Source organism: Solanum lycopersicum, chromosome 1 (assembly GCF_036512215.1).
Source record: "Solanum lycopersicum chromosome 1, SLM_r2.1".
Classification (NCBI taxonomy): domain Eukaryota; kingdom Viridiplantae; phylum Streptophyta; class Magnoliopsida; order Solanales; family Solanaceae; genus Solanum; species Solanum lycopersicum.
In genome coordinates, this window is record NC_090800.1 from 70,165,662 (window position 1) to 70,230,669 (window position 65,008).

General features: G+C 32.7%; 1 protein-coding gene and 1 long non-coding RNA gene across 6 annotated transcripts; both read left to right on the top strand.

Moving 5' to 3' along the window:
• The first annotated feature begins 20,113 nt into the window (after window positions 1-20,113).
• Window positions 20,114-22,626, top strand: LOC138348884 (uncharacterized). 2 transcript variants are annotated; one of them, XR_011221455.1, is made up of 2 exons: window positions 20,114-20,724; window positions 20,800-22,626. It is a non-coding gene; the product is annotated as an uncharacterized lncRNA (long non-coding RNA). The 2 variants fall into 2 exon arrangements; XR_011221456.1 differs by having other exon boundaries at window positions 20,114-20,720.
• A 29,200-nt stretch (window positions 22,627-51,826) lies between these two features.
• LOC101261954 (probable acyl-CoA dehydrogenase IBR3) lies at window positions 51,827-60,602 on the top strand. 4 transcript variants are annotated; one of them, XR_741665.4, is made up of 17 exons: window positions 51,827-52,462; window positions 53,099-53,254; window positions 53,337-53,477; window positions 53,605-53,736; window positions 54,072-54,257; window positions 54,392-54,469; window positions 54,653-54,772; window positions 55,135-55,233; window positions 55,344-55,461; window positions 55,910-56,172; window positions 56,265-56,456; window positions 56,773-56,915; window positions 58,722-58,806; window positions 58,889-59,098; window positions 59,543-59,690; window positions 59,813-59,917; window positions 60,000-60,602. XR_741665.4 is itself a non-coding variant. In XM_010323160.4 (17 exons), the coding sequence occupies exons 1-17, from the start codon at window positions 52,328-52,330 to the stop codon at window positions 60,189-60,191; spliced, it is 2,508 nt and encodes an 835-aa protein (XP_010321462.1). In that variant the 5' UTR covers window positions 51,827-52,327; the 3' UTR covers window positions 60,192-60,602. The 4 variants fall into 4 exon arrangements, 2 of the variants coding, with proteins under 2 accessions (XP_010321462.1, XP_004229266.1); XR_011221457.1 differs by having other exon boundaries at window positions 53,099-53,233; XM_010323160.4 differs by having other exon boundaries at window positions 59,538-59,690.
• The last annotated feature ends 4,406 nt before the right edge of the window (window positions 60,603-65,008 follow it).

Genomic DNA, 65,008 nt, shown 5'->3' on the forward strand with positions numbered 1-65,008 from the left:
AAACTCTAACGCACGAAATGAGTATGAATAAAGTGAAGAAATTCCTAAATGTTGCAGACTCCCTCAGTCTGGCTTACTTACTCAGCGAAAGACTTAAAAACACAAAAATATTCTAAATAAAGAACTTGTTATTAAACTAAGAATGTCTTAAAAGAAACATTCAACTAGAAAAAATGGTTACTCAAGTTTGATAGCAAAATATCTCGAATACAAAGCTAAAAGACTCATAACTAACTGTCTGACTATCTTTGAAGCAACGGAGATGAATGTTGGGACAAGCTCCACAACACCCTAATGAACTAATATAATAACTGAAAGAAATAAAAATTAGTCCTCCGAGATGCAAGGAGGATCACCAACAAACTCTGGAGTGCTCTCCAAATCAATTATGTGCTTCTTGGTGATATTAGTTACCTGAATCTGTATCATAAGACGATTCACTCCAACTAGCATCAGTACTTTCAATGTACAAGTATGCAAGTTGGAATGCAAAAACAAGATATAGGCTTGAAAGAATCATGAAGAAACACTTACTCTGGCTCTTATCAACTTCTAAATAGCATAACTCAATACAAAGAAATAAAATGCATACAATATATTTAAAGCTTATAAAACAACTGAAAGACAACTTGGTTTGTTAAAGATAATATAGTAACAAACTCAACTTTACTCATATATGAAAGTAATATAACTTTTGTGGGAGATTTTCTAACCAAAAACCACCACTATGAACCTAAGTATGGTACAACATTTTACCTCATGCTGCCAACGACCGTCCTATACCTTTTCATCAGTATAGAACCTGAACTACTAAGTGGATCCACTAGTCTATGCTAAAAAGCACTAAAGAATCATTTAAAAAGTATGACCTTTTTCATCCCTTGATGGCTACATATTTTATGGGGGCTTGAGTTAATATGAACATGTGTTCCCATATAGGTACTCAATAATACTTCAAATATACTTAGCTCATATGTTTTTAAAGAAACTTATTCTTTGGTTTGAGATAATTACTCAACTTAGCTTAAAAGATCTTTTGGAATCAATGTTCCCTTTCCATGTTCAAAGCTCTTTTGGAAATATTAGTCTCCTCTTATCTTAAATGTGAAAATATTTACTCTTGGAAATACTTAGTCTCCATATATCAATTTGAAGAAAATGAACTTTAGTGTTACTCTTTACTCAACTTCAAAGCTTAAGTCTTAAAACAAAGTTAGAACATTTATTAAAGACTTTTGAAAAACTTTTTTTGAACTTATCTTGACTTAACTATTGAGTGACTCATAATTGATCCTTTAATTGAATTATGGATCAAGGATTGTAATTTTTGTTTGGAACAATCTCATGTTGTTTAGGAATGATTTTAAATAGTTAAACATGAGAAAAGACCAAACTATCAAAAATTAAGGGTGGGTCGGCGACACGAAATGGCATTTAATTTTTGGGTTCGAAAATTTTTTTTGAGGCAGAACACCTTGTGTCAGCTCCGCGAAGTGCATCATAGTTTTTCAAAAACAAGAACTAAGCGTGCGACGTGCAAGAACCCTTAAATTTCGTACAATGGAAATTCTTCTTCGTTTCCATCCCCCAATTCATCCCAAACTCAGTTCTTTTTCTTAAATTACTTTTAGATACAGATACCCAGCAAATGCATCTAATAACGTAACTCGAAATGACTTTGATATACGACGTAACGATCTCATAAGCTTCAAAAACTCCATCAAATTCAAGAACAATATAGGATCAAGAATAGGCATCAAAATCATCAATGTTCAAACTCTTTTAGGATGAATCTATACTGAAATAAATATTTTTGGCACGTGGGAGAACGTTTCCAATGTTATGAAAACCTCACATACTTGGTAGGAAGAAATCATTGGCGAAAATTACAACTTGATTGATCGATCTTGATGAATCTTGCCCTTTCTTCTTGTTTCTCTCCTTTTTCCCTCTCTCCCAGCCCTAGCGTAAATTTCCAATTTTTAAAACTTACTAACTTCTTATTTGACCCATATCCTAAGAATGGATTACAATAATAGGTCAAGGAGAAGACTAAATACCCCTTAGAAATTGGGATTGGACATTTTTTTATTCCAACAGCCCAACTTCAAAAGGGCATATCTCCCTCATCTGAACTTGAAATCGCTCAAACTCAATGGCGTTGGAAAGACCCTTCCAAGATATTTCCAACCATATATGGAAATACACCTAACTCATCCTGAGATAGGATTAATATAAATTTAAACTTGACCAAAAACTCATTTTTTTTCTAACTTAAACAATTTTCCAGATTTGTCATTATTTCTGCAAATGATTATTTCAAGTTCTTAGCTTCTTCCTAGTAATTTCAAACTGCGAGATGTTACCACCATATAGTACTCAATATTATTCCCAAAGTATAACTTAGCTCATTATGTTATAAAGTAAACATTTTCTCTTCCTCTAATTTTATATTATTACTCAAATGGTTTCTCTAAAAAGAGATAATACTGAAAATTATCAAGAACTCTTTGGAAATCGGTGTTTCTACTTTTCTTAAATGTAAAAACATTTATGTTGGGAATACTTAGTTCTTATATATAATTTTAAATAAAAATGAACTCAGTTCTTACTCTTCCTCAGCTCAATTATCAAGTCTTAAAATAAGTTTAAAAACAATTTGTAAAAAGACTTCTTAAAGTGACTCGAAGAACTCTCAAGATTTGACTCTTAGCTCTACCTTGAATTTGAATTATGAATTCAAGGTTATGACTCATGTTGTGAATGATTTCTAGATGTATAGAATTAGTTTAGAGTAGTTAGAAAGTAAAGGTATATTTTAAAAGAACTTAGACGGGTGAAACGATGGAAAAAGGATGGGGGCAGGAGACTCTGGCGCTCTGCTAGCGCGGTGCGCTAGACCCTAATTTTCAGAGATTTGCAAATGGCTCACTGTTGGCGAACCACGCGAAACCTATTGGCGCATCTGGGGCGCTCTGTGTCACCCCTTCGCCAAACTCATTCTAACGAATTGTTTTTCTCATTTTCTGATCCTAATTCGCCTAGAATCGATTTTTTTTTCTAAGTTTCGCCTTAGATTCAGTTATCCAATACAAGTACACGATAATATACTCAAAATAGTTCTTGAACTTGATGTGATTCTCAAGAACTCATCAAACTCATCCTAATTCAAGAAAGAAAGCAAACAGTGCATATATTCACACAGTCAAGTGACAAGTTTATGACATGTAATTTCTCATACTTAATAGTTTCCTTAGATTTGATTGATGTCTCCTTACCCACATATATGCATGCATGCAATTAAGTAATTAACAAGCATATAGAACGCAATAAGAAATCAAACCATCACTTACCTTAAAACCAAGCGTGAGTACTGCTAAGACACTTGAGCCTTCCCCTTCTGAAGTCTTTCAACCTGTTTTTTGTCTAAAACAAGTAACTAATGCAAGGATGTATAAACAAGGCCTAATTTTACCCGAATTATATCAACATATCGACCCAAGACCAAACCCATGATCTTAATTTTCAACTAGGGATTTTCCCATCATTAACTTTATGCCAAAACCATTCCCCAACAATAATTTATAAGGATTCTAAGTTCTAATAATCGAAATATGGATTAGGGATATAATTAGTGTACCTTTAGGCATGAGAATTCGTGTGAATCTAATAAGAAATTGCCCTTGGTCGTCCCTTAGATCTTAAGAACAAAATTTTGTAGAAAATAATGATTGGGGGTTTCTTTCCGATTTAAGTCGTGAATGGCCTACAAAGGTGTGCCCCATCCTGCCCTGGAGGGGTTTATTCTGCTCCAACAGCTTAAACGGAGACATATACTCGAATTTGAGTTCCAAGATCCCATTTCACAACACACTTTCAAACTTGGACGTACTAAAACTACCCTTTCAAGCCAAGATAAGTTTTGGGAGTTCTACTCTCCCAATTCCGTAAAGCTGTACAGGCTTCTTAATGTCTTGGTTATACACTCATGTGTTTAAAATCGTAATTAAATTCCCCATCTATCACCATACTGCCCTAGATCTCACCTGTCTTATATTTCGTCCAAATCTAGCCTAGGTTAGAAATTTTCAAGTTATTACTTCGAAGTTTTTTGGCCCAAATTTGTTCCCCATTGGCTTTTCCATAGCAGTAGGAACAAAATGTTACAGTTAGTCTTCAAGTTCTCAAGTGAATAACACTCTCTACGTACACCTACTATATCATCACTCCCCACCTCCATAATATTGCCACATCGAACCGTTGGTTCTTAAATTTGTTTGTTGGCTATATAGAATATTAGCTTATACTGTTTAAATATGTCATACTATTTATTTTAAATAGAGTATGAATTAGAACTTTTTAGTAACTATATTATGCTCGTATTGTGTAAAGCCAGTACAATTTAGTTTAGATAGAGTCAAGCAACCTGATCTTCTCGGTCTTCTAGTATTGGAATCGATAATAGGGGAAGTTAGTGTGTGGTTCCCACCGTACAACAGGCTCTCATCCAATGAAACTTCTTTTTGTGTTTGTTCTCATCCTATAATATTTATATTCTCCTTTATCACAAATAACATTTTGTGACATAATTATCTTACAAAAATAAAAAGTCTCGCTCAATGAAATATTGCTCAAGAATAGCTGAAGAACCTGACAGAATTATCGTTGTTCTTAGTTGTTTCTACGGTTTATATTTTCAGTAATAAATCTTGTAAGATCTATTCCTAAACTATAAACAATGCTGATCAGTTTTCATATTAGAACACACAAAATATTAGCTAGAGTTAGCCATGTTGGATTCTTGAACTCTACATCAACTAGAGTATCTAGAGTTAATTGGTTCAGTGGGAAATAGAGTTATTGCTTAGTAGTTATTGGTAGTACAAGTTGTTACATTAAGGGAGAAGTGATTAAGGAGTTCTAATTTTAAGGTTACAAGAGCTTGTCATTTGAACCATAGCTCCTTTATAGTTAAATGCAGTCAATTAAAATCATGTAAGTACATCTTGTGGTTTTTTTTCTTTCCTTCAGTAAGAAGGTTTACACGTAAAACTGTTGTTTTCGTTTTACCTTTTTACTTTTTGCATGTATATTCTATCAAGAGCTAGTTCGTTGATTGTTCATGGACACATACATTATATCAACTGTCTATCTCAATTTATATGACTTACTTTCCTTTTTAGTAAGTCCCAAAAAGAATGACACATATCTAATTGTGTAACAATTTAACTTTAAAATGTTCATTTTACGCTTAATGAAATGATTTATTGTCACACAAATTTCTATCATTCATTTTAATCACAAGTTTTAAAAGTTTTCCTTTCTTTCTAAGTTTCGTGCCGAGTAAAATTAACTCACATAAAATGGAACTGAGGGAGTACATGTTTTATTTATTGGGTGTAAGACATTACAGAGCAACGACGCAGCGGAAATATAGTGTGATCGACATAACTTTATCCATTATTAGCGATATAGTCGGAGTCTACAATTCTTTTTTTCTTAAAAGATTTTCTAAGCACTCAAAACCTCACTCTTACATGGTATGGAGTTTTTAGAAGTAATGTGCTTAGGGACCTTTGAACCAAATGACATATTCATAATCGTTCTTCCATCAAGAACGGTTAAGAGATTATGGCATGTTACCAACCACTAGAGTAGTAGGATCGTGGATCCATGTAGTGGGATAATGAGTATTTAACAATTATTCCATTGGTGGGATAATGGGTAACTAACCACTTTTCCATTAGTGGAATAAAAGATAGTTAACTACTTTCTCATTAATGGGATAATGTGTAGTTAACTACCATCCCATTAGTGAGATAATGGGTCCATGAAGTGGGATAATGGACCCATGTAATACAGACCATATTAGCATTAACAAAAATGTTAACGTTCTCTAACTTGGTCCATATATTCTAATCCCATTAATGAAATATAATACACGAATCATGGCGATAGTTTCTCTTGCGATGAGTAGTATCTTCCATGTATCACAATGCACTATATATTTAAACTCTAGCCCATATAATTAATTAATAAACTCAATATTTATTCAAGGTCCATACTTTAGCGACATTTCTGAAAATAAAACTGAATGTGCACACTGTTAGCGAGAAATATCATATAAACTAGAGTTTTGTAAACATTCATTGTTATAACGAAATTTTACATAGTGGGACTACTTCCCATTGTGACTACATGATCCTTAAATTTTGGTGGTGGCATGCCTTTAGTTAAAGGATCAGCTAACATTACTTCAGTGCTAACGTGTTCAATGACCACTTTTTTGTCTTTAGCACGTTCTCTTATGGCTAGATATTTGAAGTCGATATGCTTGCTTCAACTACCACTTTTTTTTATTCTTAGCCATAAAAACAATAGCTGAATTGTCACAATATAACCTTAATGGCTTTGATATAGAGTCGACAATGCTAAGTTCAGAAATAAAACTCTTTAACCATACACCATGTGAGGTAGCCTCGAAACAAGAAACGAACTCAACCTCCGTACTGAAAGTAGTGACTAGAGTCTATTTGGCACTTCTCCAAGATACAGCTCCACCGGCTAACATAAATATGTATCCTGAAGTTGATTTTTGTGAATTAACACAGCCAGCAAAGTGTGAATCAGAGTAGCCAATGACTTCCAAGACATCTGATCGTTTGTACATAAGCATGTAGTCTTTTGTTCCTTGAAGATATCATAAGACTTTCTTTGCAGCTTTCCAGTGGTCAAGACTTGGATTACTATCATATCTATTCTAACAACAAATGATATGTCAGGTCTTATACAAACATGAGCATACATCAAGCTTCTGACAGCAGAAGTGTAAGGAATGTCTTTCATTTGTTCCCTCTCAAGGTCGTTCTTCGGGTACTGATTCAAATTGAACTTGTCACCCTTCACGATAGGAGCTACACTTGGTGAACAATATTTCATTCAGAAACTTTGTAAAATTTTTATTGATATAGGATTCGTGAGATAAACCTAAGTTACCTTGATGTTTATCTCGATGAATCTTAATGCCAATAAAATAAGATGCATCACTCATGTCTTTCATATCAAAACTTTTAGAGAGAAATTTTTTTACCTCATATATCATTTGATGCAAGTAAGATATCATCTACATATAGAACTAAGAAACATATTTTACTCCCACTAATCTTATGGTATATACATTGATCCATAATGTTCTCAACAAAGTCGAATGAAGAGATAACAATATGAAATTTCAAATACCATTGACGGGAAGCATGCTTTAGTCCATATATGGATTTCTATAACTTTCATACCAAGTGCTCATCATGGTATATATATTGATCCATAATGTTCTCAATAAAGTTGAATGAAGAGATAACAATAGGAAATTTCAAATACCATTGACGGGAAGCTTGTTTAGTCCATATATGGATTTCTATAACTTGCATACCAAGTGCTCATCATAACTAGAGGAGAATCCTTCAGGTTGTTTCATATAAACCTCTTTCTCTAGATCACCATTGAGAAATGGAGTTTTCACATCCATTTGTTGTAACTCTAAGTCAAAGTGTGCAACTAATGTCAATATTATGCGCAAGGAATCCTTTTTAGACACGGGAGAAAATGTCTTTATGTAATCAATTCCTTCCTTTTGAGTGAATCCTTTAGCAATGAGTCTAGATTTATATCTTTCTGTGTTGCCTGATGAGTCCTTTTTAGTCTTGAAAACTCATTTACATCCAATAGTTTTAACACCACTAGGCAAATAGAAAAGATCCCAGACCTCGTTACTTTTCATGGAATTCATCTCTTTTTTCATGGCATTGTACCACAATTCAGACTCTTTAGAATTCATGGCTTGTGAAAAAGACTCGGGATCATTTTCAACTTCAATATCATATCCTTGCAAATATACAACAAAGTCACTAGGAATAGCTGATTTTCTTTCTCTAGTAGATCTTCTCAATATTGCACCAACATTTTACTGTGGATTATGTAGTTCAGCTGGTTGTTAAATAATTTCAAGAATTACTTGAAAAAATTGATCTATATGTATGTTTTCAGCAGCTTGTTGAATCTCATTGATTGGTTGCTCAATACCCAATCAAACTTAACGGGTATTATGTACAACAATCAATTTTTGACTTGAAGTGGCAGGTTGATCTCTTAAAGAAATTGTATTATGAAATTAATCACTCCTACTAATTAAGTCATTTTCAAGAAATTTTGCATTTCTTGATTCCACAATCCTAGTACTGTTAGATGGACAGTAGAATCTATATCCTTCAAACCTTTTGGCATATCCAATGACATATCCACTAATGGTCCTAAGATCCAGCTTCTTTTCTTGTGGATTGTAAATTCTAATTTTAGACGGGCATCCCCATTCACATATATGTGTCAAACTAGGTTTCCAACCTTTGAATAACTCAAAAGGAATGTTTGTAACAACCTTGGTTGGAACTCAGTTTATTATATACTTTGTTGTCTTACGTTGTTGTCTTAGGAGATTCAATCCGCAAGGACTTAGGTAGCTTAGATCTACTTAACATACTACGCACCATGTCCAATAATGTTCGGTTTCTTCTTTCTTGTACACCATTCTGATTCAGAGAACCATGCATAATATATTGGACAACAATCCCATTTTGTTGAAGAAACTTCACAAACGGACTTTGTGCTTGTGCATATTCTGTATATCTACCATAATACTCCACCTTTATCAGTTCTCACAATCTTAATTTTTTTTTGCATTATTTGTCTACTTCATCCTTGAAAACTTTTAAGGCTTTTAAAGCTTCGCTCTTATTATGAAGTATGTAGTGATACATATATCGTGAGTAATTATCTGTAAAGGTGATAAAGTATTTCTAACCATATGTGTCCATGTCTAGACAACATATATCCGAGTGTATGATTTCTAATACGGTTGAACTCCTCTTGGCACCTTTCTTTAACTTGTTGGTCTATTTTCCTTTAATGCAGTCACAAATATCAAAATCAGCTAAATTTAAAGTACTTAGTACTCCATCATATACTAATCTCTTAATTCTATTGATGGAGATATGTCCTCATCTCCGATGTCATAAGATAGAGGAATCTTTATTTATAACACATCTTTTAGTGACAGTCTGTACATGCATAACAGTATGAGTGGAATCATTTTGTAAATTAAGAGATAAAAAATCATCAGACAATGTGCCATATCCAATAAGTTTAGATTTATAAAATAGTTTGGAATATCCTTCTAGAAAGAAGGAACATCTCAAAGGTACAAGTCTTGATACTGAAATTACATTCCTAGAAAAATTAGGAACATAAAAAGTTTTTTCCAATTTCAAAATAAAACCACTACCAAGAACTAAATTGCATGTCTCAATAGCTTCCACATGTGACTGCATCTTTTTTGCAAAATAGGTGATTTGCTCAACTCCCACTGGCTTCCTCAGGTTTCTTAAATCCAGTAAGGAATTCGTACTATGGATTGTAGAAGCAGAATCAATCCACCATGTGCTATGATTAACATCAATCATATTAGCTTCATAACAAACAAGAGAGATAGAAGTACCTTTTTTAAAAAGTCATTGTTAAAACTTGAAGCAATCTTACCTTATGTTCCCCTTCTTTCTACAGAAGCGACACTTGGGTTCCTTTTTTATGTCAGTTTTAAGTGGTGTCTTTTCTTTAGAGATATTGTTGGCTTGATTGGTCTTCTTTCCTTAAGTAGTCCCTTCTGTTTCCATCAGTGGTCGACCTTCCTCTTGAACACACATGGCCATGAGTTCATTAATAGACCATTTATCTTTATGTGTGTTATAAGAGATCTGAAAGGGACCATACTGTGCAGGTAGAATATTCAGGATATAGTGCACAATAAAAGTTTCAGACATTTCGACTTCAGGAATCTTTACTTGAGCCGCTAAGTCTCGCATTTTCATAATGTGCTCACGCACATTTCTCACACTAGTAAGCCTCATTGATGAGAAATTTCATAATTAAGGTGCTAGCAAGTGCGTTATATGAAGTCTCAAATTGTTCATCAATAGCCTTCAGTAATGTCTTGACATTGTTATGTTGTTTGACAAAACTACGAATACCAGCAGAGATTTTGGTCTTAACGAACATAACACTCAAACGGCTAGAGTCTTCCCATTGTTCATGAAGAAAAATCTCATTTTGATTGTTGACTTCATTAATAGGTGGCTCGTCTTTCTTGATAGCATATAATCAATATGAATACACCCTAAGTGAAGGAGAATTTTCTCCTTCCAAATCTTATAGTTCTCAACATTCAGTTCGGAAATATCATAAATATCAAAGAAATTTGCACGTTGCACAAAAAATACACATACATAATTAACATAAATTTAAGGCAAGTAATATAAAGTTGAATCTATTGACATAAGAATTGCCTATCGGCTAAATTTTTAATTCAATTACATTCATATTTATGGTAAAATTATCAATTTAATAGCAAGATATTCTATCTTTATGACAAAACAATTAAATTCTCATTCATAATTCCTGTGGGTAATTATAAATAGTATCTAATATTTCATCTTAATAAATTATGCAACCTAATAATAAAGAAATTAATTTATCATATCATGCATAGTTAATTACAATTCTAATGTCTAAAAATTTCTTTATGTGATCCTTAACTTTAAAATTTTATTCAATTAAAAATGTTGTGGCTAAACTTTAATCAAATAAATTCTAGATCACTTAGACATTTATTTTTTTAAGTGATCCAAAATATAATATATAATATCATTTCATCAAGATTGTTGTGGCTAAATCTCAATCAAATAAAATTATATGAATCACTAAATATTAATTTAAAATCGTATACAAGATTTATTGTTGAACATTATGCAACAAAACAACAATCTCTTTGCTTTTTATTATTATAAAACTTTTTTAAAATTTCAAAACAAGATCTGAATTTTTAAGAACCATTCTGAGTGATTTTAGAGAATTTCGACAATTATCAAAGTAAAGAAAATTCAACGACTCTGATACCAAATGTAAAACATTACAGAGCAATGACGCAGCGAAAATATAGTGTGATTGACATACCTCCAGCCATTGTTAGTGATATAGCCGGAGTGCTTAAAGAACTTTGAACCAAATGACATTTATAATTGTTCTTCCATCAAGAACGGTTAAGAGGTTATGGAAAATTACCAACCACTAGAGTAGTAGGATTATGGATCCATGTAGTGGCATAATGGATAGTTAATTATTATCCAATTGGTGTGATAACGGGTATTAACGACTTCCCCATTAGTGAGATAATGGATAGCTACCTTCTCATTAATGGGATGATGAGTAGTTAACTATCTTTTCATTAGTGGGATAATGGGTCCATGAAGTGGAATAATGGACTCATGTAATATAGACCATATCAGCATTAACAAAAATGCTAACATTGGGTCGATAATATTAGTTCTTTCAAAGAATAACAACAATCCCAATAACATATATACCAAGAAAGTAGAAAGAATAAGAGAAAATGAAAGGGGAAATTAGAAAATTACTTTCATAACTAAATCCCACGGAGAGGATGGCATATAGCATAGCAGTTTTGTTGCTATAAATGAAGGTGATATAAACATCTTCACTTAAATACTCATCTCCTATCATTTGGGAGGATATACAGTAGACTTACAACATCACTTAGTGCATATATTGTACAATTACACATGCTAATTATGTTCACTAGTTAACTACAAGCTAGATAAAAAGCAAGCAAGCAAGCTATCTAGTGGATAATTAAAAAGCCACAGCAGCAGTTGATGATTTTCTCTTAGATGAGAAATATTCAACACCTTGATACATCTGGACAGCTTCATAACTGTTAATATTATAAACTTTTGCTTCACTTGGATGCAACTTAACAACATGAGATTGTTGGGGATAGTATTTATAAGGAGCTGAATTATTTGGCCTTTGTGGAGGTGAAGGTCTTTCCTTTCTTTTGCCCCAAAATTCATCAATAAGATCAAACCCTTCTTGCCCTATCTTGGCTAGCAACTGTTCTTTCCTATGTGCCATTTCTTTGGTGTGTATAAGTGGAGAAAGTTGGTGGTAATATTTAGGATAGTAGAGAGAAAGAGAAGTAGGTTGTGTTTGTTTTGATAATTACAAGGCTAGAGAACCTTATATAGGCACAAGGTCCACAATCATGATAAGGTAGAATTGGTATATTGTATCTAAGGGTGTCTTTGGTATTCCAAATTCTTCTGTATGATTGAGTAAAATATTTTGGAGAATATTTTCTTTTCTATAAAAATAAGCTATTTAAAAATTAAAATAATTTAGCTTTATTTGATGAAAAATGAGAAAATAAGGATAATTCATAATAATTCTCTTTTCCACTCTAATACTACCTCAACCCCTACACTTTACCACTCCAATTTTAATTTTATAATATTCGCTAGAATTATATGTAAGTATCTTTGAAATAATTATGTATTTGTATGTTTGTATTAGAATAGCACGTGTGCATTATATTTTTAATATATTTGAATTCTGATAATACTAAATATTTCGTATCGAAAGTACCTATAGAATTCAAAAAAATAAGTTAAAAAATATATTATAGTATTTACTTTTTGGGAAAAAAAATGTTTACTATTAAAAAAAACCTTTTCATATCATATGTGCCATAAATTGATTGGCTTTCTTTCCCCCAAGTTGTAGTGATTCCTTTACGATATGCATTGTGGAAGTTCATTTTATGTCGGTTTTTAAGAATAAAATTAAAAGGAAAAAATGCAATGGACAGGTGGCTGATTCTTGTACGTGGTGGTAGTTAAGTAAATACATTTGGAAACGTATAAAGTGGTCATTAGATTTATATTCTTTTGGTATATATGACTCTTCACATTTAAGCAAAAGCTCCCAAATGGACTCTTGACTATTTATTCTTATCTTGCATTGTGAATTTCGGTTGTGAATTTTAAAGTGAATTACATTGTTTTAATATATCTAACCACACAATTTGCCTTAGGAATGTGAAATAAGCATATAGCCTAGATTGTCAATATAGGTTAGCTCATTCTATCCGGATTAATCTATACAGATTTTGATATTTAACGGGTTATTTCATATTTTGTATGGGTCAAAAAATGGTCGGCCCAACCCACAAGTACGTGAGCTATAGACTTGCCTGGCCAGCCTATATTTTAAAATTTTTTATTTTTTTATAATTATTAAATTAAATTATAAATTATGATTTAAAAATATTATTATAAGTATCAATAAAACAATATTATATTATGTTAAGCCTTATTTGTTTGCACTTAATGGGGTTTGAATCTTAATTATTCTGATTTGCCTCATTAAGTGTGTTTGTTTTTAAGAACTAAATTTTAATTATTCAGATTCATTTCATTAAGTTCATTTGTTTTATTTTCTTATAAGCCTCTTAATGGATCTGAATATATCTGAAAGAATCAAATATGTAATACACCCTTAGTCATACTACAAAAATAAGACTCCTATCTTAATTCAACTAAATCACAACAACTCATAAAAGTTATTTTCTTATTTAATTAATATTTAATTACATGCTTGCCATAATAATTTCCTTTATTCATATTAACTTAATTTACGTTTTTTACTTTCAAAAATTAATCAATATATTTTAATTGATAAGCACTCCCATGATATAATATTTAGCACGGCTTCAAAAAATAAAAAAGTATTAGTTAACAATAATTAATTTCTAAAATAAAATAAAATAAAATATTTTCCTAAACTATATATTTACTACTCGATATAAACTATTTTAAATTGCATTATATTAGATTCTCAAAGTATTTGAGTGCAAAAAATAATCACATTAATGATGTAACTTGATGTTGAGTTCTTCAAAGATAAATCATATTACCTTGTTACAGTAAAAAAAAAGTTCAAAATATTATTTTACATGGAAAAAAACTATTTTACTAAAAAGGTTTTGATAATATTTTATTGATATAACGTTTAATTTCATAGGTGTATTCATATATTGAAAACAAACTGTCCTAAATAATTTAGTGTTGAGATTCAGAGACAATATTTTAATATTCAGATGTTTATTCAGATTTATACATCTAGATCTTAGTGCACATTTTAATATTTAAATGTGTATTCAAATTCAAATTCAGACGTCTTAGTCTTAATAGAAACAAATGAGATCTTAATATCACTACTTGTTAATCAAATTCACAAATAAAATTATATTTATAATATTTAGGAAAAATGCACAAGTAACCCCTAGACTATGACCGATATCCCAAAGACACACCTTACTAAGGTCGTATTACCCCTCCCCCCCCCCCCATAAACTAATTTTTTTTGTAATTTTGTGTACCTCTTTGGCTTACGTAGCATCCAAATATCTCCGACGCGCCTCAATTGTGTGGAGTCTCATAGAGTGTCACATAAGACAAAAAGTGTATAAAATTACAAAAAAAAAAGTTTAGGGGGTAATAGGACCTTGGTTTAGTTAAGGTGTGTCTCTAGGATTTTGGTCATAGTTTAGGGGATACTTGTGAATTTTCCTTAATATTTATTAATTTTTTTCAACTAAAAGTATAAATGTCTAAATGAAATATTAACCTAATTGTTTTGATTTTGGACTCTCTTTATTTTTAAATTTTAATTATATTTTTTAATTAATTTTTATTGGCCCACGGGCGGGCCCTACCGATATTTCTCAAGCCCCTCAAATCAGCAGGCTTATTCAGGCAGGGCTAAAAAGTCATTTTCTTAAGTGGGCTCTAAAAATCTTAGCCTGCCCCTATTAAATCCCGGGTTAGGCCAGGCCGTCCTAACGGGCCTAGCCCATATTGACGGCTCTAATACAGCCAAACAATCATTGAAATGTGAGATATATTACGTAAAAAAATTAAAATTAATTTTTTGAAGGTATAAAAATATTTTAAATATTTATTAGAATATTTTAGAATTTGTAGAGTAAATATTTTTTATATTTATATTTAAGAAAAATCTAAATGTTCTAGATAACTAGATACTTATGGTGAAGTATAGAAATATCTAAATTTTTGTTACACAGTTAGTAGATAAAGATATCTCAATTTTCTTGTACATGTATCTAGAATAATTTCTAGAAGTATCCCTATACAAGTATAAATAGGATTGACATTAGGCATTTGTAATGAATCCAAAACAATCGATGAACAACTCAAATCAAATAATCTTCTTTTATACCAAAGTTCTCTTAACATTAATTCTCCTTTCTAGCTTCCTCTTCTTTAGTTGAATATCTCGATCTTAGTTGATGATTTTGAGCGAGCAGAAGATTTTTTGATTATATTTTTCTTCTACTATTCTCTACATGGTATCAGATTCATAGTCACACATTGGTTTTTGGATTTATTTCAAGATCAGGTTGGTGGTAGATTCAACTAATTTGTGTAGATGGATTTTAGCGGTCATGTTAAAAGACTGGGGATTAAGTTATTGAATCAGTCCAATTACAAGGTATGAAGGACATTAATGGAATCATATCTTGTGGGAGAGAATTTGTGAAATGTTGTTGATGGGAGTAGCACAAGACCACCTGCTGACCAACCGAAAGAAACACTGCGCACAAGAAGTGAAAGTAGATTAATGCGTAGGTGAAGTTCATTTTAAAGAGGACAATCCGCTACGGTTAATTCAATCATATTATAAACTGTAAATTTATTCATGAAATATAAAGAACTCTCGATCGTTTATTCAACCAGAAGAATGAAGCTCGATTACAGAATATTGGAGAATGAATTGGTTACACAACTCAAGGTTCCCCGAATATTTTTTAAAGATTAAGAACTTATGTTTTGATATATGATTGAATCAGGAAGAGGTTATATCTGAAGTACGAATGACAAGAATTATGATTCGTGATTTGAAAACTGAATATTTTTCATTTGTGACGTCAATTCAAGGACGGATTCAACTATTATTCTCATAGGAATTTGAGAATCGTCACAGGAGCTACTAGCTAAACAGTTAGTTGGTGCATTTATCAAAGAAGGGAAAGAAAATGTTGTTGTAGCCGACAAAAGGAACTTTAAAGGAAAAACAAGATATATATGAAATATCGATCCTTTGATGATTCAAGATTTCCAGGAAATGGTGAGAGACTATTAATAATTATAAGACTTTGAAATGTTATCGTTGTGATCAAGTAGGACATGTGAAAAGATATTACTGAGTGAAGGAGAGTAATATTACAAAAAAAATTGTTGAAGAAGAAGAGTGAGAAAAGTGTTTAGTAGTTGAGGCTCGAGCTAGATGAAATAGTTTCCATCAACCTTGAAGGAGATTGGATTGAGGTTTCAAAATATAATGCAGTAAATCACGTGAAAAAACAAGACATTGATATCATAATATGAATCAAGAGACTTTTGAAGATGTTCACACTAGTAATATTACAACTACTTTTGAAGAAATCAAGAAAATCAAGAAGTCTCTAATCAATCATCAGTCATGACGAGATTACTCGTTGGCCTAGATCAAACATTGGAAACAAATAGAGAAAAAATTGATCAAATAGACAGGAATGTTGGCCTTGAAAGCCAATTTTTTTGGCGGAGCAATAGAAGATATAACCTTTGAAAGCTCTAAAGAAGAGTTAGAAAGAAAATCTGGTTATGGATCATATTATGGTGTTGATGCTTTAAAGGAAATTGACCGTAAAATCGTCAAATAAGGAGACTTATATGGATGAAAGCTCCTTTTATTGTAAAGTTGCATGTTCCACAATCTTGAACCTTGGAGCTCCAAACTTGTCTATTACAAATATTTATCAAGATGGTAAAATTGTCGAGGAGTTAAGAGAATAGGCGAGTTTGAGAACTCAACAAGGAAATAATCTACATGGATGAATTGACAATGAAGAACCTTTGTCATTTGAAGAAGTAATAGGAGTTCAGAAGAAACTGTCGCGATTTTCACCAAGATATGATTCAAAGCTGTGTTTGAGCTCCTTCACGATACGTGTTAGATAGTTTTCAAAAAAATCACTTTAAGGGAAAAGTGTGAAAAATTAAGTTTTTTGAAAGTATAAAATATTCTTAAATAGTTAGTAGAACTTTCTAGAATTTTGTAGAGTATATATCTTTGATATTTATACTTCAGAAAAATCTAGATATTCAAGATAATTAAATATTAATAGTAAAGTAAAAATAAAGTATAGAAATATCTAGATTCTTGGTACATAGTTAGAAGATAAGGATATTTAATTATTTCTTGTACATGTATTTTAATTTCTAGAAGCATTCCTATACAAGTATAAGTAGAGGCGATATTGGGCATTTTAATGAACCCAAAACAACCTACGAACAACTCAAATGAAATAGTATAGCTTTCTCTTCTTTAATTAAATCTTTCAATCTTAATTAATAATTTTAGATTAATAAAAAATTTCTCAATTATACGTTTCTTCTGCTATTTTCTACCATTGCACTTTACATTATTGGCTTATTGCAAAACGTAAAAGTAGAGAACAAACATAAAAGTACTTATAAATTTTTCTTCTAAAATCATATGAAAATTAAAATACATGTTAGCTAGGCCATATATATGTTAATTAAGTAATAAAAGTTTATGATGGTAAAATGACACATGCCATGCATTTTCGTGTTGTTACTTTTTTGTATATAAATGAGAATTAGTAGGTAAGTGGTTCCTATTAAATGTAATGCATTTTCGTGTTGTTACTTTTTTGTATATAAATGAGAATTAGTAGGTAAGTGGTTCCTATTAAATGTACTTAAATTTTTTATCTTAGAGGTGGGAATTTCTTCTTTTTAATTTCATCTCCTCTTCTTTTTCACTTTTTTATCTAAGATGAGCACAGTATATATTATACCTATAGATATATCCTTGTACTAATTATTTACTTACTAGTACAATTTAAAAATACCAAAAGCTGTTATATATAAAATGCTAGATGTTCACTAGCCATTATATAAAATGCTAGATATTCACCAGCCAAATCTTGGTAAGGGTCCTACCTATACCATAGACTTGTGATTTTAGCAACTATATATGTTATTTTTCTTATCCATTTAACTTAGACGAAACAAGAAAATAGAAGACAAAACGGAATATGTATCTTTTCATAACTATATTTGATCCACATGAATTCGATTATTGTTTTCTCTATTGATTGGGTGGTTACGGTGGTAATGGTAATATTCTTACATTATCAATTATCAATTATTATATAAGATAGAAAAGATAAAGGTTTCCACTTTCCACTGCCTTGGTACATCAAAAAAGGTTTATGCATATACCATCTCTACACTTTTTATCCACAATAAATAATTGAGATTCGAAAGAACAAAACTTTTGTACATTTTAAGTAGAACATAAAAAAAAAAATTTGGTTCTACTTTTGAGGAGGCTGAGATTCCATTAATGTAAAAAGAAGTTGAAACGGAACGACCATATATAAGGGAAAAACAATTCCTTAATAGGGATTAATTTTGAGATAATTTCAAGACTTCTTTTAAGATTTTCTTCTATAACAGTTACCTTCTATATGGTTTACAATATTACACATATTTTTCTTATTTTAACTTTTTTGTCATCGTCTTTTAAAGGGAAAATTTTATATATGGCAAACTTAATTGATTAAATAACATTATATAGTTTACCTAATTACATTTTATGGATATATTTTAGTTATTTAGGTATCTTTAATTTTGTATATAATGTTTCTTTTATTTTTTATTTATACAATTTTATTTTAGAAAAAGTGGTTTGTAATTGAAGTGTTAAATATGCTAACAATAAAGTTAGATAATGTCATAATTTAAGGTAAACGTTCACATTCAATTTTTTTTCAAAAAAAATATGTCCTTCTATCTGTTCATTATTCCGTACCTTATTTTCTCCTTCAATCACTCAAAACAAATTGATTTCAAAATTTAGAATTTTTATCCATTCTTTTTCAAGTCGTACTACGAGATTTCTAGGGTTACGATTATGCAATTTTACTTTCTTCCTGCCTTTTTATAAATAATTTGTATATTATAGTTTGTATGAACTTTTAAAGTTTGATATATACAAAAAATCATTTGTTTTAGTAAATTTTATATTCACGTAATTATATACAAAAAATTATTTGTTTAAGTAAATTTTATATTCACGTAATTATATATTGCATGTTTAGTACACACATGTTTTAGTTATTTATATATATCTTCCAATATTTATTTGTATATTCCTTTAGTTATTGTATGTGTATGTAGATTTGATTAGTTTATACATACTTTATGTTATGAAGATGATTCATTCCTTCTGATTTTGAAGAATTTGTGATCTAATAAGACAATCGATTATTTCACCAAAAAAAATATGAAAAACATAAGAACACAATACATAAACAATTGTTGAATAAGGAAAAAAATGAAAAATGACTAAATTTTAGGAGTACCTGCAAAAGTTGAATTCAATTTCGAGAGGGAGTATTTGAATTTTTGCCAATTTGAAATTTAAAATCGAATAGAAGTATTGATTATAGGAGAAAAAGGTGGAATATGAAAAGGAGAAATAATATTGATTTGTATAAAATTATATACAAAATTTTAAAAAAATGTTTTTATACTATTGGTTTAGGAATAGGTGGTGGACCCCATTAATTATAGCAAAAAAATAAACTATAATTATAGAAAGTAAATAAATTAAATTATACCCTTATTATATAATTACTTACGGATGTTTGTCATTCCATGTAATTTTTCCTTTTTTAATTTGTTTAAAGTAAATACAAATCAATTATAATTTAACAAATTTACACTTCCTTATATTAATTTTTTCATATTACTGCGTATTATTAAAAAAAACATGACTTATTTAATAAATATAGTTATGAAATGATATATACATGTGTTCTTTTTTACCAAACAAAGATATAAATTTTTTTCATATTGATTCGTTATAAAATTATTTATTAAATAAACTCTTATATGTGTCCGCGTTGCACAAATAAATAAAATATAACAATTTTATAACTAAAAACAATTAATAAAATATTATTCTTTTCACTTTAGTAAATATAGTTGTTTTCACTTTTGATAAATATCGTTCTTCTTCTTGAACTTTCACTTTTTTATTTGCACTCCAAAAAATGATTACAAGAAAAATGAAATGTCACTAATATTTTTTTAGCTTCTTCATCGCATAAATACGTGTATTGTACTTGAATTTCATTAGCGTAATTTTTTTTCTTTTTTGGACATGTGTTTATCCCTTTTTTATTTTCGTTTTCAACTCTAATTTCTCCTCTCGCTTGCATCTTTTTCTTCTCCGTTATTAATCCTCCATGCAAACATGAAGCTATTTTTTTGTGACAATTGACTGGATCTTTTTCAATGTTGCTTTATTTTTATCGATGATAATTTGATATATTTTATAGTTGTTACTTTAAAATATAATTTTTTGCTAAGATTTCAAGAACATGCTGGTAATTTTACCTAACTTACACATGCATTGAGATTTACAAATGGATTGTGCATCAACGGTGTTTGATTTTATGTCCAAGCCATTTTCTGTGGAGTACTTGATTTTTCTGTGGAGTACTTGATTATTTTTTTGCTGCAGCAGGGAAAAATCTAAAGAGACCAACTCTTCTTGAGTTTGGTGTCATGTCTTTCACATGCTAGAGATGTTGCCGAGTACTATCAACAAGCTTTTGTTCTTACTCGCAAGCCTCAAGCTGCTATTGTGTTCAAGCTGTAGGTATATTCTTCCCGTACTTCTAAATTACAAAATTTAATGGCATTATTGGGTGAAATCTTTGAGTATCATTGACAGGTGATAGCGCAAACTACAAATAACAAACAATGGTAGTATTTAGGTACTTTAATTTATTGAATTTCTTTTTTTTTTTATGAGTAGTTTATTCGAATTAACTTTGTAGTTCTATACATCACCTTTTTATTTTCTTTCATTGTTCCTTTAATTTGAATGTATATAATTGTTCTTTGTGTTGCGGAATTGTAATTTTTTAATAATGATTTACAAATGCTATGTCATCAAAATAAATGTTGTGCAATAACATTTTAAATTACCTTTTCAAATTAGCAAGTTATTTTCAAAAATCAAAATTAGAATATGGCATACTTGAATAGTCAGGTAAATATACGGTGTGATTTGCGTTATGTTCGAAAATTGATGTCCATGTTAATAGAGAGAATGACTTGGCATATTTAATCTATTGATGAAAGGAAATTCCAAACAAAGAATAACTTTGCATTTTATTTTCGGGCTATCATTTTCCAGTAGTTATGTCAAAATGGTAGGATGATGATGCTTACATCTAAACTACTACTACTGGAATTCATGATCTGCTACTTTGAATTCTTTCAGAAGAATTTTTACTGTAAAATTTATGTGAAGTGTGTGACGTAATAGAAACAGATCTCCTTAATTTTGAAGGACTAAATTTTCATGTGTATTTGATATACCCTCGTGAAAGATATTTTTTTAATGTATTCTCAAGGAAGAGGAATATCATTTGGGTCATATCTTGTTTTATTTGTCATATGAATTTAAGCAATGTGTGTTGGGTTTTATTTGCCCTGATTTCTTACCATAAATAGGTTTTCCTTTTAGAAAAAGATTTGAATTGATTAATTCTTTTTTTGGTAGGAAAAGGTTTATGACTCTATAAATAGAAGCATGTTCCTTCTAACTTAATTAGCATTCACAATGTAGTCTTAAGAGCTTTGAGAGTTTTGGTTAAAGGGAGAATTTGTGAGTCACAAGCTTGATACGTTATCACTTGTGTGAACCTCCCATGTATTCCGAGTGAATTGGTTGAGGTTGTTTCCCTCTGTATTTTGTACTCTCATGTTTATAGTGGATTGCTCATCTCCTTTGTGGACGTAGGTCGATTGACCGAACCACGTTAAATCTTTGTGTCTTTTGGTATATTTCTCGTTGTCTTCTTACTCGTGGTCTTTCAAGGTTTGCTTTGCTAGCTTCCGCATTTACACCTGCTTATTTTTTGTCCTAACAAGTGGTATCAGAGCCAGATTCAATGATGGAATCAGGTTTAGTGGTTCGATAATCGATGATTGAACCAGGTTAGAAAGAGATGTTCATCTTGACGGGTGTAGCTGCAGTCACAACCTCTTTTATAGTAATGAAGATTTTGTTGGAGAAATTGTTTCAGAGAGGTTTTCTGTGTTGAGACATAAATTTTGCAAAGGAGATTATGTAGAAGAGAAGCAAGTTGTTGAAGATTAAGTGAAGAAGGTGGACAAATTTATTTTGTCAGAAATTCAGGCCAAGGGAGAGATTTGTTGGGTTTTATTTGCCCTGATTTCTTACCATAAATAGGTTTTCCTTTTAGGAAAAGGTTTTGAATTGACTAATCATTTTTTTGGTAGGAAAAGGTTTAGGACTCTATAAATAGAGGCATGTTCCTTCTAACTTAATTAGCATTCACAATGTAGTCTTAAGGGCTTTGAGAGTTTTGGTTAAAGGGAGAATTTGTGAGTCACAAGCTTGATACGTTATCACTTGTGTGAACCTCCCATGTATTCCGAGTGAATTGGTTGAGGTTATTTCCCTCTGTATTTTGTACTCTCATGTTTATAGTGGATTGCTCATCTCCTTTGTGGACATAGGTCAATTGACTGAACCATGTTAAATCTCTATGTCTTTTGGTATATTTCTCGTTGTCTTCTTACTCGTGATTTTTCGAGGTTTGCTTTGCTAGCTTCCGCATTTACACCTGCTTATTTTCGATCCTAACAATGTGAGGGTTCAACCTTTTGACACCGATATTGGGAGTTTGTAGGAAGTGTTAGCCCTTCTTAAGTAATGTTACTAGCATAATATTTCTGTCAGTTTCTAATTTCCTATTAAATCAGAACAAAAATAAGTTGGTCAGTGATTTCCTAATTTCCTATTAAATCAGGAAAAAAATAAGTTGTTCAGTGATTTTCGCATTCAACATAATGTTCATTGTCGCACCAGATACTTAAAATTTTGAGTTAGTGTATTACAAGTCTGAGAAAGCTAGACTTGAGTTCGTGTATTACAAGTTTGAATAGCAACACCATGATAGTAAATTGCCAATGAAATATTATTGTAGAGAACCGCATTGTTTGTAGCTAAATATTGAATGAGTTCTGAAAGTGTTGAGATGAAAATCTAGAAAATTAATTTGATACTTTGTTATTTTAGCATCACAACATCACAAATGTAGAAGGACTAATGCATAATGGGGGCATTCATAATTAGATTCTCTCGGACAAGATTTTCCTGAACTTTACTTCTGCCCCCAATTTAAGAGATTTTTTTACCTTGTGTACTAAATGTATAATGCCTTGAGATGAACACTTTCAAGTAAACAAGTGGTGCTTGAAGTTAATTTCTTATAAAAAATGTTTTGAAAAAATAAATTTATTTATAAGTCTTCAATTTCTTCAAATGCTTACAGCAAGTGATTACCAAACTTGGTTGCGCAACTGAATTATTTTACTCATATGTTCATAATCAGATTAGTTAATATTTATTTTGCTCCTTATGATTTGTTTGATCAGTGATGATAATTTCCCAACAAGTTAAAGTATAGATCATAATTGAAAACACTTTCTTCTACTGTATACCTATGATAATTGATGATATGCTCATTCTTTTTTATTTTTCTGCGAGAAATGAGCCAAATGTATGGACAATGTAAATTGAGCTTTCAACCCAAGAAGAGAATACTAAAAAAAAAGTCCAGTGAACTCTGAGGGACACAACATATGCAGGAAGAAGATAAAGGTTGAATTATTACTAATAACAACGTTAAAGCAATTAACCACGTTCAAGAAAGGGTATAGGAATTAAATATTCATTCCCTAATTTCATACAACAACATACAACAACAAAAGAGGAAAAACTTAAAGAACTAGAATCTGAACGACACATAAAAGCAGAATGTTTTCAACAACATTCATTCTCTTTTTCATTTTTTTGGAGTTGTGTCAACATTTAATATCTTCTACTTTATAGATGATTTGTTATTTTGTACAACTAATACATTCAATGAACATACTTTGTTCCTTCCTTATTAGATTATCACTTTTACTATTACACACGTAATTTAAATAAATTGTTTCCTTATAATTTGTGGTAAATATATTTTTCAGCAATAAAATGCTCTAAAATTCATCATCAACGGTGAGCAGATTTATAATGTTTGGACCGTGTTCAGCACGGGCTGTCCCCATCTAGTAGAAAATAAACACCACTTTCAAGTATACATTTTCATGTTGTGAGGATCACATCAACTCAAATCTGCAAGATATAAAATAATATCAGCATGTTTAACATTATATAATATTTATTACAATATAAATAATCAATGAATACCCATACTTCGTTAAACAACAATTTTTCCTTTAAACTATATTTTTATTAGAAGAAGAACAATAGATTGTAAAGAAGTAAATCAATTTTTGGCATGTAATTTAAATAATTTTTGGATAGTTTCCTATCTGATTTTAAATTAATGCATATGATAATTCGCTAGTTGAAGAAATTTTGGTTGTCCAAAAAATGTATTTTTTGTGTTTAGAAAATGTGGGAAGATATTGATATAACACCACTTTTAACTTTACATTTTCATGTCGCGGGGATCACATTAACTAAAATTTGCAATATATGAAATAATATTAGTGCATGTTTAATAATAAAGTATATTTGTTATAATATAAATAATCAACGACTACTCCTTTAAATAACAATATTTCCTTCAAATTATATTTTTATTAGAAGAAGAATAATAGACGGCAAATAAGCAAATCAACTTGTGCTATGTAATTTAGATAATTTTTGGATATTTTTAATACCTGGTTTTAAATTAATGCATATGATAATTTATTGGTCGAAGTAATACATCTGTACACTGAAGATGAATTTCTCACTCGAAAAATGATTGTTCTAATGGTTGATACTAACAAAATGAATACAATTTTTCTGAAAAAGAAGACATATATAGTAGGGCTGTGCAAATAACGGGTAAAACCACTAATCCGAACCGATTTTCAGTTTATTGGGTTAACGGGTCGAGCTATTGGGTAATTGGGTCAGGGACTGGTTCACTAATTTTTTTAATTGGATTAACGGTTCGAGTGACGGGTTTGGGAAGGAAATATCCCGGGTCATCCGATTACCCGACTATTTCCCCCTAAATTTTCTAATTTTCTAATTCACAATTAGGTTACAAAGTAGAAAGTCTAGAAACCTTCGTCCTTCTGCTTCTTCTCAATTTTTTGCCGCTCTCTCCAGTCTCCAGTCTCCAATTTCCAAACTGCGGTGAGGCGAGGACGGAACTCGACTAACCAACGATTTACTCAGGCGTCCGGTGAGGCGACAACTAGGGGTGCATATCGGTCTCACAAGGTAACGACTAACAATGACATCTTAGTCCTCAAGAGTCAAGCTTTAATTTTTGTATTTGTTGATTTCGTTCCATTTATCATCATTTCATGACCTTCTTCTGACTTCTCAGTTTCCGCCGCTCTCTCCAGTCTCCAAAGTTTCTCCAATTCAAACTCCGGTGAGGCGAGTCGGCGACGACTAACCAACGAGTAACTCAGGCATCCGGTGAGGCGACAACTACTCTCTAGTCACTTAGGCGAGGATGGAACTCACGTCTCACAAGGTAACGACTAACAATGACTTGTTTTGGGTGCTACGAGTTGTCTGAGTACCCTACTATTAATTTGCTGTAATGTCGACATAAATCCTTTATCTGCTCCTCTTCAATTTTCAAATAATTTTGCTGGTATTTGGTGTAAGTTTTCTCTGGAATCTGGATTATAAATTAGCCATTGTATAGTGGGAAACTGGGAATGCTTACACTGTTACACAGTTTATTTCACTATAAAAAGTGAAAACTTATCAGTTAGCACTTAGCATTGGGCAAAAAATGTACCTCTTCTCCCATTAATTCTGGGATTTAGGGGTGCATCACTCAAAATTCCATGCATAATTTCACCAGTATTCAGTTCTGTGTCAAAAAATCCTATGTCCTGTCGCAAAACAACTCTAATTAGCCAACTGATTGTACTTGGTATTTTTTGCTTGAATAAAGCTGCTTACTCTTTTTTTAGTTCCTTCAAGGCTTCAATAATTCATTGCTTCATCTAGATCTTATAAAAAATAGTTCAATAAACGATTATGGCATATCTTTTTGCAGTTTTTGGTGAAAGTATCATGACTGAAAATGTCATAAATGATAAGGTTGTTGGTGAAAGTGGAGCTTCTAATTCAAATGCAATAGATCAAAGCCAAATTGTTGAGTCTCAAGTAAAGAAAGGGAGGAAAAAAAGATCTCGTGCGTGGGATCATTTTTCTCGTAAAACTGATTCTGCTGGAAATGAAAAGGGTGTTTGCAACTACTGTAAGAAAGAGTATTTTGCTGATACAAAAGAACATGGTACGACGTCAATGTTTACTCATATATCCAAATGCCCTAAGATGCCTTATAACATTGATATTAGACAATCAAGATTAGCATTTCAACCAATGATAGGTGGTAACAAGGGTGATGTAGTTGTTGTTCCATGGAAATTTGATCAGGAAGAGTGTAGAAAGGTCTTGAATCGTATGGTAATTAGTGATGAACTTCCTTTTAGATTTGTTGAAAAAGAAGGTTTTAAACAATTTATGAAAGTAGCACAACCTTGTTTCCACATTCCTTCTCGTACCACTGTGACTCGTGATTGTTTTAATCTTTTTGATGAAGAAAAACATAAGTTGATGGCTGTCTTTAAGGGAACAAAACAAAGGGTGTCTTTAACCACTGATACTTGGACTTCCATCCAAAGAATTAATTATATGGTCATTATTGCTCGTTGGGTTGATAAAAATTGGACTTTGCATAAAAGAATTATCAATTTTTGTCCAATCACTAGTCATAGAGGTGAAGATCTTGGAAAGTCTATTAGTAAGTGCTTACATGAGTGGGGATTGTATCACATTTTCACTGTTACAGTTGATAATGCTGGTTCAAATAGTGTGGCAATAACTGAGTTTTCTAAGCAATTAACTAAATAGGGGACCAACCTAATGGGTGGTAGTCACCTTCATATAAGGTGTATGGCTCATATTGTAAATCTTATTGTTCAAGACGGTACAAAAGAAGCAAATGTATCTATTGAACGAGTTAGGCGAGTAGTGAGATACATCAGACAATCTCCTGCTAGGTGGAAAAAGTTTCAAGAAAGTTGTGAAGATGAAAATCTTGCTAAAAAGTCTTTATGCTTGGATGTTCCTACAAGGTGGAATTCAACCTACATGATGTTGAAGCGGGTAATTGAATTTGAATGTGCAATTGTAGAGTATGTCGATCGTGATATTGGCTTGACACTACATCTTAAGTTTGTTGATATGGTGGATAAAAATTCTATAGGTACACTTTTGAGTAGTGATTGGGAGGGCGTAAAGCGAATCACAAAATTTCTTGAAATGTTTTTTAATCTTACTTTGAGGATATCTGGATCACGATATGTTACATCAAATCTTCATTTTCTTGAAATTTGTCAAGTTGGTGTTTACTTGAATCAAATGATATCAAATGAAGATCATGTTTTAGCTAAAATGACGGAAAATATGAAGGAGAAATTTGATAAATATCGGGGTGATACTGAAAAATGAATAAATTGGTTTTTATACCATGTGATTTGGATCCTCGTCACAAATTTATCACTCTTGGCTTTGCACTTAGGAAGATGTTTGGAGAAAAAGGGGCTGCTTTAGAAATCGGTGTGCGAACATACATGGAATCTTTGTTTAATGAGTATACAAAGCCTGTTGATTCTGATAAAAATGGCCAATTTTCTTCAACTGAGGTGGATACTTCTGATTCAAGGTCTGTTGATTCAAGGTCTGGAGGAGAATTTGGAAATTTTTTTGAGGAATTACAAAAACATACATCTGAAAAAGGAGGAGCAAGTTCAAAGTCAGAATTAGTTAAGTATCTTGATGAAGAAATTGAAGTTGGAAAATCAGATTTTGATGTATTGCTTTGGTGGAAAGTTAACTCCCCTAGATTTCCAATTCTTTCTGAGATGGCTCGAGATGTGTTGTCTATTCCCGTTTCAAGTGTGGCGTCTGAATGTGCTTTTAATACTGGAAGACGCATACTTGATTCGTTTAGGAGTTCATTAACTCCTAAATTGGTACAAGCTCTAGTGTGCCTTCAAGATTGGCTTCGAAGTGAGCCACAACCCATAAGTATTGAGGAAGATTTAGATTTTCTTGAGCAACTTGAAGAAGGTAAAAAAAGAACCTCATTGATGTAAAACTGCGAATAGTTTATTCTATATTTTTATTTTTTAAGTCTTGAGCCTTGACTTGTTATATTTGTCTTTAGATTTGGCAAAACTTGAAAACGAACTTTGCATTGATGACATGTAAAATTGGAGGTTTCCTTCACTAATTCTACTAAAGGAAAAGGAAGGTAGATGTCTTACTATTGAGGTGGTCTCTTATATTACATCATACATGTGTTATTTATTATCTTGTCTTTATGCATGATTTATGATTGACTTCTCTTTTCTGATGACTAATGAGTAATGAGTATGTTATATTATGGTTGATACAAATATTTGTGCAAAGCTCCCAGTAGAATTTGGTGTTCTGTATCAGTTTATCACTTTATCTTGACTAATCTTTCATTTTAATCATTAAAATATCTAATGCTTTCTCTGTTTCTTTGTTCATCAGATTTCATCATGCCTCAACTTCATGGTTCTAATGCTCGATCACCTATTTGGAATCACTATGAAAAACTTGAAGAAAAAGAAGATGGATCGTGGACAGTGAAATGTATTCATTGTGATCGTGTTGCTTATTACCATTCGCACTATAATGGAACTGCCTCCTTAATAAATCATGTTAAACGTTTTTGGAAACAAGAAACCAGAATCGTTAACTCGCAAGAATTGATTACTAGCTATTATTTTGTTTACTTGAATGTGAAATATTAGTACTATGTTTGGACTAAATTTTCAGTTTGTGTGACTGCTATTTTGAATTTTTGAAATTTTGATTGCGCCTGTGTGAGCTGTTGGGGATTTGTTGACTGTTATGGCTATTGTGTCGAGTGTTTTCTAGTAGAAAATGTTGTGTTGTGCTGACTGCTGAGAGTTGAGTGAGCATTGAGCATAAATGCATATTGAATTACTGATACTGATATCCTTACTGTGAAGTGTGAACTCATTTTATGATCTTTCAGTTTCAAGGTTGTGATGAAGATAAAATATATATGAGCATAATAATGTGTATACTTGAAATCTCTTGATGTTTTGTTTGAAATTTTGATTATGTTCTTCAATAGTTTTATTGTAATAGTGTGTTTTGGCACAAATAAATGGGATTCTCGTGATTTGTGCACGAGTAAGTACAAACAATATGTTCTGAACACAGATTAAAGATTGATTAAAGAAATCATGGAAGTAGCAAATCATGAACATATAAAGTCTGTTTTATTTGTGTTTTAGTGTGTGACTTTGTGCTTTAGCAAGTAAAAGAAAGGCATTGTAAGTGTTTGCTAGTATTCTGTCACTTTTTAGTATGCTTTAGTAATTAGTATGCTGTCACTTTAGTTGCACCGTTGCACGACTTTTTGTCTGTTCTTTATGTGATTTTTATTTTTAAAAAATGTGTGATATGTTAACGGTTAATCCGATATCCGAACTGATAAGGGTCGATAACCGATTAATCGATAACTTAATGGTTCTTTAACGATTTAGCTAGTCTACAAACCGATAACCGATAAGCAAAACCAATAATGTTCAAAACCGAACCGAACCAATCGATATGCACCATTATATATATAGAATGAATGAACCAAATAGATAAATGAATAGATGGTTGCCTTTATTATAGGAATTCAAAAACAAAAAAATGGTTACATACTTGAAATTAATGGTACTTTCACATATATTTTTTAGATTTAAAATAAACCGTACTTAATAATCATTTTGAGTAAATTTTTAGATTTAAATGAGAAGTTAGATTTTATCTTTTTCTTTTTTACTTTTTTACTTTTCCTATTATATATAATACAAGATTTAGTTAATTTAATTCTTTAAAATTTTATGAAAGATGTTATTAATTATTGCAATATTATTTTATTTCTCATATTTTTTTTATTTAAAATCAAAAGAATAAAAAATACTATGAAAAACAGTAAATAGTTAACGTTACTTAAAATTTTTGAATTTTTTAAAGAGCTGTAAAAATTGTTTGTTGAATTTTTAGTAATTTTTGAACCGTTTGCAATTTTTCTTTTTTCTTTTTTATTTTAATTTAATTTAATGATTCTTAAATTCTCTTCTTCTTTTTTTATGCTGACACATGTGTTTTTTCTTCTTATTTTATATATAGATAACTTATTTTTTAATAATATGGACTAATGAAGAATTTAATATAAAGAGCGATAATTTTGTTAAATTATAATTAATTTATATTTATGCTAAATAGACGTAGAGAAATGTTTTTAAAAATTAAAATAAGAAATGTAGACCCAATATCATGAATCACAGAAAAATGAGTGTTATAAAATAGAGCAACTTTCACATATAGCAAATACAAAAATTATATTTGTATATTATAATTATAATTTACTCATGGCAAACTTTGTTATGCTATTTCATTATACATATATACAAAAGGTTATGGCCATTTCGTTATATATATATATATATATATATATATATATATATATAAAAGAATCAATTGTATAATCTGTATTTGTATAAAGAGAGAAAGACAAAAAAACTGCACAGGAGAAGATCGTATTTGTATAATTATAAATGTATATGACGAAAAATATATACATTTGTATTTGTATATATAATTTGCTCTCGCTTTATAAAAGCACAAACGCAGTGTGTGCATGTGTGTGTGTGCGCATGTGAGTATACGCGTGTGTGCATGTGTGTGTACGTGCGTGTGCGTGCGGGGGTGGGGGGTGGGAGGGGGGCGGCGGATGCGCGTGCGTGTGTGAGTGTGTGGGAGTGTGGCGAGTATGTAGGGTTGCCCCACACCCAACCGTAACGTACCTACCCAAAACTTTATTTAATTTTTTTTTTAAATTTTTCCTCAAAGCTTCTAAACAGAAAAAAGTTACATGATTTTATTCTGATAAATATAACCATAAAGGTCTAGTCCTAGTCTAAATCTTAATGAATCTGATTCTTAACTAACAGAATTCTAGGACGAAATAAAAAGAAACAAAAACATTTTTTGGGAATACACTTCCTTATTCTTTTATTCTTATTCTTTTCCTTTGTTCACATTCTCTTTTTTGGTCTTCCTAATCAATTCCACAAATTCCTGACTTCCTCATTAATATTAGAAGAAAATCAAGAATATAGCTATAGCCTGTACATGTTTACTTCTAAGTTCATCACTGAAACAATTCAGTTTATTTAGTTAAATGGTTCAAGTACACACGAACCTAGGAGGGTGTCAGGGGGTTTATCTGAATCCCTTGATAAAAAGTTACATTGCATATATAAGGTAGATTTTTTTTGGAAACTTTCACAATTAGTCAATATAATACATTTAATTATGTTTCATACTTATAGTTTGCATATTTTAGGTTGTAACTACAATTTAAGTTGTCTTGTTTGTACAATTTGCGAGTATGTTTGTATAATTCAATTATTTTTTTATACTCGAAATAACGAATTTATACAAATACAAACTTCAGAAATATAATGGTTATACAAATTATTATATACTAATTTTGAATTATAAAAAAGTTATATAAATTATATCATATAAATTTCGAATCATAACGCGAACTATACAAAACTAAAAATTTGAACCGCATAATTATAGGTAAAAGTAGGTCGAAAATTGTGAGTAAAGTAAAGTATTACTATGTTAACTAATTAACTAGTATATATTTGTTATACATGTAGTTTTCTCTTCTTCTTTTTTAGGATTAATTACGAAAATCACACCTTTTACTTTACTTATTACCATTATCACCTATAAGTTTTACAAAATTCCAAAATCCATCATTTTTCGTACATCACATTAATGTATCTCGCGCATCAAATTAATGTATCTCGCGCATCACATTAGTGTATTCGCCTATCAAATTAGTGTATCACGTATAAAACGTACATCAGATTAATGTATCATGTATAAAATGTAATGTATCTTGCTTAACGATTAATGTATCTCGCGCATTATATTAATGTATCAACGGTTATATTATTATATCCATTTTGAGGAATTTTATTTTTAAGAAATAATTGTAATTTTACCTTAAAGTATATATATATATATATATATATATATATATACACACACACACACACGTACGTACAATGTAGTTGAGAATATATGACCTTTGAACCTCCTTAAACAGAAACAATACTGGGCCTCGCAAAAGGGCCTTGTGATCTAGGGTCGATTCTGGCTGCGCGTATGCTACAACTAGGGGTATATAAAATTGAACCCGAAATCGAATCAAACTGCACATCGAATCAAATTGAAAAAAATCGACTAGTAGTTGGTTTGACTTGATTTGGTATTAGAAAACAAAATTCGACTATATTTGGGTTTGTTTGGTTTTAATTAAAAAAAATTAACTTGAGATCAAATCAACCCGACATTATATATATAATTTTAAAATTTTATTTTATACATAAAAATATTTATTTTGATATAATTTTTAAATATTTTCTTGTACTTTTTCATAGTTTTTATCTTTTAATATATTACTTCAATTTTGAAACTTAGAATTTTGAATGGTTCCATAAAGATTATAGTCATTACTAGATAATTGAAGGCCCATTCAAAGGCCCAATATAATTAATTACTTTTTTCAATAATAAGTTAAAAAAATTATCCAAATTATTATCTAATTTTATTATAATTTCTAAAGTGTTCTACTATTTAAAAAAATTATAAAATCTCCTCTAAGATACATTCCTATCCTCGATCAGACACATCAGTATCTCCTCTCGTATACATTCCTATTCTCTCTTGAATACATTTTTATCTCATTTTCAATACATCCCTATCCTCTCTTCAATACATCTCTCCCCTCTCGGATTGTTACGACCCAAAACGGGTCGTGAATGGCACCCACATTTACCTCCCTAGGTGGGCGAACCAACACGTCTAAACCCAACATATACCAACAGTTCAACTATAAATAATATAAATAATGCGGAAGCTCCAAAACTCATTAACGAAACCAATTAAATCAACTTCTAAAGTTAAATACTTATTATTCCCAAAATCTGGAAGTCATCACACCAAGAAAATCTATCCTCGAATTTTTAAATCTAAGAGTATTTAAGAAGCTAAAAATAGTAAAAAGATGGTCCATGTCCGAACTTCAAGACATCACGACGTGAAGGAGAGAATCCAGCACGAGCTAGGAATAATAGCTCACCTTGAAATCTGATGTGCTGAAGACTGGCTAGAGTTGAGGACGAGTCAAAGTCGATGGCACATTTGTTGCACTCCACAAATAACAAAGAAGAAAATTACAAGTAGGGGTCAGTACAAGGAACACATACTGAGTAAGTATCATCGGCCAACTCAAAATAGAAAATAATATATACTGAATAATAATATAAAATCAACCATAATACTTAACAGGTGACAACCAACAAGTATAAGAACCATTGACAACAACACCACGCACACCTATGAGGACTCAAGCCCCACACCATACTCATTTGGGAAATAGGTTCTTTGAATTTGAGTATATCAACATAATTCAAGATTTGTTCTCTTTATCATTATTGTGTCGGAACGTGACACCCGATCCCCTAATACTACCGTGTCGGAACGTGACACTCCGATCCCCTAATGCTACCGTGTCGGAACGTGACACTCCGATCCCCTAATACTACCGTGTCGGAACGTGACACTTCGATCCCCTAATGCTACCGTGTCGGAACGTGACACTCCGATCCCCTAATACTACTGTGTCGAAACGTGACACTCCGATCCCCTAATACTACCGTGTCGGAACGTGACACTCCGATCCATTTATGTCATTATTTTAGTTCATCAAGCCTTCTTTATGTCAAGGCGTCATCTTAATAGAGAGGATTTAAGATTTGAAGATTCAACAGTCTCATCATTCTGACCAACACAATTACACCATCACACCATACAAACACACAATCAAGCATATAGAAGACTTTACAATACCACCCAATACATATCGATCGCTATTTAGAGTTTATCTATCACATAGAAATAAACCATAACCTACCTCCACCGAAAAATCGTGATCAAGCAAGCTACCTTCCCAATGCCTTTGCTTTCCTCTTCGTTCTCTCTTTCTCGCTCGTTCTCCCTCTCTGTTCTTTTTATTTTTCTTCTCCAGATTCTTTTTCTTTTACCCTAATCATCATATAATCAGTTATAAAAGATGATAAAAGTAACCCACTATTTATTCCCTTATTAACTTCTTTAACCCCCAAGTAAATAAATTATTAAACTTACCCCACTAATTCTATAATTATAATAATGAATAGTCCAAAACACCCCTTTAAAACTTTTAGCAGAAATCCTACCTAGTCGGGGTTACGCAGCTTGTGACGGTCCGTCATGTCTACGACGATCTGTGCTGCAGTTCCGTCGCGGAGTTCAGAGAGTCGCTCCAGTATCCAAATTTTCAGAGATGAAGTGTTTTGAACGGAGACGCTCGGCGGACCATCGTGCCTGTAACGGTTCATCCTACCTGCCGTCGAGGGTAACGAGGAGAGCAACAGAATAAATTACACAAGTATGGGACGACGGAGTCCATCACGGTCCGTCGTGACCATGACGGTCCGTCGCGTGATCCGTCGACCCAGTCAGTTTTTATCAAAAATAGTTCTACTGCTCGAACCGTTTAAACAGGTCGTTACAATAGATACCAATTTACCCATCGTTCGTCCCCGAACGATCACAAGAAGAAAAGCAAGGGCGAGAAAGAGTACCTGAATCTGTAAAAAGATGTGGATATCTTTCTTGCATATCAGCCTCATTCTCCCAAGTGGACTCTTCAATTGGCCGATTCTTCCGCCGAACCTTGATAGATGGAATCTCTTTTGATCTCAACTTGCGGACCTCTCTACCTAAAATAGCAACAGGCTCCTCCTCATAAGACAAATTCTTATCAAGGAGAACTGAATCTCAACGAATAATGTAGTTTTCATCCCCATAGTATTTTTTTCAGCATAGACACATGAAATACCGGGTGCACTCCTGAGAGTCCTGGAGGCAATGCCAATTCATAAGCCACCTCCCCCATGCGCTTCAGAACTTCAAATGGACCAATATACCTCGGACGAAGCTTACCTCGCTTCCCAAACCGCATCACCCCTTTCATGGGTGAAACCTTCAGCAAGACTTGTTCACCCTCCATAAAATCCAAGTCTCTAACCTTTCGATCTGCATATTCTTTCTGCCTGTTCTGAGCTGCTAGAAGCTTCTCTTGAATGAATTTTACTTTATCTAACGATTCCCTCAAGAGATCGGTACCCTATGTTCTCACCTCAAATGCATCAAACCAACCAATGGGAGACCTACATCTCCTCCCATACAGTGCCTCAAATGGGGCCATATCAATACTTGAGTGATAGCTATTATTGTATGAAAACTCTGCTAAGGGTAAGAAGTTATCCCAATGACCACCAAATTCTACCACACATGCACGAAGCTTATCCTCCAACACCTGAATCGTTCGCTCAGACTGACCATTAGTCTGAGGGTGAAATGCAGTACTAAGATCCAACCTAGTACCTAATTCAGCATGCAATGTTCTCCAAAACTTAGAAGTAAATTGCGTACTTCTATCTGATATGATGGAAAGTGGAACTCCATGCAATGGAACAATTTCTGAGATATAGAGTTTGGCTAACTTCTCTGCATTGTAAGTCACCTTGACCGGAATGAAGTGAGCGGACTTAGTTAATCTGTCAACAATTACCCAAATAGAATCGAACTTACCAATGTCTTGGGAAGACCAACCACAAAATCCATTGCAATTCTTTCCCATTTCCATCCAGGAATGGGCATTTTCTGAAGTGTTCCTCCGGGCCTGTGGTGTTCATACTTTACCTGCTGACAATTCGGGCATTGGGCAACAAAATCAACAATGTCACGCTTCATTCTACTCCACCAGAAATGTTGCTTTAGGTCACGATACATCTTGGTTGCACCAGGATGTATAGAATACCTTGAACTATGAGCCTCTGTAAGAGTAGTGTGAATCAAATTATCAACACAGGGCACACATACCCTTCCCTTAATTCTCAAAACACCTTCCTCATCATTTGTATGGTCGGACGAATGTGAAGAAAGCTTCCAGAGCCTCAAGACCTTGTTGACTACTGCGCCAATTCTTACCTTGCCAGAGGAAGGTAAGAATTTCATTGTTTACTATGATGCATCTTATTCTGGCTTGAGTGCGGTGCACTTGGTCTAATAAATCCTTTACCTAACAACTCCTGAAGTTGGGCCTTTAACTCCCTTAACTCTGCTGGGGCCATTCTATAAGGGGGTATGAAAATGGGGCGTGTACCCGGCTCCAGATCAATACAAAAATCAATATCCCTATCTTGTGGCATACCGGGAAGGTCTGCAGGAAACACATCCAGAAACTCACGGACCATCAAAACAGACTCAATCGAAGGTACTTTAGAAGTATCATCCCTGAGATGGGCCACGAAAGCTAAACAACCCTTACTAACCATCCTCTTAGCAAGAAGAAAAGAGATAATACGAATTGGGGTGGAAATATAGTCACCCTTCCACACTAGCGGATCTTTCCCAGGCTTGTCCAATGTCACAGTTTTAGCATTACAATCTAAGATTGCAAATTTGGAGAAAGCCAAGTCATACCCAGAATTACATCGAAATCAACCATCTCTAAAATAATCAAATCTACATGAGTATTGCTCCCCACAAAAGCCACAAGACAAGACCTATACACCTTATCAACTATCACAAACTCACCCACAGGAGTAGAGACACGAATAGGCATGTCAAGCAAATCACAATGTAAATCAAGACCAGTAGCAAATGAGGAAGATACATATGAAAATATGGATCCAGGATCAAATAATACAGAAGCCATGCAATCACAAACCAAAAGATTACCTGTGATAACATCATCAGATGTCTCTGCTTCAGACCTCCCAGGGAAAGCATAACAATGGGCCCTATCACCTGTCTGCCCGTTGCCCCTACCATGTTGTGCTGCAGTAGTTCCAACTTGCCCGCCACCCCGGCTGATTTGGTGACCACCATTACCTTGGTCACCACGTCCTCCAGAATGGCGGCCTCTCCCATGACCACCTCTACCTCTAATTATTGGGGGTCTGTAACTATGTTTTTGACAATTCCTCCTAATATGTCCAGTCTCTCCACATCCATCACAATCTCTGGAGTCTAGCATAGGTCTCTGTGAGAATGACGAAGTCTGGTGATAACCTCCAAACTCAGAGAAATGTTGACTGGTCTGCGATGGACCCCCACCTACAGCCTATAGTGAAGACTGAATAGGTCGGGCTGGGTAACCTCCTGAACTCTGCCCTCTGGAGTAAGAACCACTAAAATCACCTCTCTTTCAGAACTTCTTAGATGTCGACGCCATAGGGAGGTCGTCTGGCTTCACCCCCTCCACCTCTATCACAAAATCAACCACTTCCTGAAAGGATTTTGCTGCAGCAGCTACCTGTAAGGCTGGGATCTGCAAATCTGACCTCAATCCTTTCACAAAGCGGCGAATCCACTCTTGTGGACTGAAGCAAAGCTGAGTGGCATACCTGGATAGCGCACGAAATTTGGCCTCATAAATAGCAACAACATCCTTCCTTGCTCTAGGCTCAGGAACTCATCTCTCCTCCTATCCCTCAAAGTCCGGGGTATATACTTCTCCATAAATAAGCTAGAGAATGATGCTCAAGTCATAGGTGGTGCCTGTGCTGGTTGACACTCAACATACGACCGCCACCACATTTTGGCATTCCCCTGAAACTGATGGGTCACAAACTCAACACCGAATCGTTCTACTATGTCCATCTTATGTAGCAACTCATGACAATCAACCAGAAAATCATAGGCATCCTCAGATTTAGCACCCTTGAATACTGGAGGTTTCAACTTCAAGAATTTAGTGAAAAGTTCATACTGATCACTCGTCATTATAGACCCTGTAGTCAATCGAGGAAACGTGCCTACTTCCAATGAGGCATCCATGCAGGGAGCCACAGCAGCTGCATGTTGTACTCCCGAAACCTGAGGTGTTGGTACGGGAAACAGTGGAGGTGTCTGGCCCTAATCAGATAACCCGCTAAGATAAGTAAGAACCTGATTGATCATCTCTGGGGTAGGTTGGGGTGGTAATTCCTCATCTTGCACCTGCTCATTTTCCCCTTCCTCACCCTCTCTTACTACCTCATCAGTCGGTGGAGGAGCTACCGCCCTATTATTAGCTGGACCAGGTGTTTGTCCTCTACCTCTAGAGGACGTCCTCCTGCGACCTCTACCACGGCCTCTTGCCACTGCTCCTCCTCGAGCTACAGCTCCAATGTTTGGCTCAGACGCACCCTGCCTTGCCGGTGTTGGTGTTGGCACAGTTGTTGCTCTAGTTCTAACCATCTGCGAAATAGAGTGAGGATGTCAGATACCAATTTGTATCACCTAGATACCAATTGGATCCAAGTAATAGCACGAAAGAAGGAAAGAATAGAATTTTCCTAAAGTCCTATAGCCTGTCGAAGAAAAGTAAAGGCATCCCCCTACCGTTCCTCAAGACTCTACTAGACTCGTTCTTGTGTGATGAGACCAACGAACCTAACAAACTGATACCAAGTTTGTCACGACCCAAAACGGATCGTGAATGGCACCCACATTTACCTCCCTAGGTGGGCGAACCAACACATTTAAACCCAACATATACCAATAGTTCAACTATAAATAATATAAATAATGCGGAAGCTCCAAAACTCATTAACGAAACCAATTAAATCAACTTCTAAAGTTAAATACTTATTATTCCCAAAATCTTGAAGTCATCACACCAAGAACATCTATCCTCGAATTTATAAATCTAAGAGTATTTAAGAAGCTAAAAATAGTAAAAAGATGGTCCATGTCTGAACTTCAAGACAACACGACGTGAAGGAGAGAATCCAGCACGAGATAGGAATAATAGCTCACCCTGAAATCTGATGTGCTGAAGACTGGCTAGAGTTGAGGATGAGTCGAAGTCGATGGCACGCTTGCTGCACTCCACAAATAACAAAGAAGAAAATTACAAGTAGGGGTCAGTACAAGGAATACGTACTTAGTAGGTATCATCGGCCAACTCAAAATAGAAAACAATATATACTGAATAATAATATAAAATCAACCATAATACTTAACAGGTGACAACCAACAAGTATAAGAACCATTGACAACAACACCAAGCACACCTATGAGGACTCAAGCCTCCACACCATACTCATTTGGGAAATAGGTTCTTTGAATTTGAGTATATCAACATAATTCAAGATTTGTTCTCTTTATCATTATTGTGTCGGAACGTGACACCCGATCCCCTAATACTATCGTGTCGGAACGTGACACTCCGATCCCCTAATGCTACCGTGTCGGAACGTGACACTCCGATCCCCTAATACTACCGTGTCGGAACGTGACACTCCGATCCCCTAATGCTACCGTATCGGAACGTGACACTCCGATCCCCTAATACTACCGTGTCGGAACGTGGCACTTTGATCCCCTAATACTACCGTGTCAAAACGTAACACTCCGATCCATTTATCTCATTATTTTAGTTCATCAAGCCTTCTTTATGTCAAGGCGCCATCTTAATGGAGAGGATTTAAGATTTGAAGATTCAATAGTCTCATCATTCCGACCACCACAATTACACAATCACAACATACAAACACACAATCAAGCATATAGAAGACTTTACAATACCACCCAATACATATCGATCGCTATTTAGAGTTTATCTATCACATAAAAATAAATCATAACCTACCTCCACCGAAGAATCGAGATCAAGCAAGCTACCTTCCCAATGTCTTTGCTTTCCTCTTCGTTCTCTCTTTCTCGCTCGTTCTCCCTCTCTGTTCTTTTTATTTTTCTTCTCCAGATTCTTTTTCTTTTACCCTAATCATCATATAATCAGTTATAAAAGATGATAAAAGTAACCCACTATTTATTCCCTTATTAACTTCTTTAACACCCAAGTAAATAAATTATTAAACTTACCCCACTAATTCCATAATTATAATCATGAATAGTCCAAAATACCCCTTTAAAACTTTTAGCAGAAATCCTACCTAGTCGGGGTTACGCAGCTTGTGGCGGTCCGTCGTGTCTACGACGGTCCGTGCTGCAGTTCCATCGTGGAGTTCAGATAGTCGCTCCCAGTATCCTGCTTCAGAGTTGAAGTGTTTTGGAACGGAGACGCTCGACGGACCGTCGTGCCTGTGAAGGTTCATCCTACCCGCCGTCGAGGATAACGAGGAGAGCAACAAAAGAAATTACACAAGTATGGTACGACGGAGTTCATCACGGTTCGTCTTGACCATGACGGTCCATCGCGTGATCCGTCGATCCAGTCAGTTTTTATCAAAAATAGTTCTACTGCTCGAACCGACTAAACAGGTCGTTACACGGATACTTCCATATTCTCTCTCGAATACACCCCTTCTCTCTCAAATTCACCCGTGAGCTATGTGTCTGCAAGTTTCCTCAATAGCAATGTATCACGATTGATGTATCCACATGTATGCTGATTTATCTGAAGTTATTTAATTCTAAGAAATTTTTGTAATTTGAAAAAAGTAGGGATATAATGTAATTAACTCTTTACACTATGAAAATTTATGAAAAGTTCACTTTATAATAATTTATGTGACATACTTTTTTTTGTAGTCAATTTTAAAAGAATGATGTATCATATATTTAAATAACATTTTGACTTTAATATATTCATTTTATTCTTAGTAAGATGATTTATAGTCTATGAACATCTATGGTTTGTTTTAGACCACGAATTTTAAAAGTGTTTTTTTCTTTTAAAAAAATATTCATGTAAGTTAAATTAAAATTACATAAATTGAAGGGGAGTGGGTACAAACTTCAGATCAATTTTATATTTATAAATTTAAGTTTTTGTAACTATTTTTCCTTTTAACAAAATTTAAAATAAAAATAATTCACAATTATTTTTATAGTATTTTTTTTATCTCTATTCTATAGATAATAATCAAAAATTTTAATTTATATAAAGTAATAAAGTATTTTAATTTTGAAATTCAAGTATTGATATCAATTGAGAAAACATTTATTTTTAAGTTGTAACGCATTCATAATCTAATATTTAATATGCTCCTTACTCTTGGCGAATGTAATTAATTTATAACAATTCAAGGTTGCAAGAAGTAGAAATCAAGACTAAAAAGTGTGACTCACTATTATATGAAGGTCAGTATGTAATTTGTCTATTTTGAAAGTTTCATATGTATATGATATATAGTTCGATGTCAAATTATTTTTTGTTTTTATATATTTATACAATTTCAAAATTTATCCCATTAATTAGTTATGTGTTTTATTAAACTACAACTATGCACTCATTATTTTGTCATTTTTTTATTCTTACATTATCAGATTTTTTATCTCTTTAAAATTGTGATATTTTTGTTTTCTTATTTAAGTCACAATTTTTTAAGATAAAACAAAATATATTTTGGAGATTAAATAAATATTGTTTTGGAGATAAAATAAGAATTTTTTTTACTAACCTACAACCACGAAGATCCACTTTGAAACCCAGCGACGAAGAAAATTTTGAAACTCTTAGCTGCGAAATGAGGGAGAAGGAGTAAAATCATTTCTAGAAAATAATGAAATAAGGGGAAAAAGAGTGATAAAGATTTAAGGATTTAGTCTATGTGGCAGTGAAACCTTATTGACGTACAATGTGGAATTCAAATGGCATTTAACAACTCCTGTTTATAAGAAGGACACTTTTGACCCAATAGTTTGACGAAAAGGGTAGTTTTGAGCCGAAATATAGTTTAGGGTAAATATGAGCTATTTCAGATATTTTAAGAATTGGACTTTTGACCCAATTGTTTGATGGGAACGAGATTTTTGAGCCGAAATACAATTTAAGGATAAATATGAACTATTTCGGATAGTTTAAAGATATTTTTTACTCTTTTGTGTGAAAACTGTATGAATACTTATGTTTAAAAACATTGTATATAATTTAATAGGAAATTATATCATGATAGATAGTAGATTATACTAAATATGTTGTAGTAGCAATAAACATATATGAACTATTTAAATTGTATAAATATTTTTTACATTATTTTAATCAAACAACTACAAATTAATTTTTAAAAATAAAATAAAACGATTATGTGGGGCGACACATGAAATAAAACTTTTTGTGACTCTTGACAAAAATTGTTGGATTCTTCTAGAAAATTATTTTGACCACTAATTATGCAATTATAAAGTTATAACTTTGCCCATATATAATGTTTAAAATTATAATATTGCCATTGATCGTCCTAATCATGGCTCTTCTATATAATAGAAATATGTTGGTAATTATAATTAAAATTAAATCAAAATAAAATTAATAACTAATGCAAAAAGAAAAACACTTTAAAACTAAGAATGACAATAATATTGAATATTAGTTATTTGATTTTACATTTATTTTAGACAATTAAACTACATGATCTAATTTTAATTTTCTTTAATATTTAATCATGTAACTAATACTTATCAAACTTATTTTAGCATGATTTAATACTTTTATTATGATCCTTTTCTTATGACATGTTAATTTATAATATTTTTAAAGCAATTTCATTATTATTATTGGATATTTTAGTGTCATTAATCATATCATATTTTGTGTTATTTCTTAGAAGCACCTCAAATAGTTGTAATTTGGTAGACTGAAGAAATATTTGAAAAATACTTTATCAGAAAAACCCGAAAAAAATAAAAATCGAAAACCCCAAAAGAATCCGATAAACCCGAGTTTATTGGTTTGGTTTGCTTTATAGATTTAAAAATCCGACACAAACGATTTGGTTTGATATTTGAATAAACCGAACCAAAAACACCCCTAGCTACAACGTCTGCAAAAACATTGAAATTCATTTTTTTTTAAATTTCATAAATTGAACGATAAATTAGCTAAGTAGTCAAATTTTTTTATAATTATTAAAAAATAGTCACATTCTAAAATAATTATTAAAAAAGTCAAAATGTCAGTATTTTAGCAAATAAAGTGTATGTTAATATAATTAATGTACCTTCTTTTTATTTCTCAAATTGGACCCACTTTTTACTCCATTGTCCGCTTCTCTCTTTCTATTTTTTTTTAATCCAAATTTCATCATTTCTTTTTCTCTCACACAATTTCTTCCATTATTTCATATCATCAAGTAACTTAAAACTTTACCCTTTTTGAATTAAATTTCCTATATTTTCCTAAGAATTCTTATAAATCATTCAAACGAACTCAACCTCTGTGGAAATATTGCCATACAAAAGTATTTGAGCAACTATTTCATCATTTCTTTTTCTCTCTCACAATTTCTTCCATCATTTCATATCATCAAGTAACTTAAACTTTACCCTTTTTGAATTAAATTTCTGATATTTTCCTAAGAATTCTTATAAATCATTCAAACGAACTCAACCTCTATGGAAATATTGCCATACAAAAGTATTTGAACAACTTTCACATATAGCAAACACAAAAATCATATTTGTATGTTATAGTCATAGTTTACATAATTGTGTTCCATAACAAACATAAATATGTATATTTCGTTATACATATACAAAAAAAAAGTAATTGTATAATTTCGCTATACATATACAAAAGAAAACAGTTGTATAATCTGCTTTGGTATACATATACAAAAGAGCAATTTTATAATTTATGTTTATATAAGCCGAGAAAGAGAAAAAGACAAAAGAAATTGCCCAGGGGAAGATCGTATATGTATAATCATAAGTGTATAGGATGAAAGATATATAATTTTCTCTCGCTTTACACCAACACAAACACAATGTGTGCATTTGTAATTGTATAAAGTGAGAGAGGTGAGTTAGTCAGCGAGATATGCGAGAGTTGCGACCGAGATTGAGAGATGAGAACTAAAATATATGTATTTATACAATTTTCTCTTGATTTATACAAACACAAACATATTTTATACATTTTATTTTTGTATAAAGCGAGAGAGGCGAGTGAGTGAGCGAGATCTGGGAAAGCGGAGAGAGGGAAACGAAAATATATGTATATATACAATTTTTCTTGCTTTATACAAGTACAAAAACATTTTATACATTTGCGTTTTTGTATAAAGTGAAGAGGCGAGTGAATGAACGAGACATGGGAGAGTGACTATCGAGATCTAGGAGAGAGGAGAGAGGGGAATGAAAATATATGTATATAATACAATTTTTTTTCTTGCTTTATACAAACACATTTTATACATTGATGTTTGTATAAAAAGCGAGAGAGGCGAAGGAGAGAACGAGAGTGGCGAGCGAAATACATCAGGAGAGAGGCAAAATAGAAATATTTTGCTATGGGGTACAATTAAATCAAACTATATTTATAGCATTCAATTTGAATTAATAGTTTGTTATTGTATACAATTTTCCCAAAAGTATTTTGTATGTTTTGTATGTTGATCTGGATCCGGAAGAAGTGCGCGGCGAAGAATATTTTCGAAATCCATTATTTGAATAAATCATTCAAAAGTACTGAATTGTTTTGATTTTTTTATATTTGGATGTTTGGAATACAAAATAATTTAAAATCTTATTTATTAGATTTTTATAAATTAGACATTGAATATAATATATTTTTGGAATACATAATACTTAAGAAATATATTTTTGTCACGGTATACAATTTTTTTGAAATACAAATTTTAATTGTTACTATGATTGTGAATTTCTATCTTTTGATGACCGAAATACAAGTTTAGTTGATTTTTTTAGAAAAAAAGCACTTTTTAAAAAATATATAAATCCATGGTGTATCGTTTGTAAATGAATACTAGTCTACATAAGTATATGAACATAAATATGCTTCTTAATAACTATGAATTCATTATGTATACCTACTGAAATGAATACAAACTAATAAAGAAATATAAATGACATTACACAAACTCAAACATGAATACCATTTTAACACCTTAAAATTACTCAAATCCTTCTTCATTGTGAATAGAATTTTTTCGAGTAATTTTAAATATTCTTAGGTGTTAAAGTCACTAGATGTAACACGTCTAGTTCAAAATAATAAATAAAAATTAACAAGACGTTCTTTCAAGTCACCCGTCATTTTCTTAAGTTTTGAGTTGATTTTTTTTAGAAAAAAAAGCACTTTTTAAAAAATATATAAACCCATGGTGTATCGTTTGTAAATGAATACTAGTCTACATAAGTATATGAACATAAATATGCTTCTTAATAACTATAAATCCATTATGTATACCTACTGAAATGAATACAAACTAATAAAGAAATATAAATGACATTACACAAACCCAAACATGAATACCATTTTAACACCTTAAAATTACTCAAATCCTTCTTCATTGTGAATAGAATTTTTTCGAGTAATTTTAAATATTCTTAGGTGTTAAAGTCACTAGATGTAACACGTCTAGTTCAAAATAATAAATAAAAATTAACAAGACGTTCTTTCAAGTCACCCGTCATTTTCTTAAGTTTTGAGTCATCTATAAACAGTCATAACTTTTAACATATAAAGCGTTAGGTGATCCATGACATATCAATTTAAAGGTCTTTGAGTCCTCTTTTCAACACCACAAATTTTGCTAAAATCAAAGCTCTGAGTAAGAAATTATGATTGATTAACTAACGATGCTCAAACCTAGCAACATCTACTCGATGGTTTCACGTTACGGAGCCAATATTGACTTCACTGCACCTGAAAAATTATTTCGACTTTAAGATCTTTTTATTTATTTCTTCAAGGGTATTTTAGTCCTAAAAAATCTTAGGAGGTCATCTAAATTACCCTAAACTTGTAGAAAAATCATTTTTTTCATGAATCAAACTCTTTTTCACTCCTAAAATTCTACGCTCAAGAAAATCAATGAAACACTAAGGCTAGGGTTCATCTTCCAAGATTTTCCTTCAAGTTTCTTCAAGAAAATTGTTTTTTTCAGGTATGTAAGCTTTCACCGTGTTGGGCTTGTTTGCCTTTACGCCAATCATGTAAAATTTCATCTATTAATTTGTTTTAAAGTTGATTGATTGACATTCTTGATGAATTTTTGAGGTTTAGTGAAGTTGATTGATTGAGATTCTGGATGAATTATTGAGGTTTAGTTTGAATCTTTATTAATGGTGTCTTGTTGATTTTTTGAGATGAGAATTTTGCGAATGAGTGTTCTTCTTAAAGAATTTTATGTGAATTTCATTGAAAACGTTCTGGGTTTATAATAATTCATGAATTGGGACCATAGAATTGCATATGATATGAATTGCATCGAGTTGGGAGAGGAAGAAAAGATCGGGAAAATATTTGTTCCTAGGTCTACATCACGGAGACACTTAAGATTTTCAGTCTTCAGATAGTCACCCCTCTTCGCGTCCCGGAGATAGAGGATACATAGTCCTCCGCCTCAAAAATTATTTCGCGACCAAAAATATAATTCATCATCCGCGTCGCGCTAGTGACCTCCAGTTTGTGTCTTGGCTCGTTTCTTATTGTCAATTATCTAAAATTCATTTGATCATTGAGATATCCTAAATTCTAATCATAATCCTTCAATTCATACTTCAAATTCGAGGTAGAGTGAAGAGTAAAATTAGAAAAAGTCCTTTTGAGTCTTCTTCAAGGAGTTTTCTACAATTACTTATAATTTATTTCAATACTCAAGTAAGTGAGCATGAGAATGAGAAGAGTGTAACATGAACTTGACAAAATCAATATTTTATTCCCAAATTATTGACTGTCTTAAAAATGTTCCTCCGCTTGACTAACTAAACTCAAATTTACCCCTATCTACTATATGACTCTTATAGTGGTATCAAACTCTTGTAGGAGCATGAAACTCTTAAGAAAAAAGTAAAAAATACTTCTAAACTTGAGAATTTAGGTTACTCATGTTGAAAGATCCGAGGTTCATTTAAGTTCAGTTAGTCAAACATAAGGATATATAGTCAATAATCCAAAGACAAAACTAATAATGCACACCAAATTTAAGAGTATTTTGTTTGTAAAATATTATAGTGTGAATGTTCACTACACCGAAAATTATACCCGTTATCTCCATTACTTTCTTAGATTATGAAGATAATCATAAGCTCCAACTTTACAATCATTATTATTGTAACCTTTCGCATTCGTAACCTCCTCCGTTATATTCATGTTAATGTCATGTTTATGACTAATCTTTTGTATGCCTATATGTTACACTATAAATAGTGGCATAAGGGTTCATATTGTATACAGTTGAAAACTTGAAATAATAAGAAAAACTTTCATCTCTTGTCTCCCTATTTCTATTGCTTTCATTTTCTATATATTTTGTATTATTTTGCTTTAGTATTACAACACGTTATCAACACGAGTTTTTTATTCTCCGTCAAAAATCAATGATAGGTATTTCTTGATTTTTATGAATTATCCTAGTAATTCTTCGGCCATAAGGTATACTTCATATCCTATATATTATTAGTACTAACAAAGTTTGTTTTTTTTGTTATTTAAAATGGTTAGTAAATTATGATAATCTTCATAACAACATTGTGAGGTATAATATTTAATTTATTTTACTTGGAATTTTTTTATGGTTGCAACATGTTATTCTAATTAATTATTTTGTTCATTTTTATTTAATTTTAAGTCAAATTTTGATTATATTTATGGTATTTAATATTTATTTTTGGCAATATATTTGATTTATTAAGACATTGGTTGAGGATAAAACGGTGAATTCATGTTCCACCGCATCAAATTGGTAAGCCATCAAGTTAAAGTCTCGGTGCACCATGATAATAAGAAGTTGGGTTCAAGTCTCATTGATTTATGACAAAGACGTCTTTATATGGGTAAGATATTGAGTTTAAGTCCTAATGCACCATAGTGATGATATGATATAACTAACATAAAGTTATATACTTTGACTGAAAGTTATGAAATTTGTCCAATTAATTTGCTTCATTCTTTAATGTGAATATGATAGCAGTGCATAATATGTCTGAAAATGACAAGTGGTTGAATTTATAAATATGAGTGTGGTAAAATATTAATGATCATCATTATGACAATGAAAAGGAAACATTATGGGTTCTTAAGATGGTCCTTCAAGTGTGAATATAATTTTTATCCATCAAAGTGGTATGAGAAGTTATTGGGTACATTTTTGTTGATGCAACCCAAATTTGAAAAGTTTTGTGAATCCTCCATCAAATAATAGAATACAAACTGATAATACATTTGGTACATTTCTTCTCTTAAAGTGATGTTGATTGAGTTACATGAATTTGATAAGTGTGAAAGTATGACAATGAGTTTCTAATAAAGACTAATAAAGCATGTTCAAATGGTTATGGTTCATTTCTTACAAAAAATGTGATTTGTGTTCACATCTCACCTCTACGGGGGGTTTGAGATATTGAAAAGAAATATTTTGACATAAATTGTCATTTAGTCATATACTTTAAGTACTAGACAAATATTATGGTATGTTAAATTATGAATTACTACAGGAAAAAAGAAAAAAATAGTTCTTTCCTATAAAGGTTGTGGCTATGACCAAACAAATTTGTCATTGATTTTCAAAAAATAAGTCTTGCATGTGATAATTTTAACCATGACAAAAATAATAATTTTATCCTTGAAAGAGATGGTCATCGTTAGAATGACGTTGTGAAATTTGTTGTAGTACACCAAATTAGTTGAGAGTTTCGAAAGTGCTAATTTGCTACTATTCAGAGAAATGAAATTGTTCATAATATTGGGGATGTAGTGAGTCTCAAAAGAAACTTTTTTAATTTCGAAAGAATTTGAAAAGAAAAATATTATATTGAGACTATAAATTACGGGAAGATTTAATATCTTCAAATTACTACAAAAATGTGGATTATAAGTATTTATGTATACGATAAACCTTTTTTCTCCCTCTTATTTGTTGTACACAAATATGGACATACTGATGGAATCACATGCAAAAGTAACTAGAAGTTTACTAGAATTAATATCCGTTGGCCATTCTGATTCAAATTTGATACAAAAGTAATTGAGAATTCACGTGGCTATATGTTGAAGAAATAAAAGATTCTTCAAGAATTTTCTTTTGTAGCTTGTTCTCTTGATAAAATGATAATTGTACCTGCTAAGGTTGGGATTGTATCCCCTGAAATTATTTGGAACATATTAAAAGGTGAATATGGGCCCATTCACCTGCCATATGAACCATTTACTATTATGATTTAATAGATACATATGGTCATATGTGCATTTGTATCAACTTACAAATGAGTTTTTGTAAGGTTGTTTGCTCGAATTATTAAATTAAGTGCACAATTGCAAACTATAAAATCATGTTGATAATGCTGGTTGGTTTAGCAGAAATTGTATGCCTCCAATTATATCTAGACCATTGATTATGAGAACAGATCTCTCAAATAAAATTTGGTATGAGATGAGTTTATTTAACATGTATGTAACAAGCCAACAAGGTTATCCCAACACAATTGTTTCAGGGTCAGGAACCAAATAATTTCCATCTAAAAATTTGATGTGTGCACATATGATGTTATTGTTCCACCACGCATAAAGATGGATCCCGAAATGTGGTTGAGAGTGAATGTTAAATTTCCTATCATTAGGGGGAGATATGTTTAGCATCTGAAGATTATGTGTAAGGTGAATTATGTAGATCCTCATTAAAAGAATAATGTGAGATTAAAATTCAAGAGATAATTCATTTTCAAAATATTGCAAATGTATTTGCTGATCAATATTTTAATTGAGCTGCAAATGATCTAATAAATAGCCCTTGAAGGGCAGAGTCTATACTACGTCAGAAGCGTGACAGACCAATCGATTTCAAAAGTAAAACTCCTTGAGGAAGGAGAGGAGCAAATTTTGGTCATGATAATGAGGTAAGTTCTTTGAAAGAGCACTACGACATAACACTTCATAAAACCTTGACAAGTGATGTCGTATTGGAATCGAGTCAAATGACCGTCAACTATATCTTTGATATGAAGTATCACTCAATGCTTTAAGTGGTTACGAGGATCTTAAATTTGAATCTGTCATATAATGTGGACAGATAAATGATTGGCCAATAAAATGCACTATTCAAGTATATTTTGTTTTACTTAAAAAGTGAGTTTGAACTTATAATTCATATATCAAAATATTGTGAGTGAAGTACAAATGAATCATTGTGCGAAAGTATAATCATAAGATATAAAGTACGATTTGTGTGTCGCGGCATAAAAATTTTCCGCAGAAGTCTTGACATTATTAAATGGAGATATGTTCTCAAGTGGTGGATGCAATGAAATTAATTCCAGTTTGGTAATAGATGAAATACTTGAATATGTATAATGACTGATTATCATGTCTAACTAAACAATGAAGGTTATATGAAACTTCTTGAAGGATTTAAAAGATCTTAAAGTAATTCCATTGAGTACCCAATGATTTTTAGAATGCTTAATGCATAAAAAGAATCTTTTATTATCTCACGAAAATAATTTAAAATGTCAAGTATTAGTGCAATTGGTGCACTTACAGATTGCTGGTTATTCAAATGCTAGAAGATTATTTGATATACATAACGAAAGTTTTATGTCATTCATTCAAATTATGACAAGAAACTAACAAAGCAAGTGACTCAACACATAGGAGATGTGTGATTTTTTTTCAGAAAGAAAAAACAAGCTTCAATAAAATTGAGATGATCAATCCCCGAGTTAGAAATTATTTGATTATGTAAATGCAAAATATTTATTTGATCTACATAAAGTTTGATCACAAATGGACTATTTATTTGCATATGGAGACACAACAATATCTTGGAAATTCAAAGAATCACATTAGTAACCACTTCGCCAAATCATGCATAAATAATATTGTTCTATGAATTAAGTCGGGAGTGTGTTTGGTTGGAATCATGATCTATCATATTCAGAAAATATGTGATTTTTAAAAAAAGGATATTTCAGCCACCATATACGAAAATGATATAATGCTCAATTGAAGGGAGAATACAATCAAAGGAGATCAACAAAATAAATTTCACTAAAAGCTTTTTTTCACACATGATCTTCAACAAAATGGTGAGATAGACGTTCAAAGACCCATTCAAGTGATACTCTTGTAAACTTATTCACTAAGGATTATCAAGATCAATATTTGAGAAGTTGTGATATAAGATTGAAATGCATCGTCTCCGAGATATCAAGTAAAATTTTTATCAGGAAGAGAAAATTAGGTGTTGTACTCTTTTCCTTAATCATTGTTTTGTCCCAATTGGATTTTTCTGGTAATGTTTTTAACGAGGCAACATTCAAAGCGTATTAAAAGATTTGTGCACTCTTTTCCTTCACTATGATTTTTTTCCACAGATTTTTTTTTCCTAGTAAGATTTTAACGAAACACATTATCTATGGACATCCAAGGGGGAGTTAAAAGAATAGTATAATGTCAATATTCACCACATCAAGAAGTTACTCACCCATTATCTCCATTATTTTCTTCCATTGTGAAGATAACCATAACCTCCATAACCTCAAACTTTATAACCATTATTCTCATAACCTCCCACTTTCTTAACCCCCATTATATTCATGCTAATATCATGTATATAACTTATGCCTCTATGTTACGCTATAAATAGACACATAAAAATTCATATTGTATGCACTTGAAAACTTGAAATAATAAGAAAAATTCTCATCTTTTGTCTCCCTATTTCTATTGATTTGGTCTTCTATATTTCTTGTCCTGTTTTGCAATATATTTTAATGTTATTTCTCATTTTCCCAACAATTATCAGGATAGATAATTTTGGGGGCAAATATGAGCCTGATTGGGATTAAATTATGCAAAAAAGAGTAAAATATAGGGAAGAGAGCGTGAATTTCAAGAGAAAACGTTGAGCATGATATGGATAGTTCCCAAGGACAAAACTTTGATCTTTTATCCAATTCCTTTTGTATCTGTTTTGTGGTTTTCAAGTCAACTTTCAGCCCAGTGTTTACTTTTGGGTGATCCGATATGGGGAGTAGAACTTGCGATCTTGTTGGCCAAGTCAACCCAGCTCAGAGTTTCGATACACAAGCTCTGCTTCGCTATGCCTCTGCTAATGTTATTGGCTTCCCTGCAAATCCTTCTCTATTTACTATATCTCAGGTCTTGTATTCTTTGCTTCCCTTAAATTTATATATTCGAATTCATGTAGCGAGTTTTATTCCTTACAGCAAAGAACTGTAACCTAGGCAATCCAATTTGTTTGTCTCGTTAGAAAGAAAGGAACATATGATAGGAAGGTCAGAACTAATCAAATAAAGTGATGAAAAAGGAATTCAGTAAGATTTCACTATCAATCCATTTGTTTTAAAGAAAGGGAAACTTGTTAGAATGATAAACAAATGTTTTATACAACTTCAGGTTTAGGGATGTGCTTGTTTCTAAAAGAGCATCATCTAAATGTAATGTCACAATTTTCTTGAACAAAATTTAAAAGTAACTGAAAAGAAAAAGGAGAAGACTAGAAGAGCATTCCCTAGATTAGTAATACAAGTTTTAGTTCCTTTCTAACAAGGAGAATAAAATCAAAGTTGCTAAAAGAATTCTTGCAAATATTTGAAATTATGAGCTCCACATCAGACCTGCTGCTAATTAATGATGTCGTCTTGTATCAATTGAACTTACAAATTTCTTTAGTTCTGTGTGGCTTTCATCTGTACACTCAGCAGAGGCGAGTTTTTTGTTGCAAAGTTATCACTTCTCATTTGTTTCTAAAATGCCTTCCTCACTGTGTATCAGTTTGGGCATGGCCAGTCAAATCCCACTTTCCTCATTGAGGTTGGCTCAGGAACCTTGCCAAAAAAATATGTGTTGAGAAAGAAACCCTGTGGAAATTTACTGACATCTGCTCATGCTGTTGAGAGAGAGTATGAGGTCCTGCATTCTCAATTTCTCGTATGATGTATATAAATAGTCATATGTCGTGTTTGTGCATTTTGGCTGTGTTGAACTTGATATTTTGATCTTGACACGGCAGGTTCTACATGCATTAAGTACTCACTCGGTGGTCCCGGTCCCAAAGGTTTTTTCTTTGTGTACAGATTCAAGTGTGATTGGAACTCCATTTTACATTATGGAGTATCTGGAAGGACGTATCTTCGTAGACCCGACGCTACCTGTGCGGATTCTGTTTTCAAATTTTTATCTTCCTAGATTTTTTAGATTGTGAATAATATTAGTGTGGTTGGTAAGGCTAATTCTTTTCATTGATTTAAAAGACAATGTAACTTTTTTTGCCTCTTTAGGATGTACTCCCTGAAAGAAGAAGGGTCATATTTCGTGCTGTTGCTCAAGCTTTGGCCGGTCTTCACTCTGCTGATGTTGATTTAGTTGGTCTTGGTAACTATGGGAAACGGATGAACTATTGTAAACGGCAGGTGCAGAAAATTTCATTTGTGGAAAGCTTAAATAAACTTCAATACGAAATAGTTTGGTTCAATAACATGAACCCTTACATATTTCTCTCTATTCAAGCTCATTTTCAGTCTCTACATTTCTGGGGAAATTAAGTAGTGCCTGATTGTTTTTTTTGTTAGTCTACATTTCTTGACCCTTGAGATTTATTATGTTACTGAAAATACGTGTGCTTTTGGGTTTTTACCCTAACATGGTTAGTTACTTTGTTCATGCAATGCACCTTTTAGGGGTGATTTTCGGTGTTTAATTTTTGAATATTCTTATAAAGTTTGATAGTTTATGTAACCTAGTTCAGGTGGAAAGGTGGGCCAAACAATATCTTTTATCTACTGGTGAGGGTAAGTCCCGGAGAAACCCAAAAATGTTAGAGCTGGCTGATTGGTTACGGCAACATATTCCCCTTGAAGATTCCTCTGGAGCAACAGCAGGTCTAGTCCATGGTGACTTTCGGATTGATAATGTTGTGTTTCATCCTATTGAGGTGCAGTCCTTGAAAGCATCTGATAACTTCCTTTTGTTCCTTGTAACTTTATGCTATTAGAGTCCTTTCAAATACATGTTACATTTTCCTCTCTCCCCGCTCCTTTTAGCTGATTCTGTTAGTTGATGTTGCAGGATAGAGTGATAGGTATTCTTGATTGGGAGCTTTCCACTTTGGGTAATCAAATGTGTGATGTTGCCTACAGTTGCTTGGTACTGCCTCTCTTTTGATACTTCTACTTAATTTCCCGAAATCATTTGACCAATGACACGCACCATCCTCATAGTCACATTTCTGTAATTAATATCCCTTGCAAGCATTTTAAGTTCCACATGACTGATATATGGACCCAAATAAGAAATTTTAAAGTTGCTAACATCTTTCTTTCTTATCAGGGATTTATTGTGAATATTGCATCAGAAAGTATAGAAGAAAATAATGGTTTTGAACTCACCAGCTTCCCTGATGGAGTGCCTTCTCTTTCCAATTATCTCGCAGATTACTGCTCAGCGGCTGTAAGACCCAATTTTCTCTGTCTTTGTTAGATAGTCATTCTTTTGCAGGGATATCTGTTACTTAACTTTGTTATACTAATACAGAACAATAGTTATAAAAAATACATGTCCCACATTAGTTCCTTTGTGATGCAAGGAAAATAAACTGACTGGAGTATAGGAATTGTGACATCTATTGAGAATCGCTGCGCTATACTATCATCTCAAATCCAATTTTTTTGAATATTTGTATGCATGGTTTATCATCTTCAATTTTATCTGGTAAATATCAAGAGAAAATCAGCAAACCTTTTACTCTTTATGCACCCTAATATTGCAACTACTTGTTTCTGATTCCTTTGGGCTTTGGATTTTGCATTCAGGGAAGACCTTGGCCTATCGAACAATGGAAGTTCTACGTAGCCTTTTCCTTATTTCGTGGGGCTTCAATATATGCTGGAGTACATTGCAGATGGATCATGGTAATCAGATTTCAAATAAATTTTATGGGTGACATAACATGTTTTGACCAACAATTTATTATGTATGATTTATTTTCTAATATTATAAATCTCTAATAATAACTTTGCAGGGTAATGCTTCAGGAGGTGACCGTGCACGATGCGCTGGGGAAAAGGCTGATGCCTTCGTTAGAACTGCATGGTCGTTTATCCAAAGAAAATCTGTTCTCCCTCAGCACCCTCCAACTGGTAAATCCTATGCTTTAACAACTTCAATACTGTTACTAATTTTGTTAAATTCTCCGATATTGGATGGTAATTCCAGTCTTTTTAATTCTTCAAGAAATCATACACTCTACATTTGGAACTCTTTTGTAACATTAAAATATTGAACCAAAAATTTGCTCTATTCAAACTCAATTTTCCAGTGAAATTGCAAATATCCTAGTCATTAACCAACACTAACATGACTCTGCAATGAAAAGAACAAGTTTGCACTTAGAAGATCACAACCTTTTATCTTTACATTCATTTTCATCAGCATTAAATGTCCACGAGAACTGTTACTATGTGAAATTGGTGCACAATAATATGACAGGCTACTATGACTTTGTTGATCACGTCACTTGAGATATCGAAACCAAGTTATAATACCTGTTTCCTTAGTTAGATTGTTCTGTTGTGCTCAACTATGCAGAGACAAGCTTAGAGGATCATGTCAGGCAACTTGGACATGATAGCTCAAATCAAGGATTACCTATGGGAGGGAAATTTGTGCCCAGTGAGAAGGTTCAAAAGTTGAGGAACAGACTGACAAAATTTATGGAGGATCATATATATCCAACAGAAAATGAGTTTTACAAGCTTGCGGAATCTTCCATGCGTTGGACAGCTCACCCAAATGAAGAGAAATTAAAGGAGCTGGCCAAAAAAGAAGGATTGTGGAACTTATTCATACCAGTGAGTTTGTAAAGCTCATTTTGTCGTAATGAAGTGAAAGATATTTGTTTTCTGAGAATGTACCTGATGTTTTATCTTCTACTAATATGTAGTTTGATAGTGCTACGCGGGCTAGAGAACTTATTTTTGGCAGCCGAAATGGTCTACTGAACAATGATTTTGGTAGCTTATTGGGTGCTGGTCTTTCCAACCTGGAGTATGGATATCTGTGCGAGATTATGGGTCGTTCTGTCTGGGCGCCACAAATTTTCAACTGTGGTGCTCCTGATACAGGAAATATGGAGGTAACATAAGTATTGCTTAATATTTTGTAAAGTGATAGTTTGCAAGTAGCTACTACAATAATCTTCTTTTAACTTAAGTCAACGAAGACTCTGTTAGACTAGGATTGTATATGTATATACTATATACCTATTCCTATTCTAACAGACTCCAGAAATAGTCTCAAGGAAGCATAATTATATCTTGCACCAGCTGTACTGGAAAACTTAATTGGTGAAAAGTGAAACAAAAGTAGGTTCATAGAAGACAATTTGCTATACCCTTCGGAGGCATAATTGTCTATGTTGTAACATACTTTTGGGTGAATCATCTTTTCAGGTATTACTTCGGTATGGGAATGAGGTACAGATGAAGGAATGGCTTGTTCCCTTGCTTGAAGGTAATATACGCTCTGGCTTTGCAATGACAGAGCCTCAAGTTGCATCCTCAGATGCCACCAATATAGAGTGTTCCATTAAAAGGTAGACACAAGCTACATCTTTGAAAGATAAGAAGTATATGAGATACAGCATCTCTTTCTGTCTCTCGTATTTTTATCTTAAATATAGACACTGTCGAAGATAACTGAGCGATGTAAAATTGGACATCTAGTGGATTCTTCAGAACCTTAGCAAAGACTATCAAGGTATTAAGAGGGTAAAGTAGACATAATTATAGCCATCATACATATCACTAATTGCATTTGATAGCATGTTCCCCTCCCCCATTCTCTTAGGGTCTGAGGCGGCCAAAAGTGGGCAAAAACAAGGAAATGAAGGACATGGAAAAATAACAGAAGAAAAAAAAACAGAAAATGAGATTCTGAAGTGAAATAATTGGACGTGGTAGCAGGATGTTCAAAACAGTTTTCCCTTTTTATCTTGTCTCTTATCTCATGATCTCAATGCTTCTGGAAATGGCATCTTACTATCTACCCTCAATCCAATCTGATTCTGATTCCCCATAATCTCTTTCAAGTTTGGACACGATCAGCCAATATAACCCTCCTTAACTGCCCTAGCTTCTTGCCCATCGGGCATGGTGGCACATCTTCTTGATTGGGCATCTTTCAGCAGGGAAACTGCATATGAATTAGGAGCACACTCTTAACCCCTGAACTTCCTTCCTAAGGGCGGATGTTTTACTTCCTGCTCTTTGTCCTTTCGGAGAATATGTTTGAAAGGACTACTCTTAATAATATTAGATGCTCGACACAAACTATTAAATATCTCCTAATTCTGTTATACGAAATCCATTACACAGGCAAAAATTGTAAATTATCTTTTCATTCTCTCAATAATTTACTCTTCTCTTGGCGACTTAGTACTCCCTCTAATGTCGTATTTACACAGTTCAATTTGGTGTGATCAATGAGGTGCTAACTGCTAATAATGTGTTATATCTCATCAATGGTCACTTTGATCCCAAGATGGTAAATCCAAATTTCCCAATTTTGTGGGGGAATCTTGAAGTACATTGATAAAGAAAAAGAGCTGCTCAGTCCACTAAGCTTTTGCAATGGTATGCAACCTTACTCTGCATTTTTGAAAGAGATTGTTTCCTTAGCTCGAACCTCTGGCCTCCAGGTCAAATGACAGCAACTTTACCAATTATGCCAAGGTTCCCCTTCAAAACACAGTTATGTGTCTTAAAATACTTGATGAATGTTTCAGTGAGAAATTCCCAAGATTGGGATTGGGATATCATGAAAGATGTTGAACGTGAATCTAGAGAAATCTAACGGTTCGTGTCTAAGTTGCTCAGACCCGAGTGTAGGTGTCCAATACGGGTACAGATCTAAAGGTCGGATCCTTCATGATCTTAATTTTAAGATTTGGGGCTATGGATCTAGATATGGATGCGGGTTTGGGAATTCGGCTTAAAATAATTCAAATTCGAAATAGAGTTATAAAATATGCCGAAAGTTGCTGGACTATTTTAAAGCAAAGCAATGCACAAATTTTTGAGTGCAAGTTGGAATTAGAAATCATGGTATTGTGTCAAATTTCTCAATCGATTTCGGCCAGAGTACCCAAAACTGTTAGATGACACCCGGTATGGTTCCCACATCCACGTCGTGTCGACATGGGTGTGGCACCAAAAAAGAAGAGTACTCGCAACTTAGGTTGAACCTTTATTCAGTTTAGAAGGATTCTGTTCAGCTTAATTATCCTATGCTTGTTGAATACACAGGAACCTTTAGGGGATTTTGGTCATAAAAGAAAACTGAAGCATGCTTGAATTTGTTAGATTAATAAAAATAACTGTGAGAGCAATCCATTGTACAGACATGGCAACTCGTATATTATCAACGGGACAAAATGGTGGACTAGTGGAGCCATGGATCCCCGGTGCAAAATTCTCATTGTGATGGTTAGTTCTTGCTTCTCAGCGAAAATGATTTGTTTCTGTTAATATTTTTATATTCAGACCAGTTAGTTTGGATGAATGGCAGGGAAAAACTGACTTGGCAGCTCCAAAGCATAAACAACAGTCCATGATCTTGGTGGACATAAACAGTCCTGGTATTACCATAAAGAGACCGCTAACAGTATTTGGCTTTGATGATGCTCCTCATGGGCATGCAGAAATAATATTCGAGAATGTATGCGTCCCAGCCAAGAATATCCTGCTTGGTGAGGGGCGTGGGTTTGAGATTGCACAGGTAACAGTGTTTCATGTATTTAACGAGTTCACTTTTTACATATTTTATGACATTAGCCTTTAATGAGCTAGTCTTTTGATGGCTATTTATCAGAAGTTCCTACATCTGTTACATTCAATCGATCATCATACTTTTGCATTTTCTTTTGGATTTTGCACATCCCAGTAAAGTGATTTAATCTCCATTTATATTACATGTTCTAAAGTTTGTGTCGACCATTGTTTTTCAAATAATTACAACAGGGGTTTTGAGGGGAAAAAGAAGAAAATTCATGCTTTTGTTTAAATTTAGTGGTACTTCTTTAAAGGGGTCATCGTCTTATGAATGACAGGACTCATATGAAATGCTACACTGCTCATAATGGTTATCTGAGGGAAGATATCTGCAGCATATAGAATCGTATGACTGATACTTGGTTGCTGAACTCCTTTTCTTGTAGGGTAGGCTGGGACCTGGAAGGTTGCATCATTGCATGAGACTAATAGGTGCAGCAGATCGTGGCATGCAGATGATGGTTCAAAGGGCTCTTCAAAGAAGAGCTTTTGGAAAATTAATTGCTCAACATGGCTCTTTTCTTTCTGATGTTGCTAGAGTAAGGTTTTTGCTTTTAAGTTTGGGCAAAGAAAACCTCCATAACAGTAACTGCTTTATTAAGTTTGTCTCTTCTTTTTCTGTAATTCTATCTGAAATGATACATGACAATGAACTTCACAGTGTCGAATTGATCTGGAGAAAACCAGATTATTAGTTCTCGAAGCTGCTGACCAGCTTGATCGGCTTGGAAACAAAAGGGCCCGAGGTAAAATTGCAATGGCAAAGGTAAAGCATAATAACAAGGACTTGCGTGATTGCACTATTTTCTCCTTCTGAAAATACTTTACCAGGATTTTATGGTTGACAGGTTGCTTCTCCAAATATGGCATTGAAGGTTCTCGACACAGCAATGCAAGTGCATGGTGGTGCTGGTTTATCCGGCGACACTGTTCTTGCACATCTCTGGGCTACAGCAAGGACATTAAGAATTGCAGATGGTCCTGACGAAGTACACCTGGGGACAATTGCAAAGATGGAACTTCAGAGAGCCAGACTGTGAAAGGTTGATACAAATACTTCCTTTTTGCATTGACACGAGTTGTTTGCTTGCATATGGCTTCAACCTCTGCCCTGGTCAAGAAAATAATAATTGATAATAGACTCTATTGGAAACAGAGGGCTGAGATCATGAAAATAGAAGGCTATGGAGCATAAAGTAGCCCAACAATGAGTTTTAAGTAAGATTATGGTATTTGTATCGTATCAGCAGTTGTCTTGCTCGATAATGGTGTCAGTTTGTGGCACCTTTATTAACTTACCTACTGATGTATACATGATCTCTAAACTCTGATTTGCACCATCTTGGTTTTTACAGTATTATTTTTTTCTTCATTTGTCTCTGTTGAAACTCTTGAAGCTGTATTAGATAACCTTGTATAGATATAGATGTAGATACATGTGTGTTTCTTAATTTGTTACTTCCAAGTGTTTTTTTGTAACCAATTCATGCATTTGCATGGGTTTAGAACTTGTCACTAGTATGGTCATTGACCTAGTTGTTATTCTTACAATAACCTGTATTTATAAGGTTAATAAACAAAAACAGAAATAAGATGAAACAGAAAAAATATAAAATACAAGAACTAATCCGAGTCCCCAGAAACTATTGTGTGTCCTTAAGAAATTTAATCCCCTCACTGTACCCAAGGTTATGGATTAATTTCTCCCAAGATAAAACGGATTAAACCTGTTAAAGAAATAGCGGTACCTCAAACTTCTTTAACTTCAACGAACTTTAGAACAACAACAAGTCACACAGACTCAGTCGATCGACACTTTGATTTTATTTGAGAGGAAAAAAAAGCAGTGAAAGAAAATTTTCAGTCTTTTAAAAAATCGAAAATTGACTTGCTTTTATAGCCATTTTCAGCAAGGAACATGTCTGTTCAGTGAAATCTGTTCAGACCCATTTTATCCAGAAAGTTGTGTCTTTTGGAAAAAATAACAACTTTTCAGAAAATTGTGTCTGTTAGGAAAATAACGACTCTTTAGAAAGTAACTACTTTTCAAAAAGTGATGACTTTTCGGAAAGAGTAACAACTTTTCGTAATGTTACCGTTAGATGCAAATTTATAAGAGATAAATTCTAACAGGATTTATTTGATTTAACAAAAACTGATTAAATAAATTTTGTCCAAAAAATTTATCAATCAATCACATCATTTGCCAAATCCAAAGCCAAAGCCGAAGCCGAGGCCAAGCGAGCGACGACGACGACGGCGCAAGGGGGCATCTTCTTCTTAGCTCTTTAAGAAGTAATAGAAGTGTTTCCTTCTATAAAGACAACAATTTCCCTTTCTTATGCCGATATGGGAGAAATGACTTTTCATTTGCACTTTGCAAATGACTTTTCATTTTCCCTCCAAAGTAGTTCCCTCACTTTTCATATTCTCTCTTTTCTTTTCCCATTCACACTTGCTAAATTCCAACACTAGTTCCTATCTTTTCTTCAGTTTCTAACTTCTTCTCGTATAGCTTTCCGTTTTGGAATTTCTGTATATACAAAGGATATTATTCTTTTGTGAGGAATCGTTTGCTAAGAAACATGTCGAGTATGGTGGATTAATAAACACATAGCCTGTTTGGAATCGAGCTTTGTGTGGATCAGATAAATATCCTGCATTAGAATAATCTACAAGATTGGGGCTACAATTATTAGAATAAAATAAGCCCATATCAGCTGTCCCTTTAAGATATCACAAAATGTGTTTGATCTCATTCCAATGTCTCTTAGTAGGAGTAGAACCATACCTTGCTAACAAATTGACAAAAAAAGCTATATTAGGCCTTGTAGTATTAACAAAATATATTAGTGCGCCAATTGCACTAAGATATGATACTTCAGAACCAAGAATTTCTTTCATCCTTTTCTTAAGGTCGAAATGAATCCTTATTCACATCAAGTGAACGAACAACCATCAGAGTACTTAAGGGATGTGCTTCATCCATACAAAATCTTTTCAACACTTATTCTGTGTAGGCAGATTGATGAACAAAAATACCATTTGTCAAATGCTCAATTTTCAAACTAAGACATAATTTTATCCTCGCAAATCTTTCATCTCAAATTCGTTCTTTAAATAATTAATTGCCTTTTGAAGCTCTATTGGAGTTCCAATAAGATTAATGTAATCAACATAAACATCAACTACACAAATTTCGATATTATTTTTTTTATAAAAACACATGGACAAATTGCATCATTTGTATAACCTCCTTAATTAAATACTCACTAAGACGTTTATACCACATGCGTCCAGATTGCTTCAAACCATATAATAATCTTTGCAATTTAATTGAATACATTTATCGAGATTTTGAATTACATGATTCAGGTATTGCAAATCCTCCAGGAATTTTCATGCATATCTTATTATCAAGTGATCCATAAAGGTAGTCTGTAACCACATCTATCAAATGCATTTCAAATTGCTCATGGACTCTGAAACTAATGAGATAACGCAATGTTATTGCATCCATAACAGGTGAGTATGTCTCTTTATAATCGACACCAGGCCTTTGAGAAAATCCTTATGCCACAAGGCGTGCTTTATACCTTTGTATTTCATTTTTCTCATTTCTTTTTCGCACAAAAATTCATTTGTAACCAACATGTTTAATACCATTACGTGTTTGAACTATAGGTCCAAAAACTTCACGCTTGACAAATGAATTCAACTTTGATTGAATCGCTTCTTGCCATTTTGGCCAATCATTTCTTTGTCCACATTCTATAACATATTGAGGTTCATGATCCTCATTATCTTGTATGATATTTGTTGCAACATTATATGCAAAGACATAATCAACCACTATTTCTGATCGATTCAGATTAGTTTCAACATCTCTTAAATTTATGGATAGTTTATTATTTCCTTGAGTTTGAAGTTCATTGATTCTTCCATGAATATCAGACTTATTAAAATTTTGAACTTCCATATGAGATTCATTCATAATGTCATCTTGGCATTTAGTTTTTTTCTCTCTCTAGGATTTTCATCCTTAGAACCCAATGGTCTACCACGCTTTAGGTGTGCTTTTGACTCATTAGCTATGACACTAGTGCATGGTCCTATAGGGACATCAATTCGAATTGGGACATTTTTTGCAGGAGTATGTGATTTAGTAATCCTTTTGAAATCTGTAAATGCGTCTGGCATTTGATTTGCAATTTTTTGCAGATGAATAATCTTTTGTACTTCTTGTTCACAAGTAGAAGAATATGGATCAAGATGAGATAATGATAAATCTTCCACAAAATTTCTCGTTTTATTTCACTAGTCTCTCCCCCTAATTTTGGGTAAAATATCTCATCAAATCGATAATCTGCAAATCGAGCTGTAAACATGTCTTCACTCAATGGTTCAAGATAGCGAATAATGGAGGGTGACTCAAACCCAACATATATTCCTAACCTTCTTTGAGGGCCAATCTTAGTACGGTTTGGTGGTGCCACAAACACATGTACAACACATCAAAAAATTCTTACATGAGATATATTAGGTTCTTGACCCATAACCAATTGCAGTGGAGAAACCTTATGATAACTTGTCGGTCTTAGACGAATAAGTGTTGCAGCATGCAAAATTGCATTTCCCTAAACAGAAGTGGGCAACCTAGTTTTCATAAGAAATGATCTTGCTATTAATTGCAGACGTTTAATTAATGACTCAGTGAGACCATTTTGAGTGTGAACATGAGCAACAGAGTGTTCAATTCTTATTCCAATTGCTAAACAATAATCATTAAATGATTGTGATGAAAACTCTGCAGCATTATCTGGACGAATGAACTTAATCTGATTATCAGGATAGTGTGCACTTAACCTTATTATTTGTGACAATAATTTTACAAATGCCAAATCACGAGATGACAATAGGCACTAATGAGACCATCTAGAAGAAACATCTACTAGAACCATAAAGTATCTAAATGACCTACTAGGTGAGTGAATAGGTCCACAAATATCCCCATGTATATGATCCAAGAACGCAGGGGACTCAATCTCAACTTTCTTAGGTGATGGTCTCACAATTAACTTGCTTTGATAACAAGCAGTACAAGAAAATTCACCATTTAAAAGAACTTTTAGGTCCTTTAATGAATGTCCACTTGAATTTTCTATAGTTCGTCTCATCATTGATGACCCAGGATGTCCCAGACGATCATGCCAAAGTACAAATGTATTGGAATCAGTAAACTTCTTATTTACTATAAATGTGCCTCGATTGCACTAACTTTGTCCAATACAAGCCAGAAGATAAAGTAGAGAACTTTTCTATAACACATGTCTGCCAAGAGACATTCTTGGTGATACCAAGATATTCAAGATTTATTTCATCCATTGATTGGATATGATAACCATTTTCACGGATATCTTTAAAACTCAACAAGTTTCTCTTAGATTTTGGAGAAAACATAGCATTATTAATGATGAGTTTAGTTCCCTTGGGCAAAATTACAATGACTCTTTCAAAACCCTCAATCATATTAGTACTACCGAAAATTGTAGTAACATTTATTTTGCCCATACTTAAATGAGAAAAATATTTCTTATTTTTAAATATCGTATGTGTTGTACCAAAATCAATCAAGCAAATGTCTTCATATTTCGATGATATGTTTTTAGAATTATCCATATCTTCACATGAAATGACATGCACAAAATAAAATATATATATTAAATATTAGTGTTGTCAAAAGGTTACAATATATTCAAAGTAATAAACTAATAATTAAATAATAGAAATTGATTCTTAATTTATTGCTTCCGCTAAGTCAAAAACGAGTTGTTAGGAAAAAATAAAATATAAATTA

What these genes read in the sequence shown, in the direction of transcription:
- LOC101261954 (XM_010323160.4), top strand. Translation starts at nt 52,328, where the DNA reads ATGGGGAGTAGAACTTGCGATCTTGTTGGCCAAGTCAACCCAGCTCAG. An exon ending in TCCTGCATTCTCAATTTCTC is followed by an intron (nt 53,255 to 53,336) that starts GTATGATGTATA and finishes TTGACACGGCAG; the next exon opens with GTTCTACATGCATTAAGTAC. An exon ending in TGAACTATTGTAAACGGCAG is followed by an intron (nt 53,737 to 54,071) that starts GTGCAGAAAATT and finishes AACCTAGTTCAG; the next exon opens with GTGGAAAGGTGGGCCAAACA.